This window comes from Linepithema humile, chromosome 1 (assembly GCF_040581485.1).
Source record: "Linepithema humile isolate Giens D197 chromosome 1, Lhum_UNIL_v1.0, whole genome shotgun sequence".
Taxonomy (NCBI): Eukaryota; Metazoa; Arthropoda; class Insecta; order Hymenoptera; family Formicidae; genus Linepithema; species Linepithema humile.
In genome coordinates, this window is record NC_090128.1 from 17,781,255 (window position 1) to 17,853,343 (window position 72,089).

At 38.7% G+C, this 72,089-nt stretch overlaps 5 protein-coding genes and 1 long non-coding RNA gene across 6 annotated transcripts; 2 read left to right on the forward strand and 4 right to left on the reverse strand.

Moving 5' to 3' along the window:
- Positions 1-2,901: 2,901 nt before the first annotated feature.
- On the reverse strand, positions 2,902-3,926 carry LOC136998946 (uncharacterized). The gene has a single exon (XM_067352333.1). It carries the CDS (start codon positions 3,811-3,813, stop codon positions 3,031-3,033), a length of 783 nt encoding a protein of 260 aa, XP_067208434.1. The 5' UTR covers positions 3,814-3,926; the 3' UTR covers positions 2,902-3,030.
- Positions 3,927-6,486: 2,560 nt separating this feature from the next.
- Positions 6,487-7,095, reverse strand: LOC105668598 (uncharacterized). The gene has a single exon (XM_012361044.1). The coding sequence runs from the start codon at positions 7,093-7,095 to the stop codon at positions 6,487-6,489; it is 609 nt and encodes a 202-aa protein (XP_012216467.1).
- Positions 7,096-17,224: 10,129 nt separating this feature from the next.
- On the reverse strand, positions 17,225-22,639 carry LOC136999716 (uncharacterized). The gene is made up of 3 exons (XR_010890038.1): positions 20,237-22,639; positions 17,882-18,038; positions 17,225-17,792 (listed from the first exon to the last, which is right to left on the reverse strand). It is a non-coding gene; the product is annotated as an uncharacterized lncRNA (long non-coding RNA).
- An 11,545-nt stretch (positions 22,640-34,184) lies between these two features.
- Positions 34,185-35,153, forward strand: LOC136996970 (uncharacterized). Its single transcript, XM_067346992.1, has one exon. It carries the CDS (start codon positions 34,185-34,187, stop codon positions 35,151-35,153), a length of 969 nt encoding a protein of 322 aa, XP_067203093.1.
- Positions 35,154-37,240: 2,087 nt separating this feature from the next.
- LOC136996973 (uncharacterized) lies at positions 37,241-38,531 on the forward strand. Its single transcript, XM_067346997.1, has 3 exons — positions 37,241-37,380; positions 37,502-37,907; positions 38,004-38,531. The coding sequence occupies exons 1-3, from the start codon at positions 37,241-37,243 to the stop codon at positions 38,529-38,531; spliced, it is 1,074 nt and encodes a 357-aa protein (XP_067203098.1).
- An 18,540-nt stretch (positions 38,532-57,071) lies between these two features.
- LOC136997507 (uncharacterized) lies at positions 57,072-64,744 on the reverse strand. Its single transcript, XM_067348412.1, has 2 exons — positions 64,402-64,744; positions 57,072-59,256 (listed from the first exon to the last, which is right to left on the reverse strand). Exons 1-2 carry the CDS (start codon positions 64,419-64,421, stop codon positions 57,534-57,536), a joined length of 1,743 nt encoding a protein of 580 aa, XP_067204513.1. The 5' UTR covers positions 64,422-64,744; the 3' UTR covers positions 57,072-57,533.
- Between the last annotated feature and the right edge of the window lie 7,345 nt (positions 64,745-72,089).

The following is a 72,089-nucleotide window of genomic DNA, read 5'->3' on the forward strand; positions in this document are numbered from 1 at the left end:
GGATGGAACAAACCTTAAGCATGTCTACAAGGATCATGTGAATACGGACATGACGTACGAAGATTTCGGTACATTGTGTCACGCATGTTGGCAGCACAAGTACGGATTTTTAGTGATAGACAAGGATAGTACGATTAACGATGGACGATACAGACGTGGTTTTAACGAGTTTGCGGTACCGCGGAATGGTTAGTTGTTCTCGAGACGTTGACGATGACGCTCGACACGAAAGATATCGACGAGAGGGAGAAGATCGCGAAGGAAATCGCTCGTACGAGCGAGTCGATTCGCAAGAAGCATCGGACGTTGAAGACGGGTAGAGTGGAGCAAAAGGTGCAATTGGAGAAACGGTTGAAACCGATCGTAGAGCCGTTGAAACGAATCGTCGAGAACATCAAGGGTGACGATGATTCGGTTGACGATCTCGAGATTAAAAACGAACCGGACATCAAACGAAAGCGAACAAGCTCTGAGAAGAAGAAAATCAAGCGTACCTCGTTGACGACACCGATACAGACCTCATTGACGTCACCGATACAAGCCTCGACTCCGTTCCAGCCGCAAAAATTGGTGTTTGAAACGCCGACATATTTACCGACCGAAAACGTGTTCGAAACCACGGACCCGTCTTTCGTAACATCCGTGAGACAGACGATGCAAACGTCCGATGGTCGGGAAGCTCTGTACGGCCAAATGGGTCCGCTGGGTCAAGAGTACATCGGGGAGCTCTTGAGCGGTGACAAGAAGAGAGGGATCGACAACGTGTACGGTGTATACTTCAACGATGCGGGAACGTTTCTCGGAGACAAGGTCTTCGACATTGATAGAGACGACAATGTGATCGTGGACGGTGTAAAATACGCTGGCACACCCGGCCTGTTTGAATTAATATTCAAAAGACTTCCCGACGATACGCTGTGTACGGAGGATGACAAACAAAAGTACAAGAGCATACTACTCGCTACTAACGCTCACAGACGCGGTCATAACGCGCATTTACCTGTTTTGGGAAACAAAGGATACAAATACAAACATATCATCACACCTCTGATATCTAAGAAAGGTGGAGGTGTTGCACATCTCGACAGGAGAGGTGTGGGTCGCACGTTACCCAAGTGTAACGTACCATAGACCATGACTGTGACCGACAACGCGGTCGATTACGTGCACTGGGATGATCCGAACGAATTGGTGGATCGCCTTCGATTGCTGGACGCCTCCCGTCAGGCGGGAAACAACGCGCACGACATCGAGTTTCTCTCGATTATCGAGGAACTGCGCGAAGCTGGTCTGATTATAAATTGATCACAGCTTTTCAACTATCGCCAGTATTGCTCGTGTGATGCTACAGGAATGTCTATCAACAAATTCGGACTACAGTTAGGAGGAAGCGACAGGGTGACGAGACAGAGCGGCGGAGTCTCAAAGAATTACGTGCGCGAGAATTGTCTCTGCAAGGATGGTGAGGTTCTCAATGCCAAGTCACGCGTAATCAGACATCTCGCCGACCCTGAAGCGGACACCGACGCCGTCAACAAGCTGCATCTGGATCATCACCTCAAGCTTATGAGCGATCGTGAGAATCGAAATCGTATGCTCTGTGAAAATTTTAAGCGAGAAGTACTTTCGAGACTCGAAGATTCGGAGAATACCGAGCGGACCTGGAAGAGAGACCACGACGATTACATCGAGACCAGATACGTGGCGTTGGAACGACAGATTCACGATCTGAGAGGTCTCCTCGACGAGAGTGTAGCGCGACTCGATGGAAAACTCGTCGATCGCGAGCGAGAGACGAAGAGTCTTGTCGAGCGAGAGATTCACAATCTTCGTAGAGCTGTGAGAAAAAATTTCATCGAATACTACGATGAGGCGATGAAGAAGAAGCAAAACGAATCGCAATGAGCAAGAAGGAAGCGGTGAGCCTGGAGAGGAGATCGCTCGTGGACGAGCTCCACGCACCGGCGAGAAGAAACTTTACGCGTAGGCCAGTCGTCGTGAAAGGATACGACGATTTGTGGCAGGCTGACATTGTCGAGATGAGACCGTACTCGCGATCCACCGGCGGCTGCAACTACATTCTAACCGTTATCGATGTGTTGAGCAAGTACGCGTGGGCCGTGCCCTTAAAGACCAAAGGTGGAATCGAAACGTCCAAAGCATTTTCCGCGATATTTAGGGAGAGAATTCCGAAAAATTTGCAGACTGACCATGGAAAAAAATTTTACAACAGAGATTTCCAAAATCTTGTCAAGAAACACAGCATCAATCATTATTCGATATACTCGGTTATGAAGGCTTCGGTGGTGGAACGATTCAATCGCACGTTGAAGAACGAAATGTGGAAGTTTTTCACGCTCACGGGATCGTACAGGTGGATCGACGATTTACCGCGATTGGTCTCGGAATACAACGGTTGTAAACATCGTACGATCGGTATGCGCCCGATCGATGTCACTCCCGAGATCGCAAAGGGACTCTTGAGCACCGTGTACGGTAATATAAAAATTGCCGCGCCGGCGAAATTCAGGGTGGGTGATTCGGTGCGCGTGAGCAAATTCAAAACTGTATTCGAGAAAGGATACACACCGAATTGGTCGACGGAGGTGTTTAAGATCGCCACGGTGCAACGTACCAATCCTGTGACATATCTGATTAAAGATTATCGCGGAGATCCAGTCGCGGGAGGCTTTTACGAGCACGAATTGCTCAAGACCGCACAACCCGACGTTTATCTCGTGGAGAAGGTGTTGCGCCGAAAGGACGACAAGGTGTTTGTAAAGTGGTTGGGATTCGACAATTCGCACAATTCTTGGATAAATAAAGACGATGTATTGTAATAAACTATATTTATTGTACAATAAACAATTATACATATATATACAATGGTGTTCTTTATTATTACAATATATACATTTAAAACTAACAACGATAATAATACATAAAATATTAAACTATACATAAATATTAACACTAGTGTATAAACAATATAAATAATATAATGTATAAACTATATACAACATAATAATACTACAATTGTATCTTGTAATGTCCCCACGGTAGAGTGTTGGTGGAACCGGATACGACGTGCCGCTTATCGTCGTACGGACTGAGCGCGAGCTTCGATTCCGACACGGTGTACACCTCGTGCAACTTTGAGCGGATGCACGATTGACGCCGCGTCAGCTCGATTTCGTCGTTGAGACATCGAGTGTAATCGTCGAACGTTATCGTTCTAGCGACTACACTCTTTTTTACACCTTTAACCTTTTTGGTGTCTTTTTGGCCGGTGACTCTCAACGCGTACATCTTCGCTCTCAGTCCGACAAATTCTGTTATGATCGCACCGTTATTCTCGTCTTTCATCAGACCGGGTACTTTCTTGTTGGCGCGCGGCATACCGTAAGTGTTGTCCTCGGAGTAGTCGCTCGTGTCGAATTTGGATATATCGCGTTTCATATCCCGATACGCGTCCTCGCAGTGCAGAAAGTATATCAGACTGTCGGTATCGGTATACATAATTTTGCAATTGTCGCGGTAGAGAGGCGCCATGTACTCGTAGTGAAACTCGTACAAGCAGGTCTTGGATATGTCGAGGATGCACATACCCACGTAGATCGGCTTGTCGAATTTCACTTCGAGTTTTCGCAACTCTACGGCCATCAGATCCTCCGAGAACATGCTTCGGCTGTGGAAATTCGGTTTCACGATCATAGCCTCCGCTCCGTACCGACCCTCCCACTGTGTAAGGAGCCGTACATTCGTGTGATTTCGCACATTCTCCATGGTTTTGCCGAAAACCGCGTTGTTCATCAATTTGTACAAATTTTTTTCGAAATCATTTTTCGCTCGTGTCCGAAACTGTGTATTCAGTTCTATGTATCTGCGGAGCCATGGAAATTGCGCGAATTGCAGTACGCGGTGAATCTTTGCAATTCGCAGACCATGTCGCACGCATTGCTGTAGATTACGGTAGTGAATGACATAACGCTGCTTATCGTACAGCGTTGCGAGTAACTTGAGCTCCCGCTTGCCGGGCGGCTTATCGCGCGTCGTGAAGATTCACCGGATACTCAAGATTGACTTCCAGCACGTAACCGGTAGCCGAATCGGATGCAACGGACATTACGTCGAAGCTCGCGACATCATCGACCCATCGAAATTTGGCGTAAGGCAACGGTTGACACATTGCCCAGCTGTACAAGTTGTTTACATCATAGTACATTAGGTACGATGACGGTTCCGATGGATCGTACGATGGCATGTATTTGTTGTTGGCGGCGGCGTATCGGTTGGAGCATTGGCTAAGACCGCCGCGTATACCGCGCTCGACAAACAGCACCATATCGATGTCTGTGAGCAACTCGAACTTGATGCCCGTGTACTTCAACATAGCGTCCCACGTGTACCCCGGTAATGTGTAATACTGAGCGGGATCTAAACCGTAACTCTTTATACACGTGTTTCGGAAATTTTCGAAAATATCCGCCAACAAAAGAACGTCTGTTTTCAAATACAAATCGCTGTATTGACCTAGATCTTCGATTGAAAATGTTTGCCAGACGTTTGTCGCGTGCGCGTAATCGCTCTCGGATACCGTTTCTCCAGTGAGCGAGCTGTAAAACGATTCGCGCGATGGCAGGCTTGTGTCCCGGAGCTTGTCGACGCTGTCGACGTACTCTTAGGGAAACACACCTTTCCGAGTAAGCAAATTGAAATGTTCCGCGGATAAATGATTGAATTCCGATCGTGAAATTTTTAATTCATCTACAGTTAAATAAAATGCCAATTTGTCGAGACTTGTACTGAGAAATTTAAACGAATCAATAAACCGTAATTTTATACACAATTTTGATTTTTGATCCATGGTATCTTTAACATTTTTTGTAAAAGAAATGTATCGCTCTTTCGTCAGCGGTAACAATTCGACGTTGCCTTCAAAGGCATTGGCAACGTCTTTAATAATGAAATGCGCGTCGTAACCGGATAAATTGTGAAATATCACCGGGATAACGTGGGAGTTTTTGTAATTTAGATTGCACGACGAGTGCGCGGCACCGCGGTAACGCCCGGTGAGATGACAATGATCGCGCACCCGCGTATCGTCCGGTGTAAACGGTTTCTCGCACACGTGGCACATCGCGGTGCTACGGAATTTTTCCGATTCCTCCCGCGTAAGATCCGCCATGGGGACGACGGTGGTGAAGATCGCTTTCACACGGCGCGCCAAATCGTGAAGTTCGTTGACGAACCACGTCACGCAATCCTCACCGCGATACGACTTAAAACTAGATAAAGAATTATCGTACGTGCAACTTACATAAAATCCTACGCTAAAGGCTCTGTGATGTTGGTAGGCGTAAGTAGTACCGTCCTGATCCTCCTTTTTCTCGAGCGTACATTCGAGATCGGCGTACACTACGAACGGGAGCCGCTCCTTCCAACTATAGTGGTGAAACGTCAACCACTTTTTGTCCTCGCTGGGGAGAACGACGGCGCAATCGTTTATCTTGCCGCAGTCGATGCTGTGCGCCGATAATTTCTCCTGTGTTTAAAAGTAGTGTAGACACCTGTAATAATTTGTATGATTAATACTGTGAATAAAGTTTCGAATTATTCTATAAATGTGTTTTTACTTACCGATCGCAAATGTACTTTTTACATTTGTGCATGCTCAGTTGTGAGCTCACCAACCGCGGCAGGTTCTTTATGCACGCAAAGTGTGCATCGTTGTTTTTACGCACGTAGAGCAGGTTGACGTGCTTCTCCTTTTTGTCGTCGGCGAACCGCAGAGGGATGATTTTTGAGTCTTCGGTGGTGAAGACGTTGACCCCGGCTTCGCAGTCGCAGAACTTTCGAGCGTATCCGACGCATCATTGTTAGCTCGGCTCATGCATTGTTCACGAATGCAACAGTGAATGATGCGTGCGACGACAATGTGAGCATCAATACTGGCTTATACATTTGTGAGTAAAGTGACCTGACCTCAAACAATTGAAACACAATTTATTCTGACGTACAAGGGCGTTTCGTTGTATGACCGATTTTCGTAGGAAATCTTCGCATTTGGATAAATAATAACTGCCCGAGCAGCATATGCATTTCACTACTGCTACATTGTTGACCGAGGAGCGCGACTTATCATTTTTGGAACGACCGGCATCTTTCAAAGTTTCGTCGTAATCCGAGAGACTACGAATGCGATGAGTTAAAAATGAATTAATGTCCTTATAAGACGGCAGCACGTTGCTCGCAGGACGTTTCAAATTCCATTCGCTTTGAGTCCGCGGACTGAATTTTTGAGCAATGAAATAGACGAGAATGTCGTCCCATTGATCTACTGGACAACCATGATTATTCAATGCGGCTATCGATGCAGACACTGTGTCGCGAAACTTCTTTAAGTCGTTTACGTTTTCGTTTTCGTTTTTCATTTGAGGCAGACTCACAAATACATGCAAATGAAAGTAGACTAGAGTTTGCTCGTCATGCATTGTATTCATCGAGTAACAATTGCCACGCGGAATCATAATTTGCGTCAGAAATGCGCAGATTATTAATGAGCAAGGCAGCGTCGCCGATGACGCTGGTCTTCAAGTAATGAAACTTTTGCGTATTGGAGAGCGCCTCATTATTAACCACTAGTGACTCAAAAGTGTTTTTAAAGCTCTCCCAATCAGTGAGCTTTCCGCCAAATCTAGGAAGCGCAATACGCGGTAATTGAAAACAATTGTTATTCAAATCATTAATAGAGGAGTCAGTACTGCGATTACGCGAGACAATTTGAGTGCTAGTGTAGCGACTTATTGTTTCCTGCAGCGTGTCAGCAATATCCTGGTAGATTTCCTCAGCGGCCAAGAATTCGTCGCCTTGGAAATAAGACAGCGTCCTCTGCTCCTCCGCCGTGGCAATCTGCAGCAATTTGACGTGCAGGCGGCGACAGGAGTCCCAGAGTACTTCCAGTTGCGAAAGACGCCTTTGCGTCTTCGGAAGCGTCAGGTTCGCCTTGGAAAGCTTCTTAAAGTTCATTAGCACTCGTTTGAGCAAGTCTATTGTGGCACTCTGTTCGATCAACAAGTTTCTCACATCCGTCATGATTACGGCGAGAAAGATAACGAAAGTCACAATTTAATCGGTAGCCTTTTACTGCGATTAATCACTAACGGCATTTAAATGCAGCGAGCGCAACTCAATAAAGTAATAAGAGTACGGCTGCGGAAAGAAAGTAGTGTCTAATGTCACGGAGACAACGAGGCGCGTGATTGCGGCGCCAACGGAGCTTAGATCTCGAGCAACGTCTTCTTTAGAACGAGAAATACGCTAGAACGCGAGATTTCTCACACGAAGAGCGAGACGCGTGATAGCGGCGTCCGCGTTTGCAGGAGAGCGCGACGCGTGATAGTGGCGTCCGCACTTGCACTTAGAGAGAGTGAGACGCGTGATAGCGGCGTCTGCGGCACTACAGAAACTCGCACTTGCAATATGTGTTGCACTTACTCGCGGTAAAAGAGAGAGAGAGAGAGAGAGAGAGAGAGAGAGAGAGAGAGAGAGAGAGAGAGAGAGAGAGAGAGAGAGAGAGAGAGAGAGAGAGAGAGAGAGAGAGAGAGAGAGAGAGAGAGAGAGAGAGAGAGAGAGAGAGAGAGAGAGAGAGAGAGAGAGAGAGAGAGAGAGAGAGAGAGAGAGAGAGAGAGAGAGAGAGAGAGAGAGAGAGAGAGAGAGAGAGAGAGAGAGAGAGAGAGAGAGAGAGAGAGAGAGAGAGAGAGAGAGAGAGAGAGAGAGAGAGAGAGAGAGAGAGAGAGAGAGAGAGAGAGAGAGAGAGAGAGAGAGAGAGAGAGAGAGAGAGAGAGAGAGAGAGAGAGAGAGAGAGAGAGAGAGAGAGAGAGAGAGAGAGAGAGAGAGAGAGAGAGAGAGAGAGAGAGAGAGAGAGAGAGAGAGAGAGAGAGAGAGAGAGAGAGAGAGAGAGAGAGAGAGAGAGAGAGAGAGAGAGAGAGAGAGAGAGAGAGAGAGAGAGAGAGAGAGAGAGAGAGAGAGAGAGAGAGAGAGAGAGAGAGAGAGAGAGAGAGAGAGAGAGAGAGAGAGAGAGAGAGAGAGAGAGAGAGAGAGAGAGAGAGAGAGAGAGAGAGAGAGAGAGAGAGAGAGAGAGAGAGAGAGAGAGAGAGAGAGAGAGAGAGAGAGAGAGAGAGAGAGAGAGAGAGAGAGAGAGAGAGAGAGAGAGAGAGAGAGAGAGAGAGAGAGAGAGAGAGAGAGAGAGAGAGAGAGAGAGAGAGAGAGAGAGAGAGAGAGAGAGAGAGAGAGAGAGAGAGAGAGAGAGAGAGAGAGAGAGAGAGAGAGAGAGAGAGAGAGAGAGAGAGAGAGAGAGAGCACTACCGGCGAGCACGCGACGGCCGATTAGAGCTATCTAGCGATCAGAGCTATCTAGCGAACTCACTCGCGCACATGAGAACGCAGTGCTACGCGCACGAGTTAGCACAGGACAGTCGATGCGCAAGTGTACTTACTGTCCGACGGACACAAATCGACGGCACCTTCAGCCTTAATGAGTCCGATTGTCACAATTCGCGAACTACGAGCGGCGGAATATGCACTAAATCCGGTTTAAAGGACCATTCGGTCTGTACGAGAGCCTTCGTTCTCCCGTAACAGAAAGAAAATTAATTCGCGTCGCAAAATTTTACGATTGTCCGATACACGGTGGCTTTCTCACCATTCATGTATTGAAAGAATTTTTGAGTTTTGCGATTTTCTCAAGCTTTTTCTTACTGATTAGAAACTTTTCACTTTTCTTACTGGTGTTGACAGAAAAATCAGTCTGCAAAAAATTTAATGCTTGTAATGCAACGTCATGATATAAAAGCATATTTTTTATTTTTAGAACATATTTTAAATACTTTTAATTTATTTAATGCATTTTTTCAAGCAGTGGAAACTAGAGTTTTTTTATAACAATCAAAATTAGTAAAATTTCTAACCACAATCTGTGAATACTTTTTGAAACCAGAATTGTTAAAAAATGCATGTAATAATATCCAATTTTCTCAACAAGAGAATCAAAAATCTCTAAATGAAGTAAAGGACTCCGCACGAATCTTATGGAAATGTGCCCCCGGTTAAATTGACTGGAATTGAAGTATGTTGTTGTCCTCGATGTCCCGAACAAGAGTCTCAATGGGCATGACTCTCTAAATTCAATACTTTGCCGTCCAGAGAGGTTTAAATTAAAAAACTCGTAAGTGAAAACCTATGGTTGTACCATGCTTTTTTTCACGAACCAAGGTAAATATATATATGGGACATTTCATATCAAACCGATCACTCTACCTACACAAAAATTGATTTGACCGATGTAGACGTATAAGGTCTCAAAATGTTCGTCTGTTAAAAGGCTTTCAAAAGAAAAGTGGCGTTTTGAGAAATTCAATATGGCGGATAATCAAATATGGCACCTATAAAGTTCACTCTTCATAGTTAATTTAGGAAAAAACATTGACAAAATTTTCAAAAGTGAGGGAATATATCCCCAATGTATATATTAGACTGTTTTTGGGTCCGCTGATTACGAATCTATCATCGGAAACACGAAATTCAAAATGGCGAATCCAATATGGCGAACATAAAACCCATATAACAGTACCATAACGATTTTAGGTCACTTGAAGGTTAGGGTCCTGAGGTTTTGGGGATCTCTGATAACAAATTTGCCATTGGAGTTTCGAAATTTAAAATGGCGGAACTAATATGGCGGACGAGGAACCCCAACTATCTTTCTTTGCGGCAAAGAACGATTACAGATCACTTACATCACTTATATATAATAGTTCTTAGGAAATAGTTCTTAGGGAGGGGGGTTCTGGGGGTTCTTAGGAAGTCTGATTACAAATTTGCCATTGGATTTTTAAAATTCAAAATGGCGGATTCAAAATGGCACACATGTTCCTCACCTTTCCCTCCTTTGAGGTAAAAAACATAATCCATGTCCAAAAAATTTATCATCGATGTTCTAATGCTAATAATCATTTTTACAGCTTTATAACTTTTGACTTCTTGTTCGCGGTATTTTCAGTGGTGATAAATGAGTGGCATTGAGTTCATAGCACACTTCACTCAATGGTTTCGAAGCGTTGGAGTGTCGCTTGACAGTCAATGTTTCATTCGATTGTGGGATAAATGCATGTCCCATTTGAATTTGTGTTACACATGGACAATCATTAAATCTTTTCGAGAGAAATTGGTGGGCTCGTTTATGATCATCTTTAGTATACAAGAAAAATTGTATGTCAAAGTTTTGCTTACTAGCTTAATAGCCCATGAAAATAGAGCTTCAACATTTAAGATAGCTTCATTGACTGAAGCTTGTAAACTAGCTCTTGCAGCTTCTCTTTTTACAATCGCTCCAACTCCACCACAACTACCCTTTCCGTGAGCTGTTGCAAAGAAATGCCAGTTAGCATATACGCCAAAATCTTTCTTGTGGTGAATTAAATTACACATTTGGAAACGATTTTTAAAATGTTGTTTAGCACCATCACTAACATAGTTTACTTTTTTCAATTCAGGACGAACTTTGCGGATTTTAGGAATTAGTTTTTGTTGCATTATATACACCGCAGTAGCATCATGAGTGGTACAGTCGGACATTGTTAACGTACTGAAATGTTTTATTTCATAACCAGACTTATAATAAACAACAGCCGGAAAAATTATGCTTTGATTATTATTGAAATGAAATGCTTGTGCAGCGTTTTGAGCTACAAAAGCATAGTTCTCAGCGAAATCTAATTGGACTAAAACCTCATTGTTTGAAATGTTATTTTTCATTTCAGAAATAAATTTTGTTTGCTCTTTAGAGACGAAGTGGTGAGGTATTAATTGACGCAGTTTAGAGCATAAAGCATCAGTAAAATCTTGTGAAGACAGACACTCTTTTATTAAAGTGCATCTATCCGTAGATTACCACGTACTGAAAATAACTTGATGAATGTTGTGCTCATATAAAAGTTCCTCGATATAATCTGAAAACTTTGTAATTTTTGGGCATGATTTACACTCATTCAAATAACAGTGTGATTTGGGATTTCTGCATAGAACGTAATTTAGACAATCCTTATAATCTTTGAGGGTATTGTTTGACAGTTTTCCCAAATTAACTGCATCAATCATTGCTTTGAAATTCTCGTGAATCGTGCATACGCACACAATGTGCGTACCGGCGGATCCTGCTAGCACACACCATTTTGGTCTCAGTTCTGCAAATTTTGTTAATCCGATCGGATGTTCAGGAAACTGTTCCTTGAATAGAACATGCAAGTTCTTAATGTCATTGAGCAATAATCTTTTTTGCTTCTTTCTTTTTTTCCCATCAATATCATACACTCTGACCGTATCTTTTACATTAAGCATGATCTTGCTATTTATATCATCTTCATAAAACTTCTGTACTTTCTCCACAGTTGTTACAGGTAAAGTTTTTCCTGATGATGCTATTGGAGAAGCAAAAACTCCATGTGATGCTTTTAACTGTTTGGCTTTGCGAGCCATCCAGTACAAAGTGCAAGACTTTTGAGAGTTTACGAATGCTCCATGATTCAGAAGCAACAGTAAGAATACTCACACGTAACGGATCGTTTTTCGGCAGAGCATTGAATTTGTCTCTAAGACCATTGAAAATCTCTAAAAGATCAACTGGCGTAACTTCAACTGTATCCTCAACAGAAGGTGAGTTAGTATCGTCTGGTTCGGAATCAAAACTTAAACTCATATTATTGTTTTCATTATTAATTATATCTGTTTCCTCATTATAAGTAGGATCTGATTGTCCCTTATAAGATTTTCTGCAAGATTCACAAACTACTGATGCATTCGGTAATTCAGGAAAATCCTTTTTCATGTTTTTGGAGATCTTCTTAAGAGTTTTGCCTACGTGTCCTGAGACATTAAATGGATTTATACATCTATCTGTACGATATTTTTTAGCAGGAGAAGACATAACTATAAAAAATGAAAATAAGCAAGAAAAAATTTACAACGGCTATTCTCATCGACGACTTATTTTCCAATAGTCCTTTTCAGGATAATTGATGAGCGAGTCTTTCGGTACCAATTTCCATCCACGTTTTCCAACAGTCCTTTTCAGGATAGTTGGTGAGCGAGTTTACAGAAAGAAAGATAACAAGAAAGTGTTGGAGAATACCTAATAAAAATAACCGAATTTTCGATAATAGATTCGTAATCAGCGGACCCAAAAACAGTCTAATATATGCATTGAGGATATATTCTCCCACTTTTGAAAATTTTGTCAATGTTTTTTTCCTAAATTAACCATGAAAAGTGAACTTTGTAGGCGCCATATTTGATTCGCCATATTGAATTTCTTAAAACGCCACTTTTCTTTTGAAAGCCTCTTAACAAACGAACATTTTGAGACCTAATACGTCTACATCGGTCAAATCAATTTTTGTGTAGGTAGGGTGATCGATTTGACATGAAATGTCCCATATATACATATATATAACATGTAGAAATTTTAAGGTACATGTAAAATTATGGCTGTTGAAATATGAGTACATTTATATTAAGGTGATAGATAATGTGACGCCATCTATAGGACCGTAAGATAATAAGAGCGTAGCGAGTATCCTATCTTAATATATATATTGTTCTGTGTTCTTTAGAAGTTAAGAGAAAAAGAGGTGTGGTGTAAACATGTAAAAGAGGAAAAGTTATCTTATTAATATATATACAATAATTTCAAAAGAAGCTTGTGTGATATTCAAAGAATAATCTAACATCCAACAATTAATATAACATGGTAGCAGAAGTCCGTGGTTAAGTTAAAAGGAAAAGAATAATAGAAGTCTCGAGTAGGTAATAATAAAGAAAAAAAAAAAAACAATAAAAATGGCCGAAAGTCATGGAATACCAGTGTTTGACGGTGAAGATTATGGTAGTTGGAAGAAGAGAATGACGATGTACTTGAAAATGAAAAAGTGTGAAATGGTAATTACAAGAGAAACAATAAGAACAGACAATGCTGAAAACTGGAAACAAAATAATTTGAAAGTCATAAATTACATCTACAGTGCAATTACGAACAAGCAGTTGGAATTTGTAAGTGATAAAAAAACAGCGTACGAAATAATTAAGAAGTTCGACGATGTACTTGAAAGAGTCAACGGCTTTGCAGATTGTGTTAAGAAATAAATTAGAAAAAATAAAGCTAAAAAACTACAGTGATTTCGCAACCTTTTTTAGTGACTTTGAAAAATCCATAAATGAACTGAAGGCGGCAGGTGCAAAGGTAGAAGAAAAGGAAAAACTGAATTATATGTTAAGAACGCTGCCGGAATCTTACAGTTACGTCGGAGATTTGATCGATACACTCAAGACAGAAGATCAAACCGTGGAATATGTGAAAAACAAGATAAAAATGCTTGAACTAAAAAACAAAGAAAGTGAAAGTAAAAATTCCAAATCAAATGCATTTGTTACGGAGTCTAAACAAAATCGGGAATGGAGAGATCCGAAGGATCAAGGATGCTTCAATTGTGTAAATTTGGACATTATAAGAAGGACTGTACGGAAAGCAGCAAGGGTTCATGGCGAGGACCACACTGTGGCAGTATGCGCGGAAGAGGTCAGCAGCAAAGCACGTGGCGCGGTGGCGGTTACCATAGGCGCGGCAACGGCCGCGGAGAACATTATACTTCACGTGGTGGAGGGCATCACTGGCAACGAAATCAGAACGGACAAGAAGCAGCTAGTGGAGGAGTATTCCACACTATAGTTGAAGTGAACTTGTTGAATAGAGAGGTTAAGGAGAGCAATCAAATACATTGGCTTTTAGACAGTGAGTGCACTGATCATATAATTAATAATGAAAAATATTTTAGCAAATGTATAACATTGAACGAACCAATTAACGTTAAAGTTGGGGATGGTCGAATATTGAAAGCAACGAAAGTAGGAAAAGTAAATACTTTATTTCCAATTTATAATAGAAAAAAAAAGGTAACATTATTGAATGTATTTTATGTAAAAGAAATAAAACAAAATTTAATTAGTTATTCTCAAGTAACAGAAAGAAATAAAATTATATCAGCAGGTAATAACTCAAAGATTTATGATATATTTAATAGACTTCTTGCAATAGCATGGAAGGAAGGTAGGTTATACAAAATGACAAGTTTCCCGTGTAATGAATCAGAGGTTAACGTAACGAGCAATTATAATAAAGTCGGTAACATAAGTATGAAAGAAAAATGGCATCGTATATTAGGCCATGTGAATTTTAATTATTTAACTACTTTATGCAAAAACAACTGTTAGATGGTATACTTAGTGAGATAGGCACTGAATATATGAAATGTAAAATATGTATAGAAAACAAGATGCACAATTTGCCTTTCGAGAATAATAGAACTAGAGCCAAAAAAATTTTAGAAATTGTTCATACTGATTTAAATGGACCACATAGAAATCTAGGTATGAATAGTGAAAAATACTTTATTACTTTTATTGACGATTACAGTAAAGCAGCCAAAGTTTTTGCAATAAAATCCAAAGATGAAGTTTATAAGTGTTTAATAAAATACATAAATGAGGTAGAAAATAAAACTGGGAAAACTATAAAAAAAACTGAGATGTGATAATGGGAAAGAATATTTAAATAGAAATATTTATCAGCTAGTCAGAGAAAAAGGAATTTTTATAGATACGTGTCCACCGTATGTACATGAATTAAATGGAACACGCCCTGATATTTTTTCTCTCTTCCTTTGTTTCCAATAATTCCTATACGTACATTAAGTTTCTCGATATATGAGAACAATGTACTTTAAAATTTCGTACACTTTAGGTATCTCGATCTGAGATCGGTGTACAATCTAACTGTCTCATGTAGACTAATTTACTAATTTCTTTAAGAAAAATTAAAAATTTAGCACTAACATCTTGCGACGGCTCTTATCGCCATTCCATTATATTTCTCGTTTGTTAACATATGGAGCCTTTTGATTATATGTGTTATAAATGGAACAGCCGAAAGATATAATAGATCAATTATGGACATAGCCAGATGTTTATTAGCACAAGCAAAAGTAAATGTTAAATTCTGGCCAGAGGCAGTTTTAGCAGCAGCTTATCTCAAAAATGGAACACTAGCTAATACTATAGAAAGAAAGACACCTTATGAAATATTGTTTGGTAAGAAACCGAGTGCAAAATATCTACGTATGTATGGTAGTAGGGTCTTTGTACATGTGCCAGAACAAAATAGAACTTCAAAATGGGATAGAAAAGCTGACTTGGGAATTCTGTTAGGCTATAATAAAGTTGGATATAGAGTTTTAATTAATAATAGAATTGTGGTTGCTAGACATGTAGATATAGTAGAAAATGATATAAGATGTATAGGTCTTGATGAATGTGAAAATTCAAGTGATTCTGTAACAGGTGATGAAAATTTAGAAGATTGTTCAGAGACGGATAAACAAGAATTAAAATTAAACGAAGATGGAACTGTGCCTAAGTGCCCGAGCTACGCCGCCATCTCGACAATCGACCCAACAGGAGCGGAATATAAGGGACGCCATGAACTTCAAATCAATTTTTCTCGAAAACGGCTGAGCGTTGCGCCCTATCCTTTTACTAAAGTACTCTTCTGATAGAGTACTATACCATATAAAAATTTCTTTGAAATCGGTGACCCAAAGTCCGCGTCCTCCTCTTGTTAGATGTAAAATGGGTGTATACAAAGAAATCCAAAAATAATTTTAAAGCTAGATTGGTTGTAAGAGGTTTTCAACAAAAGGAAGTAGTAGATGATATTTATTCACCAGTGACTAAAATGCAAACACTAAAAATTTTTTTGTCATATTATTGCTAAAAGGGTTTAATTATAGAACAAATGGATGTGGAAACAGCATTTTTAAATGATAAAGTTTTATCAGAAATTTATGTTAAACAACCAAGAGGTTATGAAGATGGTTCAAAGTTTGTAAACTGGAAAAAGCGCTGTATGGTTTGCGAGAAAGTCCGAGAGCATGGTATGAATGTTTTGATGAATTTTTGAAGAAACTAGGATTTAAACGTAGTAAATATGACTATTGTTTATATGTGTTAACTAGTAACGATGATATAATATATTTGATTATATTTGTCGATGATTTATTGATCTGCTGTGGAAACAAAAAGAAAATAGTTGAAATTAAGAAATTGTTGTCAAACAGATTTAGAATGAAAGATATGGGTGAAGTTAAACACTATTTAGGAATTAACATTGAGTATGATTATGAAAGAAATGTTATGACTCTAGATCAGAAATCTTATAATGAATCACTAGCTAGAAAATACCAAATTGAAAATTCAAAGTTATATAAAACACCGATGGAAACTAACTTAAAATTAGAACGAGAAGATGTTGTATCTAATGATATACAATATAGAAATATAATTGGAGCACTTTTATATATCAGTTCAGGAACCAGGCCCGACATAAGTTTTAGCGTTAACTATTTAAGTAGATTTCAGAATTGTTATAATGTAACTCATTACAAGTATGCGTTGAGAGTGTTAAAATATTTATACTTAACAAAAGACTTAAAGTTAATTTATAAGAAAAATAAAAATACAGAGATTCTTGATTGTTATGTAGACGCAGACTGGGCAGGTGATAGTGAAGACAGAAAATCGACGACAGGTTATATGTATAGTAAGGCTTTTTGGTAATGTAATATTTTGGAATACTAGAAAACAGAGAAGTGTAACAAAGTCTTCTACTTCTGCTGAATATGTAGCGTTATCAGAGGCTGTAAGCGAGATAAAATTCATGAAAGATATTTTAGAGAACTTTGACTTTTATATTGAAAAGCCTATTAAAATATTTGAGGATAATTCAGGAGCATTACGTATTGCAAAATATGGAAACTTCACAAAGAATTCTAAATTTATAAAAGTTTATTATCATTTTGTGAATAAAAATTATATGGAAGGTGTTATTGATGTTGTAAAAGTCGATACTGAACAAAATATTGCTGATTTACTTACTAACAATAAGCCATTGAGTAAAGACAAATTTCAAAAGTTTAAAAGTACCCAATAAACACGAATTGATATAAGATACGTATAATAATCCATAGAACTATACGTACTATACGGTGTAAGAAACGTATGAAATAAATCTATATAATCGGTGGACATGTCCGCAATCCATCCCATTTTATCTACGTATATAAATGGATTTATAAACATATTTATGAAACGTATTTTTAACGTATTTATAAACGTATTTATATAAACATGCTATACAGTATAAGAAACGTATAAATTAAACGTGTATAATTGGTGGACATGTCCCTAACTAATCCCATTTTATATATGTATTTATAAACGTATTTATAAACGTAAGGTTAACATTTTACACACACACACATGCGCGCGTGCGTGTATGTGTAGGCTAATAAAATTTAAAAATTATATTAATAAAGTACATAATTTGTTATAAGAAGATTTATTATAAGAATACTATAAAAATAAGAAATTCACATACAGTTTTAATATGAATTATAAAAAGTAGGTTGGTTTTCTTATTAAATAGATTAAAAAATGATGATTAATTTTCTATTAAATAAAATATGAAAAATACATAAGAGATCATGAAAATAATTAAATATTTTTCTTAGTAATAGAATAACTTAACCGATTATTTGCTAACTTCAACCAGTCCTTTACAGCGCTTTCAATAATCTTATCTCCCGTATATGGCCCACTTATCTCATTGAAGGCTAGTTTGGCACTTGCTAAGAAAATGATAAATATATTTACATATTTTTTATTTAATTGGATAAGAAACTTTTGTTGAGAAAATTAATAATAATTATATATATACCGTAAATAACGCTCATAAGTCTTTTTCCTTTAAAAGCAATCTTTTTCCGTCCAGCCCAATTAAAGTGCGTTGCTAATTTGTTCGTTAATAGAAATCGTAACATGCTCATCACACAACAACGTTGATTTTCACCACCGATTGACGCTAGTCTTGTACGCTGTAATGAAAAGAAGAAATAAATAAATAAATATATATATATATATATATATATATATATATTGTTACGTCCTGATCAGACTTCACGATTCTTTTCCTTTTATTAAATACCAGACCTAGTAAACACGGGACCAACAAAAAACTTTTAAAGAATATTATAACGCCAGAGCTGTTTTTCTCACGAGACACCATGAGCTCGAACTTTCTCACAGAGAAAAATAGCAAGGGGGATAGATATTTGAAAATACCTTGGTCGGTCAGCGTGCCTATCGTCGTCAGAAAAATCATAAAAGTCAAAACTTGCGGTAACCGGAGTCTTTAGTCGACTCCAGATGTTTAAAGTAGGAAATAAAAACTGGCACTAGCTAGCCATATACTTGGATTCTGCCTACGGGAACCCTAATAGATAGGATTTTACCGAGTGACGATCGGGTAATGACCACAGTCGCACGCCTAGAAGGCATGACACCTGATACGGTGCACGTGTTCAGTAGGTCTGGGAAACCGAGATGCATTAATCGCACTCTCCACGCGACCCCAGGGCCACGCGACAGTCGTAAACTGTCAAATTTATTAGATCAGTGACCCAAGGCCTCGCGAACTCATATACCGATTCTCAACCCTCCAATCCGAAAGCCGGGAATCGGGGCAAGCACCTCTATAGACCACCCTTTATTCCGTCGTACGGTCTAAAGACTACGCCCACCTAGATCTTAAGACACTGCGATGCACCCCACCTATACTAATTAACACCAACCGGGTTACGCCACCTCAAAAACCTACCCCCATCGCATATGGACCCGAAACGACGCTATTCCTTATTCGTTAGGGCCCCTTTCTTCCTACCCCCATTCCAAGTAACTTAATTACCTAAACCTAATCCTATTAGTTAAAAATGACGCCATCCTCCCCCACATTAAAAATCTTCTCACAAGACTAATTCCTATTCGATCCCCGCTTCAAAAACCTAAGATTTTCCAAATGGATCCACCCCAAGGAAAGGGTATAAAAACCCGTGTTTTGGTGGCTCCAAGCGCAATTATACCCACAATCACACACAGTTTTTCAAGCAGTTTGCGCAGTTATTCCGTTTAGCTCAGTTTCTCGAAACAGTTTTTCGAGTAGTTCGGGGGCGCGAATCAAAGAGTAAAATCAGTTGATACTTTGTCGCGACCATCTCGTGGTGCATCTCAAGTAGAAGGCCCATCACCCTGACGACACCATCCCGCAGTAGGGTGCCCACTCGTTTACAAAAGGGTCCGACGCCTATACAACACCTTCCCTCAACGGGGCGCCTGCTCAGAACCACCGAACATATTCAACGCGATCCGAAACTACTCTGCAACGAGTAAGTCAGTTCATTTCTCTTTATTTTATTATTTCTTCTGTCCTCCCTCCGGAAAAATAAAACACTCACACACACACACACATACACACACACACACACACACATTTGTAAAGAATACACAAATAAAATTATTAGCACCTGCAATTAAGAATTAAGTTTTGTATCCTAATTATAAATCCAATCAAATTAAAATGTTGTCTTTAATAAATTAAACTTTTGTTTTTTTTTTATTTAACCACACCCTCCTCGTTCGTCACCCCCCTCACACCTTCCCTCTCAAATTGCGCACAAAGGTTCCGCCCCGGGTAATAGGGATTCAATTCCTTGACCCAAAAAGGGAACCACGAGCGGTTGACTTGTTGACGGAGTAAAAACGACTCTTCCAGTCGCTGACCCGTCGCAAGTCCTAAACGTGCCGCTCGGCTCGTGCGGTCAGGTCCGTTTACGTCGATCGCCGAGCCCAACGAAAAAATTCTACATCTATCAGGACGTAACAATATATATATATATATATATATATATATATACTTTATAATTTTTAATATAAAATATATATGTGATTATACAAGAAAAGTTAATATGCATTTAATATATATTGTAATATATATTTTATAGCAAAGTTCTCCAACCTTCGTAGACAAAAAGCGAAGTCGCGAATATATAATTATTAAAACACAACTGTCCACATGCACATGTTCATGGCACATGTTCATTTTTAAACATTTCCTAAACGTATATAAAACATATATGAAACGCGCGTATCATTTCTAGGTTAGAGATCCTTGATTTATAATTTATAGCATTTCTATTGTGTATATTTATATAAAATAATTACTTTATTGGGTACTTACATTTATTGCAATTGATACTAGTTTGGGCAGACTTAATTGTTATTTCAACGGACCACATAAACTAGACAAGAGCGAATTACGGCTGGTATAACTGAGAGTTAAGTTGCCGTGATGATAAAACAAATGCGACACTATTGAAAGCTAGAAAGAAACACACCCATAAACAAAAGTCACTCAGCGCAAGCGCATAGGAACGTGATTCACGCGGAACCGTGTTCCCGCGTCTTCGCTCGTTTTTTATTATAACTGCTTTTTTTACTATATATATATATATATTTACTATATATATATACAGTAAAAATTGTAATAAATGAACGGGATAAAGGGAATTTTTTAACAATTAGTATTGCGCGTATAAAAATCGTTTATTATTATACTTAATCTATTATATTAAATTATTAAGTATTAAAACCGTTTAAAGAAAATATATTTATTGCAATATTTTTATGTATTCTATTATACAATGTAAGAAATATATTTATTATTTGTAGAGCTAGATTAATTTGAAATGTTAAAAAAATATATAATAATTACGCTTTTTAACGTATAGTATTATATGTTAAAAGAATCGTTATTACAGCGCTCGGAATTAGTTGCACATTTCGAGCCGATTTCCGAGACGACGCCTCCTGTTCCCCCACTACCGCCCGGCTGCTGGCGGCCGAGCCGCCGATAGCTCTGGCGCAGGAGCGTTTTATATAAGAAATAAGCTGGGTTGTTGAGGTACCTTTCAGAAAATAGTAATATTTTCTTTATTACATAAATAATGTTTATTTTCATTAATAATTAAATATATATATTATGTATTAATAAAAATAAACATTATTTATGTAATGAAGAAAATGTTACGATTTCCTGAAAGATGCCTAAACAATCCAGCCTATTTCTAATATAAAACGCTCCTGAGCCAGAGCTATCGGCGGCTCGGGCTCCAGCGGCCGGGCGGTAGTGGGGGAACAGGAGGCGTCGTCTCGGAAATCGGCCCGAAATGTGCAACTAATTCCGAGCGCTGCGTTATTATATACTTATACTAATAAAAAATGTTTTAAAATCGTATATTTATTACAATTTTTTAACGTATATTATTGAGCAGTATAAGAACCGTTTATGACTTACATCTATACTAATTGAAAACGTTTAAGAAATGTTTATATTACGAATTTTTAAACGTATACTATTATACGGTATAAGAATCGTTTATCATTTATACCTATACCAATTCTAAACTGTTGATATGTATATTATACTATATTTATACCAATAAGTGTTTATTGGGTAGTATGTTAAACATTAAGTAATTTGATATTATAAAAGGAAGTTAATATAAATGTAAGGAGGCGTGTTGAAATATGAGTTATATTAAGGTGATAAATAATGTGACGCCATCTATAGGACCGTAAGATAATAAGAGCGTAGCGAGTATCCTATCTTAATATATATATTGTTCTGTGTTCTTTAGAAGTTAAGAGAAAAAGAGGTGTGGTGTAAACATGTAAAAGAGGAAAAGTTATCTTATTAATATATATAATTTCAAAAAAGAAGCTTGTGTGATATTCAAAGATCCCAACAATTAATCTAACAATGGCATTCGAAAATTTTTGAAAAAAAAGAAGAAAGGAAAGAGTTAATGTGGCCAAGAAAATACATGACACAAGAAGATGATTTCAAAATAAAATGTACAGGATATGTACAGTATATGTACAGAAAATGTACAGATAAAAATATCAGTGTCTCAATAAAAAAATATTTGGACATTCATATAAAAAACAAACATTTAAATAAATTTAAAAATACGCAAGAAAATAATATTAAAAAACAAAATACAATATGGAAATATTATAAAAAATTGCCCGATTTTAGGGCTACTTGTAAATTGTGTTACAAGAATTATAATTATGTGACATTGAGTAATGCAAAAAAGCATATAAATTCATGTCATAAAAACATTTTTATATATGAGACTAATATAAAATTTAAAAAATTTATAAAGCTATATTTCAAATATTTTGATAACACATTTTTACAATGCATTATTTGTGATGCAAAAGTTCTGTCTGTGGATGCAAAAAATCACTTGATTTTGCATACTATAAAACAAAGATATAATTATAAATATAAAGATTGGTCGCGGAAATATTAAACACAAAAAGGTGATTTTAAGATACAGTGCGACATTTGTAATCAAAACATAAGTGTTTCGACAGATACATGTTTAAAAGATTACATTAATGACAAACATGTGTCATTAAAAAATTTTTAAATAAATAAAATAAATAAAATTAATATAAGTAAATTAATAATAAATAAAATAATAAATAAATAATAATATAATATAAGTCAGGAAAGACGTGTGTCAAGGTTGTTGCACCAAAAAATTGGGGATCAGGATCGAAAGATCGATTGGCTTATTGCACTGCAGAACAATGAAAAGAAATCTAGGATAAAATCGATTAATTATTCCTTTCACAAGAGAAAAACAGATGATCGTATCGGTGATGTTTGGTCTTTGAAAAAAACAGATAACAATAACAATGAAAATATTAACATTAACATCACACCTGATAATTTTAAATTCACAAATGATTTCGAAATAATACGCGATAATTGGTTTTTGAACATTTCTAATTTTACGATTCCAAATGAAGTATCTCTGCTTTTACAGTTGGGCGATAGATTCAATTTACCGGTAACTAACAAAAAACAGATCTCATTCGAATTCATTAAAAACATAGAAAGAAACATAGAAAGATATGATAAAGAAACTCAGTGTTCTGAAAGGAATAAGGCTACGTCGATTATCGATAATTTTGTGATCTCGGGTAATAACATCGATTTTCTGATTGGGTCTTGGCTCAAAATAACAAAGAAATTCATAAATGATAATCCTGATGTTATTTTCACAAGAGCTGATAAGGGAAACGTCACGGTTGCTTTAAACAAAAAGGATTATATTAAAAAAATGGAAGATATTCTTTCAGACACAGATACTTATCACATAGTTGAGAGGGACCCAACCAGAAAATTAACCGAAAACGTGCGGACTCTACTTTTAAGATGGAAGGGAAGGGGCTATATCGATAAGCACACATATTTTTATTTATTAAAAACTGACGGGATTTTATCGAGAGCTTATGGTCTACCAAAGATACACAAAACTGGTTTTCCACTGAGATTAATAGTTTCTTCTATTAACAGCCCTATTTACAATTTAGCTAAATACATACATGAATTATTGTACAATAGTTTAAAAAAACCAAACAGTTATATAAAAAACAGTTTTAGCTTAGTCAAAAAACTCAATGGAAAACATATCAATCCTGATACTTGCATTGCTTCACTAGATGTTGTTTCTTTGTTCACCAATGTACCGATTGAAAATACGGCCAATAGCATAAAAAACGGTGGGGTCAGATAGAGGGGCATACTTCCATACCACTCAATGAACTGGTTATGGGTATCTCTCTCATTCTAAATTTCACGTTTTTTAATTTCAATAAAAAAATGTACAAACAAGTTTTTGGTACACCAATGGGCTCTCCATTATCCCCCATCATAGCGGATATTATTCTACAAGACTTAGAATGTTTAGCCATAGAACGTTTACCGTGCACTCCGTATTTTTATTACAGATATGTTGACGACATCCTCATTGCAGTCCCTAACGACCTTATAAATAAAACCTTTTCCATTTTCAATTCGATACATCCAAGATTACAATTCACACTGGAAGTTAATAATAAAAATCAGATTAATTTTTCTCAATGTTTTAATTATTAATGACAACTCAAACATTATCTTTGACATTTTCCATAAATCTACATACTCGGGAAAATATTTAAACTTCCATTCACACCACCCTTTAACACACAAAAAAGGCGTTATTATTGGCATGGTTGATAGGGTACTAATGTTATCCCATCCACAATTTTAACAAAAGAATTTAGAAGACATAATAACTATCTTATTAAACAACAGTTATCCTTTAGATTTTATTTTTTTAACTATTAAAAATAGAATAAAATTTCATATACACAAAAATTTTAACAAAAAAGACAATAACAACGCAAATACGAATAATAATAACAAAAGAAAGATTTTTACAATACCATATGTAAAAAATTTATCGGAACAATTTATTCAAATCTTAAAAAATAACGACAGTATGTTGGCCTTTTCGTGTGACAATAAACTGAACAAATTTATAAAAACTGGTAAAGACTCTCTAGATAGGATGAACCAATGTGATATTGTGTATAAGATTTCTTGCCGAGACTGTGACGCTACGTACGTAGGACAGACAAAAAGACAATTACGGACTAGAATAAAAGAACACAGAACGGATATTAATAAAAAATCAGGCTCCCCCTCAGTAATTTCGTGCCACAGAATGGATTTTAATCATGACTTCAAATGAGACGAAATTGATATATTAGACAGAGAACCTTGTTACAGTAAAAGATTAACTTCCGAAATGCTACATATAAAAAGACAGAATACAGGAATGAACAAACAGGAGGACACAGAATCATTACCGGATTCATATCTACCAATACTCAAAAAATTCCCCACCCTGTAGTTTTCGTTTACCTATCCCCTCTTGCCTTTCCATCCTACATCCTTACCAGTCGAGTCCCACTCACATCCGTGGACACATGTCACAGTTTTAATTGCTTTTACATAGTAGTGACGAACCGTTAAGGTACTGATATTCAAAATTATTATTATTTTTTTTTTTTTTTTTTTTTTTTTTTTTTATGGTTTTATATTTTTGTTTTATCTAATTTTTTATAATTGCTTTCAATTTGGTTTATTTTTTCTAATTTTGCAAGTTAGACGGTCCGTGGCTTCACACGTATATAACTTTACTAACCACATTGTACTACACGTTTATCAGAGGTATTTATATAATTTTTTTTCTACAACTTGTTTGAGCCGTGAGAATACCCCTAATTTTGGTTTTTTCACTTTAACAGGATGCGTTTCCTTAGTCAAAAATAGTACCAAAGCTTCGCTAATCATGTACTAAGTTTTAAAATTTGTATTACACTGAAGATGGCCACGTACCTTGGCCAAAACGTCTGTAGAATTTTATAAATAAAAGGAATTTTTGAGCAAATCGATCCAGCTCTTGCTCTATTGGCTATATATATTAAAACGATTTTTAATTTAATTAAGGAAGAGCAAAAACCAATTATTATTGTATATAATATAATATAATATAATAATAAAATAATAATAATAATAAATAAATAAATAAATAATAAAATAACTAACTAAATAAATAACTAATAAATAGATAAAATAAAATAAATAAATAACCTACGATTTGCATCTATAATTTACATCTATAAATTAATCTATTCTTCAAATTTAATGAAGATATATTAGTGTATTATACATTACTACATTTTTACTACATTTAATAAAAATGTATTCTTCGCATGATGATATAATATCTTTTCAATTTGCTATGACGATGCGTTGAATCTTGTTGCATCTGGCAAGATAGATGTGAAGCCATTGATCACTCATAACTATAAAATAGAGGAAACCAAAAAAGCCTTTGAGACCAGCAGAATTGGAGCAAGTGGAGCTATTAAAGTTATGATTCACTGTAAATAATAGGTGAATTATAGAAAGATTCTGAGTGTCAGAATGTCAAATGCAATCATAATTTTCTGAAAAAAAACACTATGTGATAAAATTATAGATTGTAATATGTTAAATTACATAATGTTATTTAAAATTTTTGTGTAGACAATAAGCCTTAACTTACTTGTTTACATATTATCTCGTATCACAATATGAAATGTTAATCTACAGGGTGATTCAGAACAACCCAGGTGTCCTTGCACAGACGTATTCCTGAGTTAATTCTGAGACAATTTTTCCTTTACAAAAATTTTGTCCGCAGCTTATTTTTCAAGTTATAAAAGAAAAAAGTTATCAAATCACGGGACGAATACAAAAGATAGGCAGGAGCGGCGCAACTCCATTCGACACGGGTGATTACGGGACGCACGTTGCGATCAAACACACGTGATGAAACACGCGCCACACACGCACGGACGCACGCACGCACGCACGCACGCACGCACACGCACACGCACACGCACACGTTTTGGGGGCTCGTCCGGGATCAAAATGTTGCGCCCGCGAACGGTCTTTCCGTCATAAACGGCACGCACGAAAGAAAGAACACTTTTACGAACACAACAGAAACTTTATTTCACTCAACCACTGAACAGAATAACACAGAACAATCCCGTTTAAATGGTACACCGCTGAGCTAGCAGAAACGCGTCCGCACTTTTCTGCAGCTCCCGAAAATCTGACATCTGTCTCCTTGTTTACATTCTCTTAGCAACAACTTGTTTATTTACAAATGCCATACGGCTTGAACTTATAGTGACCGATCGATATTATTGATCGGTCCGTCAGCTGTAACACACAGCATTAGCGGCGAAAAGCACAGGCGTAACAATACTTTTCAATAAAAACATAACCTGGTTCATTGTTTACATCGAGTACTGTCTCCGCATCGAGTTACGTGCGTTGTGTAAACGTTAGGCGTATCCTTCGAATAATTTTTAGTCACCGAATAATTAATCGGTAGTAATAACAAACCGATAGATTCGTGTGTGAGTGTGTGTAAATCTGTGAAAGTATTGATTACTGTAATTGCATGTAGTGTGTACTTTTTTCTTAATAAAAGTAAGCGGAATATAATTATTCGGCAGTGATTAATAGTAATAAATCGATTTATAAATCATTCATTTACGTGAGTAAATTCGGTAAAATTATTTATCCGTCAAACAGAATAAAGACGTTGAATTTGTAAAAGGTAAGTGAGCGAGCGAGAGAGAAAAAAAGAGAGAGAGAGAGAGAGAGAGAGAGAGAGAAAGTTGCGTGTGCGTGTGCGTGCGCGCGTGTGTGTGTGTGTGTGTGTGTGACGCGTGTTTTATCACGTGTGTTTGATCGCAACGTGCGTCCCGTAATCACCCGTGTCGAATGGAGTTGCGCCGCTCCTGCCTATCTTCTGTATTTGTCCCGTGATTTGATAACTTTTTTCTTTTATAACTTGAAAAATAAGCTGCGGACAAAATTTTTGTAAAGGAAAAATCGTCTTAGAATTAACTCAGGAATACGTCTGTGCAAGGACACCTGGGTTGTTCTGAATCACCCTGTATATATGATGTATAGCACAAAAATTCATAAATGATAAGATTTGGCCAAGTTCCAAAAAAGACACTCCAATATGTTTATATTTTAATAATTATCTAAATTTTTTATATATTACCAACATAAAAAATAACTGATACATTATTCGAGGTGTAAATTCAAAATAAACATACATAAAATGTATAAATAAAACTGATCAAAATTTGATTGAAAAAAATTACATAAAATAACAAAATATTTATTAAAAAATACATAAAAACTTGATCTACCAGATCTTGGGCGGTTTTTAATGCTACCAATGTCCTCGAAACGTTGAATAGTACGGATTACAGTACTTTTAGAGATCCTATTATTTTCATTCCGACGTAAAACAGTAACAAATAATGATAAGGCATTAGATGTTTTATAGTCTTTCGTTGAAAATCCCCATATTTCCATCAATCGCGTTGCACAAGAACACAAAATCGGTCATGCATCTGTCATTAAAATTTTGAAATTGAATAAATGGCATCCATACTCCATTTGTGCCAAGAGTTGTCCGAAGACGATTTTAATAGACGCATCGAATTTTGTGATTTTATGATGGAGATGATTGTCGACGATCCTCTATTACTTAATAATATTGTTTTCTCTGATAAGGCAACATTTCAACTGAATTGAAATGTAAATAGACACAATTGTTGATACTGGAGTGACGTTAATCCTCACTGGAAAAGAGACAATCACACCCAATATCCACAAAAAGTTAACGTATGGGCTGGTATTCTTAATGGCCAGTTGGTCCTTTTTTCTGCGACGTGAACTAGTCTCGGAATCACGCCAGATCCGAGGGAGCACGCCCAATGGAAATCGGTAACCGCGGTACTCCACGATCTTCGGGAGTTAGGTAACTTACGCGGCGTCGGCAGTAAATGCACGACTCGGTAACTCGCAGTATCGGCAATAAATGCTCGATTCGGTAGCTCACGGTATCGGAAATAGATGCTCGATTCGATAACTCGCGGTACTCCACGCTCGTCGGGAGCAAGGTAACTCGCGAAATCGGCAATAATTGCACGATTCGGTAACTCGCGGTACTCCACAAAATTTGGGAGCAAGGTAACTCACGCAATATCGGTAACCGGAAATGGGCGCCAGGTGCGAGTAATCGCACCGCGGTATCGGTAACTTGAACAGTTCTTAAAAATGCTCGGCCGCTCAGTATATGGCAGAGGGGCGCAGTTCTTTTATTTGACGTTAGGTATCTGGAGTGAGAGGCGAACACAAGGACAACTCAATAATTAAAATCTAACAATAATGTATTTCAATGATTCGGTTACAAGGTTAAAGATGCGTATCTCGTTCGGCCTGAGTCGATACAGCAGAAATGGTTTAATACGGTAGTAAGGCCATTCACCCAATCAATCGGTAACAAGAACAAATTTCGATAACTACACGAAATTTCGGAAACGCGATCACGATAATTCGCAGCTGATCCGACGATATCCAGCAAAACAAATGACTTATATTACGACCATCCGACACGGCCGGTGAAGGCCAAATAAATATACTTTAAACAACGGTAGCTTAACGGCCAGAAATTAGATGTCGCGGAACGGCTATTTTTGCGGGCTTTCACGTTTCTCGCCGAGACGCTAACTTGGCGGTAACAGCGGTCTCGCGGAGAACGTCCCCGAGCAAAATCCGTCCGCGGACATTCACCCACGGTACTACCGGTACGGTGATAACGCGACAAAAACGGTAACAAAACGGTATCGTAAGAAAGACGGTAGCAATCGGTATCTTCAAAAAGAAACGGTAACGGAAAGACAGTAGCAATCGGTATCTTCAAAAAGAAACGGTAACAGTAGGACGGTACGGTAACAAAACGAACGGCAAACGAAACGGCAACGAGAAGAGACTGTCGGCGCTTAATTCACGCAAGACGGAGAGACTTTTACGCGATATCCGGAGCCGGCTAGACATGCGGTAATTGAGCGTCAATACGCGCTCACGGTATCAAAAATCTCGGTTAGTTGTGTGAGACACTAAATACAAAACAGACTCACGCTACCAGCCATAACCGGACGGAACTCCACGGCTACCCGAGAGGCGGCTTACATCGAGTTGACGTCTTCGGCGTCTTCGGCGTCGTTGGGCTGAGTCCTCGTGTTCGTCCTTACGCACTTGCGGCACACCGAACAGTGACTCTTTTCGGCTCTGCACGTAGGTCCTTCCAAATCCGCGTCGCCTTCTTGCGCATCCTGCCGATTTTCCAAAAAGGGGGGCCCTTAAGAACCGTCCACAGTTCATCCAGGGCACCCCTCCCCTCGCTTTCTGTGGTTTCCCTAAATCATTCGGCCGATAATGTGTTGATGAGTCGATTTTCCCGGAAGAGACTAGTTAGGCTGGCCGGGCCATACTCCGATCTTTCCGGGTGCAGCATCTTTGGAGTCCTCGAAGCCGTCTGCAGCCGGGCGAGGTCCGCTGCTGCGTTTCTCTGCGCTTCTTTGAGTTTGTGGCTAAAACCAAAGCAGAGTTAATTGTTAGGGCTTGGATGGCGGAGACGACGGGATCGCGGTACCTGACCTATTGCTGTGGGGTCACTAACGCGTGACAAACGTCGATGATCCCCCGGCGTCCGGTTTCTATGGCGATGCCGAATCTTCGCCCTGAGGCACAAAACACGCAACGCCGCCCGCACGGGGTCTCGCCTTACAACTTAAAAACGATATTAACGATACAAAATGGGAACGACATAAAAAAACAACGCGTACAGATTGTGGAGTCTCGCGGGCTGCTCTCTCCACGCGAAGAGCAACACCAGGACTTTTTGCTCCTTTGGCCGGGCTATCGCCCTTGTGACGGCGCTCGAAAAGCGTCACGTCACACTTCATTGAAGACAATTTGACAGCACAGGTATACACAGTCATGCTTCGCGAACAAATTGTTCCAGCTATTCGAGACAGCTGGTGGAAAAATAGATGAAATTTATTTCCAACAGGATGGAGCTCCACCTCATTATGGTGTCATTGTCCGTCAATATTTGAATGAGGTCTTTCAGGACAGGTGGATAGGGCGAAGGGGTCATATGGTGTGGCCACCTCGGTCTCCAGACTTGAACCCACTTGACTTTTTTTTGTGGGGTTACTTGAAAAGTAAAGTTTATGCCACCAAGCCTCAAGATTTAGATGATTTAAGAGGGAGAATAACTCGAGAAATAGAACTAATACCGCCGGAAACGTACCGGAATGCGGTTTCAGCTGTTTATAACAGATTGGCACATTGCCAGGCTGTTGAAGGGCAACAATTTGAACATTTGTTGTGAATTGTTTGGTACAATTGAATATTTTGCCCAAGCTGACCAATTGGAATAAAATTCGCCTTAACTGGCCGGACCCACACGCCACTCTTGCCTTAACTGGCCGGAATCACATGCCACTTAACAAATTGTTAACTTAGTGTTTTGGAAAGCTCTCGAGATAAGCTATAAAAATATGCAATAAAATAGGGGGTTCCATTTAAAAAAAATCCATTTAAAAAAAATCCATTTAAAAAAAGGTTGACCTTGAAATGACCTTGAAGGACATAGTCAAGGTCAAAGTCAAGGTCATCTTCCTCCCCGCTTGAAACCATACAACTTTGCTATTGGACATTTTCTCCAAAATGCATTCTAACTGAAGATATTAGGGGGGTCTGATACTTTTCGATGACCCTGTATATTAACTAAATTATCTTACATTCTAACAGAAGTATTTTGTTTTTCATATCACACTTATATTCTGCGAAACAGATGTTTTATTTCGAATATTCAAACTAAACTATTTTTTTGTTGAAACATATCTTCGGTTTGACTGCCCCAATGATTTGAAGCCACGGATAGCTGATATGAAATATTTTTGGTTTGATATCACAGTTACGTTAAAATTTTACAATATGCGAAATAAAACTATGATATCAAATCAGAGACATGTTAAACATAAAATAATTTAGTTAAAACATTTGAAATGATACTTATGTTTCACATAGCGTAATTGTGATATCAAACGCAATACTCATGTTATTAGTTATTTTCTAATATTACCAATAAAACATCTATTTCATATGACGTAAATGCAATATAAAACACAAGACGTATTATAATGTAAAATAATTTAGTTAATATGTAATTAAGTTAATATAAAAATGTACAGAAATGTACAGAATTATTGAAATATATCATACAAATATGTATGGCCTTAAATTATTAAAATATTCAATTATTTAATTTAAAAATTTTTTGAAATTTTCGTAGTGCAACTTGGGGAAGTCGAATTCGTTGACCCTTGGCACCTGGTGCAAAAAATTCCCGTAACGCAACTTACAAAAGTCAAATTCGTCGACCCTTGGCACCTGGTGCGAGAAATTCCCGTAGCGCAACTCGGAGAAGTCGAAATCGTCAACTCTTGGCACCTGGTGCGAGAAATTCCTGTAAATTTTAATGATAATGATAATACCCTGGGCCCCGTAAATTCTTCATTCGCCCCTGCGGACAGAAGAGAAAAAGACGACGTTTCTTAATTAAATATGAAAAACATCACTTTTTGACCGCTTGTATCTCCGGAACGGCTGAACCAATTTTAATTTTTTTTAGTTCAAATTACTCGTGGCGATGCCACCTTTCAGGATATACTATGTGTTTTTTTTTAATTTTTTATATTTTAGTTGCTACACACCCCCAAAAAGTCGACTTTTGTGCGCGCAGGATAAGAGACTTAGTAATGTCATTTTCTGAACTTTGCCAGAGACTCTTTTCCTGACTTAGTAGTGTCGTTTTTTGAACTTGGTTGGAGACACTACCGCGTCTCCTAATTTTTTATCTTTTTAAAAAAAATTACAATTTGATTGAATACCATGATTTTTTAATATCATTGTACAGACATTGTATAAATATATATAATACCTTGTAACGGTGCGGCTCCCCGTATGGGAGCGGTTAGCACGGTTAAGCTCGCCGGTGCCAGGATTCGGAATGCGGAACGGGTGAGACTCCAAATAAGTAGGCGCGGTTAGTCGTAAACTATGATCTATATTTTAGCTTTCTTATGTACAATATATACAGGGTGTTCTGCCGTCGGACTTGGTTCGGCCAAGCTAGGCGAAAGAATAGCGGTAAACGCAAGGTACCCAGAATAGGGGTAAGCGCAAAGTAACGAATACAAAGAATAGCGGTAAACGCAAGATACCGTAACGAAAATAAGGAATAGCGGTAAGCGTAAGATACAAAGTAACGAATACAAAGAATAGTGGTAACCGCAAGATACCGTAACGAAAGTAAGAAATAGCGGTAGGCGCAAGATGCAAAGTAACGAATACAAAGAATAGTGGTAACCGCAAGATACCGTAACGAAAGTAAGGAATAGCGGTAGGCGCAAGATGCAAAGCAACGAATACAAAGAATAGCGGTAAACGCAAGGTACCGTACAGAATAGCGGTAAGCGTAAGAGGCAAAGTAATGAATACAAAGAATAGTGGTAACCGCAAGATACCGTAACGAAAGTAAGGAATAGCGGTAGGCGCAAGATGCAAAGCAACGAATACAAAGAATAGCGGTAAACGCAAGGTACCGTACAGAATAGCGGTAAGCGTAAGAGGCAAAGTAATGAATACAAAGAATAGTGGTAACCGCAAGATACCGTAACGAAAGTAAGGAATAGCGGTAGGCGCAAGATGCAAAGCAACGAATACAAAGAATAGCGGTAAACGCAAGGTACCGTACAGAATAGCGGTAAGCCGGGTATAGCGGTAAGCGCACGCGGTCGGAGGCCGGGAGCACCCGGCTGAGTCAGGGAGCGCCCTGGCTCGGGTACGGAAATCGGTCGGGAACCGGGAGCACCCGGTAGAGTCAGGGAGCGCCCTGGCTCGTATACGGAGATCGGTCGGGAACCGGGAGCACCCGGTAGAGTCAGGGAGCGCCCTGGCTCGTATACGGAGATCGGTCGGGAACCGGGAGCACCCGGTAGAGTCAGGGAGCGCCCTGGCTCGTATAGGATTGGCTTCGAGGTGTCACGCTCGAAGCCGGACGGGACTGTCCCGGTCTCGGCCGAGACCGGCCTTTTATACCCGTCACGGTGATCCCCACCCGTGACGGGCTCCCACCTAGCCGCCGTTCGGACCGGGTTCGGTCTCCGAACTGGCGGTCCGTAGGGATGACGCCTTAAGGCGTCGTCACAACCTTTGACTATAAAAATATGGACTGCTAGTTACCTCCACTTTTCCTATCAAGTTGGCTTTAGCAGTCCATATTTTCATAGTCAAAGTATAATATATAAAAGTATAATACACTATATTACAGAATCACTGGCTTAAAAAAATGGTGACATATTTGAAACAATTAATAAATTTTAATGCTCACGTTTGTTTTCTTAGAATAAGAATTATATATTTTATATATACGAACCCGGGGGTTGAGCCACCCACCGGGCGCGTCTCCAAGATGGCGGATAGGAGGACGCCCAGTAAGTGTGAGCCCTCTGAGGGGTCTCAGTGCTGCTGGGTAGTGGCGGTTATAACCTGGCCTCACGGAAGTAAGACCCCGTGGAGGGTAAGGGAAGACCGTTGCCGCGGACCAGCTCCCCAAGCCAAGTTGTAAGCCATCGTGGCGATGGCTGCATGTCACTGGGGGAGCAGTGTCGCGAACGATGCCTCTGGGGAACCGGGCGAAACCCCAGAGTATCCAGCCTTACCCACGCATGCGGGGCTCTGCGTGGGCGGACCGTGTAATTCCCTAGCTACTCGTGGGATCACAATGGAAATTAACAATCTAAACTCAGAAGACAAAGTGGAAGATTGGGAGGGCTCGCGTGACGGATTTCCGAGGAAAGGGGCTGGGATGGCGGTGTCGGACGGGACCCTTAAGGACTCCGGAAGTGAAGCCGGCCCGGCTGCGCGGCAGGAGGCTTCACCTCCTTTTAAAAAGAACCGGTGCGTGGCCGAAAAAAGGAGGGCGAAGCGGATGAGAGGAGAGGCTCCGGAAGGGACTCGCTCTCTCCCCGTGGCTCCCCTTTGTACGCCGGTGGAGGTGGTGAAAGGGCACACCGACGGTAAACGTCGGAAGGGCTCCAATAAAACCCCTTCATCGGGCGGCCGCCCGTTCAAAAGGCAAAGGGCTCATGATGGGCACCATGCCTATGCGGACGCTGCCGACCTTCTGGCGAGGGTGATTGTGGCGGAGGGCTACCCCGAAGCAGAGATCACTGCAGAGCAGTTGACTCTGCTGAGAAGTGCGGTCTCGAAAAAGATCGACGGAATCCAAGAGGGTCCGGTGCCCAGATTCCATGGCACCTCTCTAAGGAGTGGGGCGTCGGTAAGATGCGCGGACGAGGCGTCGCTGGGCTGGCTCGTGGAGCGGATCGGCGGCATCACTCCGTGGGAGGGCGCCAGGCTCAAGGTGGTGGGCATGGACGCGTTTCAAAGGCAGCACAGGGCGGTGGTTTGGGTCCCGGGATCTTCTGAGGGCGCGGCCACGGTCTTGAAGCGGCTGGAGAGGCAGAACCCGGGTCTTGTCACCGGAAGCTGGAAGGTGTTCGCGGAGGGAGTAGGGACCACCAAGGAAGGTGGGAATCTAGTCCTCGGCGTCCTGGAGTCTAGTGTCTTCAAATTGAGGACGCTGGACTTCAAACCATTCTTTGGGCTCGATAGAATTGCCTTTCGGGTAAATGGGGCCGAAGAGGGAGTAAGGGGGGATAAGGAGAAGCCCCCTAAAACGGTTTCGTAGTTACAATGGCGGGATCGAGAGGGGTGGCCTTCACCCAGATTAATCTGCATCACAGCAAAGGGGCCTCGGCTGTTTTGGCCAGGCAACAAGCTGGGAAGCAAACATGCATATCACTAAAGCAAGAACCCTGGGTAATCCGGGGTTGCATCAAGGGCTTGGCGGCTTGCGGTAGGCTATTTAGGGCCCCATCAGTGGATTGGCCCAGGGCCTGCGTGGCTGTCAAAGGTATGGAAGCCCAGCTAATACCTCTCCTGTGCTCCAGGGACGTTGCGGCTGTAGAAGTGGATTTCACTGCTGACTCCGGTGACAGGAGGAAAATGGTCGTTTGCTTGGCCTACTTCTCGCATGACGAGAGGGAGGCGGTGTCGCCTGCACCGGTGATGAAACTGGCAGAATACTGTCAAGAGAAGCGGCTTCCCCTGATCATGGGATGTGACGCTAACGCGCATCACACTGTGTGGGAAAGCTCGGACACCAACGAAAGAGGAAGGAAAGTGTTGGAGTTCCTAGCATCCACGGATCTGGAGAGTCTCAACACGGGAGACGAGCCCACCTTCTGCACTATAACGAGAAGAGAAGTGCTCGACATCACTGTCTGTTCCAGGCAGTTGATACAGGAGGTAGTGGAATGGAGGGTCTCGACGGAGCCTTCGCTTTTGGACCACAGGCAGATCACCTTCATCAGGATAGCTAAGGCTAGGGGGAAGGGGGTAAAATTCAGAAACCCGAGGAGAACCAAGTGGGATTCTTATAGGGAAGACCTGGCCAGTAGTCTCAGAGACTTCCCTAAGAAGCACGGGACAGAAGACGAACTGGAGACCTGTGTGGACTACTTGCAGAGGTCTCTGGTAAACTGCTATGAAAGTAATTGCCCCGAAAAGGCGGTTACAAATAGTAGAGGAACTTCCTAATGGACTCCTGGACTGCAGGGTCTCAGAGTGGCGGCTCGCAGGGCCTGGAATAGAGCTAGGAACACGGGCCGCCAATCCGACTGGGAGCTCTCTAGGAGGGCACAGAAGGAGTATAGAGACTCTGTGGTTAGGGCGAAACTGGAAAGCTGGAAGAAGTTTTGCGAGAAAGTGGAGGGAATGCCCGAAACGGCAAGAATCTGCAGGATCCTCGCTAGGAACCCGGATGCGATCCTAAAAGCCATCGCACTCCCTGATGGGACGGTAGTGACTGGAGAGCGATGTCTGGAGCATCTACTGGAAGTGAGCTTTCCGGGCTTCCATAGGGAGCCGGGAGAGCTATTTGCATATAAGGAGCCGGGCTCACTCAGAAAAGCCCGACAAGCGGATTGGCGAATGGCGGCCAAGATTGTCATGCCCGAGAAGGTCAAATGGGCAATTAACACCTTTAAGCCCTACAAGTCAGCGGGACCGGATGACGTCTTTCCGGCTCTTCTACAAGAGGAACTGGAACAGATCGTGGGCTTACTGACTCGAACCTTAAGAGCATGTATCGCGATGGGCTACACACCCAGCGCATGGAAACTGGCCAGGGTAGTGTTCATCCCAAAGGCGAGAAGAACGAGCTACACCAAGGCAAAGGACTTCAGGCCAATTAGCCTAACATCGTTTCTCCTTAAGACATTGGAGAAGCTGGTGGACGCGTATCTGAGGGAGACAACTCTGTGGAGGTATCCTCTCCATAAAAATCAGCACGCGTATCGTCCGGGCTATTCCACCGAGACTGCTCTACATCAGACGGTAGCGTTCATTGAAGAGCAGCTGGAAAGGAAGGGCTATGCAGTGGGTGCTTTCTTGGACATAGAGGGCGCCTTTAACAACACACCGCACGAGGTAGTGTGTGAGGAAGCCGTCAGAAGAGGTGTCCCGATGAAGCTCGTCGAGTGGATCCGGGACATGCTAGGAAGGCGTGTGATGACTTCGCTGGGGACTGTGAAGGTTTGTGGTTGGGTGGGAAGAGGCTGCCCGCAGGGCGGAGTACTTTCCCCACTTTTGTGGTGCCTGGTAGCAGACGGATTATTAAAAGCACAGGACGATGGAGGCTTCACTGCATAAGGCTACGCGGATAACGTGGCAATATTTGTGCGAGGCCCCTTTCTAGAGACGCTTCTAGAGCTCATGCAGGGGGCACTGGAAGTCGCAGAGGAGTGGTGTCAGAGGACGGGCTTAGCGGTGAATCCACTGAAAACTGGTTTTACTGTCTTCACTCGCAAATACAAGGTGGGCACCATTGTGGGACCTACTCTTGGAGGAGTAAGGTTAGTTTCGACCGAATCAGTGAAATATCTATGGGTTATCCTGGATAAGAAACTGCTTTCTGGAGGAGCACCTTCGTAGCCGGTGCAAAAGCTTGTGCCAGTATTTTTGGATGTGCAAAAGGACCTTTGGCCAGACTTGGGGTTTGAAACCGAGTATGATACACTGGATCTACACAGCCATACTTCGCCCCAGACTCACATATGCAGCCGTAATATGGTGGACTAGGGTGCGAAAGAAAACAGCCAAAGTTGCGCTGGAGCATGTCAGGGCTCTGATTTTAAGAAGGGCCCTGGGTGCTATGGTTACAACACCAGTGGCGGCGATGGGCGTATTGTTCGGCATCAAGCCGTTTTACCAGGTGGTGGTGGCTGCTGCAGCAATGACGGCATACCGTCTGAGATGCGAACTAAAATGGAAGAAGGGAGCCTGGCATACAAGACTGCCAGAAGACGTTTTGTTGGATCCGATATTTGAGATGCGACAGGACAGAATACCTATTATTCGGGCTTCTGATAGGCGCTTTAAAGTGCATATTCCGAGGCCGGAGGAGTGAGAAAAGGAAGGTGGAAACTTAGGGGCTCGAGTGCGTGGAGGGGATGTCTGGTATACGGACGGCTTCAAGACGGACACGGGCTCCGGGGCCGGCTTCTTTGGCAGTCGAGAGGGATGGAAGAAGAGCATTTCTCTCGACAGTTATGCCACGGTATTCCAAACGGAGATTGTGGCTATCCTAAGCTGTGCTCAAACCGTGCGGAGTAGGGAAGGAGCGGAAGAGCATATCAGAATTTGTACGGACAGCCAGGCGGCCATCAAGGCGCTGGGGGCTCCGACAATAACATCGCGGTTGGTTCAGGAGTGCAGAGGCGTTCTGGACGAATTGGCGAAAGAAAGAAAAGTCATCGTTACCTGGGTGCCTGGTCACTCAGGCATCCAGGGTAATGAATGTGCGGACCAGCTGGCAAGAGCGGGTTCAGAAATAACGATGGTCGGACCGGGGCCGGCTCTGGGAATCCCTTTTTGTCTAGGAAGGGGAAGGATCAAAGAATGGCTCCGCAGAGAACATCTAAGACACTGGAGAGTGGAATCTGAGTCCAAATGTAGACAGACTAGAGCTCTGTTGGGAGATACTCCTAATAGAGAACTGGCTTAGAGCATAAGGGCTTTGAGTAGGAGAGATGCCAGGTCAGCGGTACAGATACTGACGGGTCATGGCACCTTAAACTACCACATGTACAAACTTGGGCGTAGCGATACATCCAAGTGCAGGGCATGTGGAGACTACGAGGAAACAAGTCTTCATGTATTCAGCGACTGCCCTGCATATGCAGGGCTGAGACACAAGATGCTGGGCTCAGCACTACTTAGGCCCGAGCAGATTAAGGAGCTGCCGGTAAGGGATCTAATTCTCTTTTGGAGGAAAACAGGTCTCTCATGAGTAAGTCTATGAGGGGAGGCACAATGGACAATGTCTGGGTGCCGCAAGCAGTGCTTCGAAAAAGGAACGCCCCCCTGTTACGTTATGTTATGTTATATATACGAACAATAAAGTTTTATTCTGGATGAATCTTTGCATAAAACTGATATTTATCAATTATTATCATTTTCTTTGCCTCTTCGAGATATTTTAAACAAGTTGGCATATTTTTTAATTACTTGGCATATTTTTTTTTACCATTGTAAGGTTATGTACTTTCTACAGAATATAAATATAATATAAATATAATAATAATTAGGGCTTCAATCCGAATATTAATATTTCAATCCCAATATTTTTGGGATTAGGGATAACAATTCCGATCTCGGGATTGGGATTCTCTAAAAAAATAAAGTAACTTTGTATAGAAAATGCCCGTAATTTGTTAAAAAGGTCCATTATTTATTAAGATTAAAACGATACGATTATCTGTGCGCGGAATAGTTCGCCAGGATCAGGAGTTTGGTCGGTTGGGGCACGTCAAAAAAACTCGCTGTGTATTTGTAATGAAAATAAACTTAGTTTATTAAATAGCTTATTGTGTACTGTGTGGATACGTGTGTATAATGTGTATAAATGCGTCGTCTGAATGTTTAGTATAAATATGTATTTCTTACGGCGGTGTAATGCGGCGCGAAATGTCAGACGCACGATGACGCGGCGGCGTCGGCGCAAACGCGTGCGCCGCGGTTGCTATTAGAGTGCTAGGCGGCATGTGTGTTTGTCGATACGTGCGAATTGATTCGATTATCGATCGGATCGGTAGATCGCTCGGGCGCGTACGCGTCGATTCGATAATCGACTGAATCGATAGATCGCTCGGATGCGCGGATTAGTTGTCGCGATTGCCTGTCGGATGAAAGGAACGGCGTTTGAATGCAAAAATGGGAGCGAGGACACGCGTATTGCCCGTGTCTTGCGGTGATCTAATTCGGATGTGGAGCCAAGTGTTCTCGGTGATATACGAGGATGCTCGTATGCAAGAGTCGGAGTTGAGTATTCTCGGTGGTGTACGAGGACGCTCGTACTAGAGAATTGGCGGACGGTTCCTGGGGCCGAGTATGCTCCGTCGGAATACGAGTATTCTTGTATCGTACGGAGACGGTTTCGAGAGCCGAGTATGATCGGCGGGATACGAGTATTCTCGTATCGTGAGGAAACGGTGTCTAAAGCCGAGTATGCTCGACGGGACACGGGTGTTTCCGTATCGTGCGGAAGCGGTTCCTGGAGCCGAGTATGCTCGGTCGGTGCACGAGTATGCTCGTGCTCGTGGAGCTGATGGGCATAGATTCCGAGTGCTCTCGGCGGACTACGAACTTACTCGCAGTGGATCGGATGTTCGCTGTTTAGCAGGATCTAGTGAAAAGACGTACAGCCGGGCCTCTTTTATACCCGGTTGACGGCCGACTGACTTAGGATCGGCAAGCATCAGTGGTCTAGCCAGCAGGCCCCCACCTGGTAATTTTCGGAACGGTCGGTTGTGGGGGACCGTTTGGCAATTCACCGCCGGTGTTTATGATTAAGTTTATCGGTGCTCGATGCGCCTTTGTTGGCTACGGACGATGTTCGGTCCGTAGCCGTAACGATGCATGCTGCATCGTTATTTATTAACCAGAAATAAACAAAAGTCACACTAACATAACGTAAACGTACAAAGTCAAACAAAGTTATATAAACATCACAATCCTCTATTCTTTGACAAAAGGAACATAGTTCCACAAAAACGTACAAATAATCAAATAAAAGTCGAAAGAATATAAGAAATGTCTGTCTCGTAAAAATTTTACGATTTTTTTTTGTTCTCGCTAGTACGGTAAATTCAAATTTGGATGACATATTACTGTATGTATTTACCAATCCCGATTTCGATGTGAATCTCGGGATTACAAAAATATAATCCCGATCACGCTTAAAATCAGTCGGAATCCCGAAATATCGGAATTGGAAGCCCTAATAATAATACAAAGTATCCTGCATTATTATTATTTATATTCTAATTTAAGCTTTATTTACATTATCGTAATTATTGAAAGTCCTGCAATAAAAAGTCCAATTTTGCAAAGAATAATTTGTTTTTAAGCTTTGCAAATGTTTTCTAAAATGTGATACTTTTCTTTTTGGAATGTGATATTCCTCTTTTGTGATATAAGTTGCCGCTGTAATACAAGCAAAAGAAGGAGTTACCAAATATTGAAAAAACAATAAAAACACTTTCTTCTATAAACCCTGTGAATTAAGAAATAATTAATGTAGCTAAAAAATATTGGACATAAATAAATAATCACGTAAAAAAAATTATTTTGATCAATTAAAAAAACTGCAAGAAACCATCACCAACATCATAATCAGCAATAATGATCGGTACCACAGAAAGATATCGAGCATAAAAATCAGGGAAAGGAAACAACGCAAGAGAAAAAAAATTGAAATCTCAACGAAAATATCTCTGACATAGAGGAGGCAGCAAAATGATCTGGGGCTGCATGGGTGCTAGTAGCGTGAGTGAAATGTTCATTTCCGAAGATCGAATAAACAGCGCGTGCTACGTTAACGTTCTACACGCTTGCCATTTCCAAAGCAATCGTTAAGCAAGTCGACGTCTGTACTCAATCTAATTCATTCCGATATATGCGGACCTATGCTAACTACCTTACCAAGCGGAAGAAGGTACATGCCCACATTCATTGATGATTCCTTTCGGCCAAAGGTAATAAGATCGGATCGAGGAGGAGAGTACGTTAATATAGGAGTTGTGGAATATTTAAGAAATCAAGGTATTCAGATACAGTACACAGCACTGTACACACCCCAGCAAAATGGTGTTGCTGAAAGAAAAAATCGTTCACTTATTGAGATTGCAAGGTGTATGCTCCTGGATGCAGACCTATTATACACATTCTGGACTATAGCAGTCAATACGGTAAATCATCTTCAGAATCGCCTGTCGACCAGAGCCTGGTGTAACATACGTACGATAAAAGGTTGGTGAAGAGTATCACCCAGAATGTGTGGTGCCTCCTGTGAAACACGGAGAAGGCAGCATAATGATGTAGGGCTGCATGGGTGCCAGTGGCGTGAATGAAATATTCATTTACGACGGTCGAATGAACAGCGCGTGCTACATTAACGTTCTAAAAAATGCGCAAGAAATGTGTTTCCATCGAAAATTATTTAGATCGTCACATAAAAAAGAATCAGGTGGATCCATTTATATATATATATATATATATATATATATATATATATATATATATTCACCTATACATATATTTTTTATATACATATATTATATGTATCGTATCGCTGGTATTGGCATTACCCAAGATGTACCACATGGAGATTACCCAGTCGGATTTACATCTCTTTTGTGTGTGTGTGTGTCGCACAGCAGAGATAGGGACCCCATGGTCCGTCAATCCCACGGTAGTTAACGACTCCAAACCATATCTGCTCAATGTCGCTTGTGTGCGCGTGTGTGGAGATGTACATGTGTATGAGTTTGTATGTAGATGTATATTTTTGGGTTTGAGTGCGTGTTCTTGCATACATATTTAAAGTAACAATCCCCGTAACTTACCTTTCTTCTATCACAATCTCCACTTCATCAATATTTTCTTGATTTCCTCTATTCGCTGCATCTCTAGTTGTATTTAGCAGACTTTCATCTGGATATTTTACACCCTTCTGATAACGAGCATATCCAAGATACCACAAAATGCTTGCCACATGGGCGCATGTATCTAATGTTCTTGCACCAGATTGACAAGTGCAATAATAACTATTTATTACTTCTTGTTCAACTTCATTTTCGGGGACATATGAAATGAAAACTTCATGCTTTGTGTGATTTTGAAATCTGAACTAAACTCTCACCCTTATGAGATTGTTCTCTTCAAACAAAGTGTCAATTTGCAATTCATTATCATCATCTCCCTGCAGTTTATCTTGAATATATGAGGGTAAAAGATTAACTTGATAAATGCCTATAGTCAAATCTCGCAAATAATCTATTTCAAGTCGTGGAAACCTTGGAACTTGTTTATGTAATCTTTGCCATTGAGCATTCCTATAACGTAAATTGTCAATCTCCACTCGCGCTTGAACTACATTTGCATCGTTTCTCCGTTGGAGCATATTTCTGGCGACCTCAACAGTTGCATTTTGCATATTAATTGGAGGATAATATCTATTTATTATTGCACTCGCTATTCTATAATATTCTCCAATATGTTTAGCATTTTGAATATTGAATATATTGCTGAGCATTTTGAAAATTGATTTCAAGTGCCCATTCCTTGCTTCTACAATCCATCTGATTTTTGTAACAATGCGAGTGTCGTTTGCCTCCACGGTTGTTAACTGTTGTTGACCTCTTTCTAGCAGAACAGGCATTTTATAAGTGATACCTAAGCAATTCAGAAATGGGATAGCATCTCTGTACCCCCTATCGACCAGAAATATATCGCCGTTGCGGAACCAGTTCCGCAGATTTTCTGTATCCTTCTCAAATTCATTTTGAAGTATGGTGGCGTCATTGTTGTATGAGTCCGAAAAATATGGGCCCAGTACTAATAAAATATATCCATCTGGTGCCAAAACAAGTGTTGGCTTCAATAAATGTCTTCTTTTATGGATCGAGTAAGACTGTCATAGGACACGGAAGTTGCTACTCTTATGAATATAGGCATAAGTGCCATCACATATAACAATGACCTTCGGTATATTGGGCTGGTCATTATCAGGAGACGCGGTAGTGTCTCTGGCCAAGTTCAAAAAACGACACTACTAAGTCAGGAAAAGAATTTCTGGCAAAGTTCAGAAAATGACACTACTAAGTCTCTTATCCTGCGCGCACAAAGTCAACTTTTCGGGGGTTTGTAGGAACTAAATATAAAAAAATTTTTTAAAAACATAGTATATCCTGAAAGGTGGCATCGCCACGAGTAATTTGAGCCAAAAAAAATTAAAATTGGTCCAGGCGTTCCGGAGATACAAGCGGTCAAAAAGTGATGTTATTCATATTTAATTAAAAAACGTCGTCTCCTTCTTCTCCTTTGTCCGCAGGGGCGAATGAAGAATTTCCAAAACCCAGGGTATTATTTATAATTTACGGAAATTTCTCGCACCAGGTGCCAAGAGTCGACGATTTCGACTTTCCCGAGTTGCGCTACGGGAATTTCTCGCACCAGGTGCCAAGGGTCGACAAATTTGACTTTCGCGAGTTGCGCTACGGGAAATTTTCGCACCAGGTGCCAAGGGTCGACGAATTCGACTTTCGCGAGTTGCGTTACGGGAACTTCTCGCACCAGGTGTCAAGAATCGACAAATTCGAGTACCCCGAGTTGCGCTATGCAAATTTCTCGCACCAGGTGCCAAAGGTCAACGAATTCGACTTCCCCAAATTGCACTACAGAAATTTCAAATAATTTTTTAATTAAATAATTGAATATTTCAATAATTCAAGGCCATACATAGTTGTATGGTATATTTCAATAATTCTGCACATTTCTGTACATTTTTATGTTAACTTAATTACATATTAACTAAATTATTTTACATTATAATACGTCTTGTGTTTTATATTGCATTTACGTCATGTGAAATAGATGTTTTATTGGTAATATTAGAAAATAATTAATTACATAAGTTTTGCGTTTGATATCACAATTACGCTAGGTGAAACATAATAAGTATCGTTTCGAATGTTTTAACTAAATTATTTTATGTTTAACTTGTCTTTGTTTTGATATCATTCGCATACTTTGTAAAAATTTTAAGATAACCGTGATACAAAGCCGAAGATATTTCATATCAGCTATCCATGACTTCATATCAATGGGGCAGTTAAACCGAAGACATGTTACAACAAAAAATAGTTTAGTTTGAATATTCGAAATAAAACATCTGTTTCACAGAATGTAAGTGTGATACAAAATACTTGTGTTAGAATGTAAGATAATTTAGTTAATATACAACTGACTTAATAAATGTTACATCCGAAATGTGCAAAAATAATTGAAAAATAATCTCGATTTTGTCACATAATTAATTTTGTACATTAATATTAACTTAATTACATAGTAACTAAATTATTTCGCATTCTAACACAAATATTTTGTTTCACATCACACTTACATTCTGTGAAACAGATGTTTTATTGGTAATATTAGAAAATAACTAAAAAAAATAATTTCTTGAGCGATGCGACGAGCCGCTTGAACACCATGACTTGCTAATACTGCTTAATTGTTTCTGTAAAATAAATGTAACTATACATGTAACTATAACTTGTAATTTTTAGAAATTTTTTAATGCTTTCTTATCTTCTTCCTCTGCCTCTTCCCCTGTGTCTGCCTCAGTGATGTGGTGCCATGGATAACTGATATAAAAATTTCATGAACCTCTCCTGCTGTCGGCGAGCTCCTGCGGCTCTACCTCTCGGTCTATAATCTGTAATTATTAAAATTAATTTAATTACATATGTGTTTCTATAATAGTGCAAAGAAAAATATACTCTACGTAGGTACTAAAAAATAGTGCGTAGGAAAATATGCAGTACGTAAGTACCAATAATTATACACTATGTAAGTACTAATATATGGTACAATCTTTAATAAATTAAAATTATGTTACCTTGTCTGTTTTGTTTCGAGGACATTGAACCAGCGGCGACGGAACGGGCGGCGACGGAATGGGCGGCGACTAAATCGATGTCGACGTCGACGTCGCCGTCGAGGAGAGATTCTTCGTTCATCATTAGTATCTGCAATTTTATTGTATTAATTTTATTCGTTAATAAAATATTAACAAGATTAAAAGAGATACATTGTCCTCCATCCTCATGCGTTCACAAATGTCGAAATGGTCCGCCATAGGTCCCCACAGGGCAGAGATCATTGAAGATCATTGAATCGATAATTAGTATAGATTTGAAACTTTCACAATAACATTGTCGTTACTTCGACAGCCGGTAATGTAGTTTGCAGTAAGTTCGTGTAAATGTACATTATGGATTTAGTTATCATCAAGATTATCGATAAGTAGATTTATATGTCGTGACTATGAATTCGGGATGTCAATGGGCGCATTCAGCGAAACAAACCGTTCAGTAGCAATTGAACGTGATTGGCTCTTACTTTTAGAGCCAACAAATTAACAGCGTCATTCAGCGGAAAATCTAGTAACTTTGTCCAACTATTGAGTCCGCTGAATGCGACCAATGTTCAGTACTTCATTGATCAGTGAGTGTAAACATTGACAACAGAGTGTACCAGGTTAACTGCTTAAGTAGTGTTTGGTATAAAGAAGTGGCTATATCAGTAAGTAATGCATAGTTATTATTGTTACATTACTATTATTAACATTTCCATTTATTTTATGTATTATTTTGTAATTATTGTATATGCTTTCCTAACTTTCACAGGTATTTGTCGATATGATTTTCTTGCTTTTACGTTTTCATTTAATATTATACATTAAACAAACAAAATTGTTGTAATATAATGGTCTATTGCCTTCTTACATAAATACTGTTCGTCGAGTCGATTCAATTGTCTTAGAAAATAAATTAGTTCTGCGATTAATTTATCATTGATGAAGACATATTTCTTTAAAAATTCAGCAAACCGTTGCTTGACCAATAAATAAAGTTAGATTCACTTATAGATATACAGACACATGTGCAACAATTATTGATATTCTGTTTTTCTATCCATTAGAATTTGTTCTGTGGGAGTTACACAGAGGAAGCCTGAGCTATAAAACAAAATATCTGCGGCTTTATTTTACTTTGAAGATTTTTATGCAAATACTGTAATAGTACAGACTTTCTGAAACTTACTTATATATTTTCTATACTTTCTGGAGTTTAAAATCAGGTAAGAAATAATTACCATTATTAACATTTCCATTTATTCTATTTATGTAATATCTTGTATAATATCTTGTATAATTATTGTATACATATGCTTTCTTAGCTATCACAGGTATTTGTCGAGTAGATATGATTTTCTCACGTTTACGTTACCATGTAATATATTATGCATTAGACAAACGAAATCGTTGTAATATAAGGGTCTACTGCCTTCTTACATATTTCTTTACAAAGTTGTAGCGCTGTTAATTATTAATTAATTATTGAAGTTGGTTTAAATTATTGAACTTTTATTAATTATTGATTTATTTAATTTATTATTGAACAATTGTTGCAGTTGTTTAGTTAATAAAATTTGATTTATTATTAATATATATACATATATAAGGTGCGGCATTTTTATTGAAACGCCTAAATATACAGGGTGTTTCTGAAAGGTCTCCTCAAACTTTATATGTAGGGTGCGGCATTTTAATTGAGACTCCAAAATATACAAGGTGTTTCTGAAAGGTCTTCTCAAACTTCAAAGTATTCTAGCGGTTCATCATGAGGATGAAAAAAATTGTTATGAACGTGTCCTACAACGCTTTCTTTTCGAGATACCTTTTTTTTCGACAATACTTTTCTTGGGCGCTGGATTGCGGCTGGCGAACATTTTGAACATTTACTTTGATTGTTTTTTGTATTTAATAATGCACTTTCCAATAAAATTAATAATTTCATTAAAAATTAAAAAATGATTGTATTTCGAAAAGGAATCGTTGCAGGACATATGTTCATAGGAATTGTTTTCATCAGGACCGCTAGAATACGCCGTTGAAGTTTGAGGAAACCTTTCAGAATTATGTATAAAAAATAAAGCAAAATGAAAAGAAATGTTTCAGACAAAAGTTGTTTGCTTCATAAAAGGAAAAGAGATAGAGATATTAGTTACATCTTGGGTGGAGACGCTTTGAAGATTTGAAGGTCAATCAAATTTTTTTAAATGAAACTCTTCTAATTTTGTTATAAATCGATTCTTCGCCATATTCGGCGTAAGAAGTTGTAATGATAGAATGGCCAAAAACTGAATAGTTTACGAGAATTTTTATACTTTAATTTGACATAATTTTACATAAAGTATGAAATATTTCGTAATATAACCATTTTTCGATTATCTTATCTACATACTTTTTTGCACAAAATAATGAGAGGAATCAATTGGTGTATAAAAAACACATAGTTATTTTTAAGAAAAAGTATGATAATTTGCAACGAGCAGTTACATATTTTTTTTTTTTAACATTGATTCCTCTCATCATTTTGTGCATAAAAGTATTGAGATAAGATAATCGAAAAATGAATATTTAACTACATTTCGTTACGAGGTTCTATCTTTATAACTTTTTACATCAAATATTGCGAGAAATCGATTTATTAAAACAAATTAGGATGGTATTTAGGCGTTTCACTTTAAATGCCGCACCCTGTAGGTTGTATATACAGTGTGTCCCAAACGTTCAAAAACTATTAAATATCTCGAAAATAAAACATTTTTTTATTTATAGGAAAATGTTTTAGAAAAAACTTGTTTGCTTTGAAGAGGAAGAAAGGAAAAGGATATTAGTTTGACTATGAGTGAAGGCGCTTCGACGATTTAAAGGTAAACCTCGTTTTTTTAAATGAAAGTGTTCTAATTTTTTTTATATAAATAGATTCCTTGCAATATACGCTGTTAAAAGTTATAAGGGTAGAATGGTCAAAAATGGAATAGTTTTCAAGATATATTATATGCATATGTTTACTTTTATTTGACATAATTTTTTTACCAGAATATTTATAAACACAAAATAATGAAAGGAATAAATTGGTGTAAAGCAGTGATGCGATGTTTCCTACCGGGCTCTCGGTTTCCGAGCCCCACACAAGCGAGAAGCGCGTACATGTGCTGCGCAAAGTGTTCTGCGCAGCACATGTACGCGCTTCTCGCTTGTGTGGGGCTCGGAAGCCGAAAGCCCGGTAGAAAATATCGCATCCCTGGTGTAAAGGAAACACATAGTTGTTTTTAAGAAAAAGCATGAACTTGAAGCAACGAGCAGATATATATATTTTTTTTTAAACAACTGTTTATTTCTTTACACCAATTGATTCTTTTCATTATTTTGTGCATACAAGTATGCAGATAAGGTTATGGAAAAATGACTATTTTACGAGATATTTTATTGTTTCAGTAAAATTATGTCAAAGTATTAAATATCTCATAAACTATTTAATTTGTGGCCATCTTACCTATATAACTTTTAACGCCGAATATTGCGAGGAATCGATTTATAAAAAAATTAGGATAGGGTTCCATTTAAAAAAACTAGATTGTCTTTCAAATCTCCGCTTTCACCCAAATTAATATGCCCATCTTTTTTCCCCCTTCGAACTAAACATCTTTTGTCTAACACATTTTCCTATAAAATGTTTTATTTTCGAGATATTTAATATGAGTGTAGAATTTGTGGAATAGCTTTATTTCTTTACAAGCAAGGTTTATAAACAAGATTTATTTATATAGAATAGATAACAGCAAGAATTTTTAGGAGACATTGCATTGATGATAAAATTGCATTGATGATAAATTTACTTTTGAAGTGTTAATGTAATTACTTAATTTTAAACTATTCAGAAATACTATACAGAAGAAAAATGTAGCTTTATTTCTTTATAAGCAAACTTTTGACAATATATAATTTATTTAGTTTTATAATTATAAATCTCTGCATATGTTTATTAAAATAATTTTAAATGTTTGCTTGCTTATTACAAAAAAACTTGTACAAAGAACTTCATAATTATTAATCTAAAATTTATAACCTGTTTGTTTTATTACGCAGTAATACAACTTTTTTATTTTTCAGATCCTGAAAAAAAATTCGAAAAAATAATCGACTGCTCTGGCGCTGTATAACGGCTGCCGTAAGCGCTGAATTAAAATATCGGCTGCAATAGCGCTGAGTTTTGGCCCTGGCTGGCTTGCCTTAGGCATCCAATTAGAAAATCTGGTATAGAATTCTGTAACTTTAATTATTCGTTTAAGGTGATTGTGATACTTGCATCACTAAAAGGCTGCCCTAAGCGCCTGTATAAGGCTGCCCCGAGCGCCAACTCAAAATGCATCATCAGTGTCACAAGTTTTATTATGGCAATAAGGAAAAAGACATTTTTGCTTCCAAATAATGGTTAACGGAAACGATGATAGATAGTTTCCATGCGTTACTCGAAAGAAATTCTGCTCCTCGACCTGTATGATTGACGATATTTCCTGATCAAATTGTTCCACTCGAAAATCTAAAAAAGAAGCAATTGCAATTACTGCACAGTAATTTCACTGGCGGACATTGGGTTACTTGTCATTACGACGCAAAGTCTGTTATTATATATAATTCTCATGAAGGCGATTTTTATGGACGGAGACTGGAGGTTTAATACCCACTTCCAAAAGGTATACACCAAGATAGACAACATTGTTAGGCTACTGAGGGGTATTATGCCCAACTGTAGAGGACCTACAGAGAAGAGGAGGAAATTATATTTAAACGTGGTTTTGTCTATAATTTTGTACGGAGCTCTGGTGTGGTTCAAGTCCTTTATGTGCAACCGCTTGGTGATGGGACTGATGACAAAGCTGATGAGAAGAATTGCACAGAGAGTGTGTTGCACCTATCGTACGGTTTCGTACACCGCGGTGTTAGTAATGGCGGGAACCCCGCCAGTTGAGTTAGTCGCAAGAAGAATGGCGAGAGTATACAAACGGATTAGGGAAGCTAGGGATAGAGGAGAAGATTTTCCCCCTAGATCTAGGGCCGCCCTGTATAATAAAGCAAAAAGGGAAGCACTATTGTCATGAAAGGACGAACTACTAGGAATGGGCAATGAGGAGCCGGGGAAGAGAGTACGGAAAGCCATTGCGGTGAGATTAGAAGAGTGGGTTTCTCGGGAATACGGTATGGTGACTTTCCATATGGCACAGATCATATCAGGGCATGGCTGTATTAATGATTTCCTGTATAGAATCAACAAGATAAGTTCTCCCATGTGCTCTCATTGCCTGTTGACTAGGGATACCGTGCAGCATACTGTACAGGTTTGCAGGGCATGGGAGGCCGAAAGGAGGGAGTTGGTCTGCGATCTTGGAGGATAAGGATAAGGATAAGTGGAGGGCTTTCTCAGCTTTCTGCTCAAAAGTCCTCACACGCAAAGAGGCGGCGGATCGGAGACGGGTCATAAGGCACCTGGACTCTGATATTTTGGACTAGATTGTAAATAGAGATAATTAAATTAATGTATACTATGTTAGGGCAACTCGGGTGCGAAATTAGCACTGGTGTTGCTTCGGATAGGTAATAGTGCATGTACATTCTTTGATATATATATATCCACACATAAGTTAAGTTTTCTATGTATAGAACTGTAACTCGTAACTGGCGAGATAGCTTTGTACATAGCAATGCGGTCCCGTAAAAATTGCACTGTCTTTAGGATAAGTCGGAAGAGAGGCGGAGATATGCTCTTGCTAGTAAGTCCGCCTCTCTTCGTTACCGGCTCATGGCGAGCGTGAGGTGAGTTTTTAGCTGGTAGGCGGTCGAGATGGCCATCAGGGTCTGGTGGATCCGTCGGATCTGCAATTTCCTCGCCTCCGGACATTTGACCCCCTCCATTCCCGTGGGGGTTGGATCTCGGTTAGGACGGGGGATGTACTTCTTTGTGGTTCCGTCGGGGTAGCCTCGATGCGAGTCTCGGTCGAATTCAGCACTACCCTGGTACGGGCCAGGGTGTCTTTGGAAGATTTTCTCATCTCTAAAACAAAAAAAAAATGATTTTTATGAAGGCAGTCGTGATGCTAATAAGCAAAATTTGAATGGAGAAATTCGAATTTTTGTGGAGAGATTATTTCCCTTTCATGATTTTCAAAACAATCCAATAGTCTTTCCTACAGTCCAGTCACAAGGCGATGATTGTAATTGTGGTCCTATGGCAATTGCGTTTGCTACATCGATTCTGTTCGGCATAAATCGTTGTATTGTGACGTACGATCGATCTTTTCTAAGACTCATTTGTCTGCAATGTTTGCAGAACAAACAATCACTCATTTTCCGCACCTCTGTAATTCAACTGCTCCATTAATGTTATTACCGTTGGAGACATTGAAAATACGAGAGGTGGATGCACTGAGAAAAAGGCTTGCACGTAGCAAGGAACCTGAAGAACAGCGTTCAAAACTCGAGAAAGATGCTTTTTCTTACAAACAACAATATGCCAAAAACGCTGATTTCTTATGCACTCAAAAGCGTAACAAATATAAAGAGCCCTGAATTAAAATGTAATAAAATGTGTGAAATATATGAAAGAAACCCCGAACCGAAACGCCAGATAATGTGTGATCAGTACAAAAAAAATCCTGAGGGACAACGTAAAAGAAAACGCGACGAGTACCAAAAAGATTTAAAAAATAAACGAACCCAAAAACGCCATAATTACTCACACCAATTACTGCACAATCGGCAAATAAAAAAAAAAAATTATTTTAAAAATGCTGCACGTGAAAGAGATCGCCGAAGAAAATTTAAACAAAAACATCCTGACTCAAAAAAACTGTATAACAAAAAGTATTATGTAAAACGCGGTGACAAGTTTATCGTACAAAGATCAAATACGATCGAGAGAGTAAAGGAAAAGTTCAGTACTGTCCGATCTTGGCAAAAGTGTTTTAACTTTCCAAAATGGTTAGAGTTCTATATTCGACGAATGTCGAGGAAAATTAATAAATCGGCGGTATGTGCTCGATTGGAAGCCGAACATATATTCAAGTGGTGCATGATAGCAAAAAAATCGTACGTCAATGCAGCAAGAAAAGTGTTTTTGTATTTGAGAAATGCTGAAGCCGCACTATTGCAATTCAATAAATGTAAGACTTTGAAATATCCAAAAAGCGATCGAATTAGAGCTCTTTGTGGCTCATCCAAACATACTTTGTCTTCCAAAACATACTTTTTTAAAACTGCTTACGAGCAAAAAAAAAATTTGAGCAACCACTCATAATAGGACAATCCTCTTCTCATGGAATGATAAATGTTTTACCGTTAATGGATAACAATGATAAAAAGTCAAAAATATGGCACTGTGACGAGAAACGATGCCGCATAAGTGATATTTCCTTGGAAAAGTATGTGAAATTGTTGGAAGAGTTTGAAGGAGCTACTCTAAAAAAGCTAATAAATGCTAAATTCATGGCGCGGCTCAAAAATTGTTTTCTGTTTCACATATCAGTAGCAGATTGAGACATCTTCCGGAATGCTATGCGAATCCAAATATTTGCGAATCATACATTGCAACGATAAGCACTTTATCGCCTCATTTCCTCTCGTGAAGAATATTCGAATAAATGTCTACAAATTGATAGGCAATTATAAAAAGTTTCATCTTTTGTTTTCAGCTTTGAGATTCGTCAATATGGATAAATTGCTGGAAATTTCCAATGATGCAAAGGTCAAAGCAAGATTTTACAAAAAAAATTTGACTGTTACTTTGGACGAAGAAAAAATTTTGTTGCAAAATTACGAAGCGTTTACGTTATGAAAAAAAGATTGTTGGATACACCACGTTTCCCTTGTGTCTCTTGCAAAAAACTATGTGTGAATAGTGACGTTTATGAGCTAAAGAAGCTGAGAAAACCAGTAGAGGGACCTTTTTGGAAAGACCTGGTGACTTACGTAACAGTACACAATAGCGATACTGGATCCATTTGTAAGTTTTGTTTGGCTAAATTTTGGAAAGGCATGTTGCCTTCTATTTAGTAAACATTCGATATCTTATGTATATACATGAAATATCCATAATGTAAAAAAATGTACTGTATACAGGGTGATTCAAAATAACCGTATGTCCTTAAAGGGACATATTTTTGAGCGTATTCTGAGACAACTTTTCCTTTGGCAAAAGTTTGTGCAAAGCTTAATTTTCAAATTATAAAAGAAAATAGTTAGCATATCGTGAGTCGAGTACAAGAAACAAGCAGGGGCGCCGCAACTTATTGCTACACACGGGTGTTTACGTGAGGCGCCTGCTACAATCAGCTAACACTCACGATACACAATTACTCGAAAAACACGTGTTTCTTTTTTCGAGTAATTTTCACGCACCGAGTGATTAGTAGTGATCATTAAATAAATTCCTCGTTTTATCGATGAAGTGAGTGAACAGAGTATGTGAATGTGTTGTGTTTTGAAACGTGAAACGTGAACCATAAGAAAATGGAAAAACTTTTACTCGATATGGATCTGTCTCATCGCGAGAGCGAGAGAGAGAGAGAAAGAGAGAAAGAGAGATGCGTATACGTATTTGTGTATCGTGAGTGTCAGCTGATTGTAGCAGGTGCCTCACGTAAACACTCGCGTGTAACGGTGAGTTGCGACGCCTTTGCTTGTTTCTTGTACTCGACTCACGATATGCTAACTATTTTCTTTTATAACTTGAAAATTAAGCTGTGCACAAACTTTAGCCAAAGGAAAAGTTGTCTCAGAATACGCTCAGGAATATGCCCCTTTGAGGACATACGGTTATTTTGAATCACTCTGTATACTATGTACATACATATGATATACGCTGATGTAGATACATTTATGGATATACATAGGATATCGTATGGATATACATACAATGTATATTCGAACGAGATCGCTGCCTGTATATACATAGATTATACCTCGTGTACATTCCATGTATATACATGTAACGTACATACATACGATATACGCTGAGGTAGATACATTTATGGATATACATAGGATATCGTATAGATATACATACAATGTATATTCGAACGAGATCGCTGCCTGTATATACATAGATTATACCTCGTGTACATTCCATGTATATACATGTAACGTACATACATACGATATACGTTGAGGTAGATATATTTCTGGATATACATAGGATATTGTATGGATATACATGTATATTCGAACGAGATCGTTGCCTGTATATACATAGAATATACCTCGTGTACATTCCATGTATCATACATACATGTAACCAAGGTTGGGAAAATCACTTTATAAAAGTAACTCGTTACCGTTACCGTTCTTTTTTCTAAAAAGTAACTCGTTATCGTTACTTTACCAATTTTAAAAAAGAACTCGTTACTGTTGCTGTTACTCAAAAAGTAACGAATCGTTACAATTTTCGTTACTTTTTTTATATATAATACAAATTTTATGCACAATTTTTCTAATACAAGATTAAATTAAACACTACAAATTTACAGTAAACATTAAAAATTTTTAACCATTATTTTTCATTAAAGTAACAAAAATGATGTAATTTTAATAATATGATATTGCTATTAATATAAAGTGTAACAATTTTAATAATATATAATAAAAGTAATAATTTTGATAATAAGATATTTTAAATAAGAAAACTTTTTAAAAAATAAGTTGTAAACCAGCTTTCTTAAAAATTTTTAGATGCTGTAAATATAAATTAAAAAGTTTTCTTATTGTTAGTTTTTCTATAAAGTCATAGATATATAAAGTAAATTTGAAAAATGTAACAATAAAAATAACTGTTAAATTCGTTACTTGTTACCGAAAAATATAACAAAGTTACATTTTTCGTTACAAAAAAATTTGTAACGCCGTTACCGTTACAGTTACTGAAAAAAAGTAATTGTAACGGTAACGGCGTTACAAGTAACACGTTACTTCCCAACCCTGCATGTAATATACATATATACGATATACGCTGATGTAGGTACATTTATGGATGTACATAGAATGTATATTCTAACGAGATCGCCTGTACATACATAGAATATACCTCGTGTACATTCCATGTGTATATAATACATGTAACGTACATACATACAATATACGCTGATGTAAGTACATTTATGGATATACATAGGATATCGTATGGATATACATAGAATCATTAGTTTGTTCGCTTGCCGCTATGTGACGCATTATGCGCTATCTGTCTTGTATTTAAGTTTTAATCATAAAAACTATATAAAACTTGCAAAAGACGGGTAATAATATTGAAGTCTTTAATTTGAAAATGTTATAACTTTTTCTATCAGCTTAATATCTGAATTCCAACACAGGGAATTTAGATAAACTGATTGTTCAAAAATTGGGTAGATAAATATCCGAATGAATGAAAATTGTTTATTATTAAAAAACGTACTGTATATACTATGTACAGGGTGCTTCCGCAACATACAGATCAGTAAATCGGGTTGCCTATTTGTTTATCGGCAGGGGCATGCTTTACCGGCCGTGCAGAATAAGGTTAGATCGCAAGTCCGGCGGAAAATAAGACAAAAGAAATTTGAGTTTTACCATTTTGGTATAGTGTAAATTTAATAATATATATATATAATAGGAGTTGTTTAATAATAGAAATATTAATAACAACATAATAATAAAATTAGTAAACATTAAACGATTATTAAACAAATAACACAATTTACAAAATAAAGATAAATAATATTTTTTTATTTAAAACATGCTTATAACAAATGTTTTATTAAATTACCAGCTTCTTCTAAGCATAACGTGATTCTGCGTATGAAATTTTCTCTCTCTCTCTTCTTCTCACTCTATTTAATGTGGCAAAAGTGTTTTCTGCACATGCGTTTCGTATTCTATTTTGCAAATCTTCTTAATTTGCTAGCAGTTTCATATATTTTATTTTTTAAAAAGCTCCACACGAAAAATCCATGGGCGTAAGATCCGTAGACCGTGGTGGCCACACTGAGGACTATGAAGTCCGATCCATCTTCCTGAAAATTTTTTATTTAAAATTGTTCTCGCTACAAGAGACGTGTGAGCGGGATGTCCATCCTGTTGGAAAACCATTTCTAGTTTATTAGCTAGTGGCACATCTTCCAAAAGCTCGTCGAGTCAATAGAGAAGAAATTGTGAATAATATTGTGCATCCACATTTCCTTCGATAAATTCAGGGCCGATGACGTGATCTCCTACGATTCCGAGCCACACATTTACAGTCCACCTACTTTGAAAATTGTGTTCTTTTACACAATGTGGATTGTGCTCTGCATAGTGATGCTCATTATGACGGTTTATGTGTCCATGACTTCCAAAAATTGCTTTATCAGTCCATAAAATATTTTTTATAAAGATGTCATTTTCGGCATCATTAAAATCTACTTGCAGAATAATTTAGTATAAAATTGACAATGCAAATTAATAAATGGTGTTGCGAGTCTTTCCGATCGCAACCGTAAGTTCGAGATCCGCTTGGGGAACAGGACGCACTGCTTAGAGGTGTGGAATAACTGGACGCAAACCTTGTCTCGAACAATTTATTTAATCACTCACAAACCGCCAGGACGGTGTTAGATTTCCGTGAGCCGTGTACGGACACGGGGAAACGAGTCGGTGTATTCGCGTATCGTAAACTGAATCCGTCGCTGCTTGCGCGCGACTGTATTTATACGAATCGGCAATCAAGAGTTTTGTAATATTATTGATATGTTATTGTTGATATTTCTCGGATTGCTGATTCGTGTCACCTTGAATCCGAGGTTGTTTCTCTGCAGTCTCATCGTTATTCTTTATTTGCTAAATAATTCTTTCTTAGTATTTTTATTTTGGTATTTAACTTAATTAACCTTATAGCGACACGTTGTGTTACGACACACAACATCCCTCCCCCGCGAATGGAAGGAAATGTAGGTACGGAGTTTCCGTGCGGAGTAGGCGGTGCGAGTGTATAGTTTTACAGTTAGTTCTTGTCCTACCGTCTACCTATTATTCCGCAGTAGTCTTTCTTTTTCGTAATAATAGTATTGCTCCTATGCCTAGTGCTAATACAATAATCACGATGGCAAGCGAACTTGTGACCACAGGATACAAAGTCAAGGGTTGAATAATTTTTCCCTCTGTTAACTCGTCGTCTACTTCTTTTATTTTTTCTCCCAAATCTATTAATTCCCTTGAATTTTGTATCATCTTTTTCAATTTTAACGGTTTGATTTCCATGCTCGTTTCACCATTAGTTATACCTTCTATTTTTCCCGTTAGATTAAAACGTGGTATATATGCCTGAATGTTCGGGCCTTCTATTATTGTTCCTGTGTTCAGAGTCATGTCCTTCGCAATTATTTTACAATTATTTAATAGAGTTATTCTACCTGTTCGTGTGATTTTGGTCTGTATTTCCTTATGGTTTAAACAAGTAATCATTACGTCTTGTTCGCTGTTAGTCGAATATAACCAAGAATTTTCCTTCGTTAATGCTATCCAAATAGTTTGGTTAAAACTTACATACTTATTTCCGCAAATTGCCCTTTTTGTCAGACCTACATACAATTGTACTTCACATAACGCTCGAGGGTTAATATTATATATCGGACTATCCGATTTACATATATATTTCTTGTCTATCTCAATACATTTTTCTAAGTTTTCTTCGCTTATCGCTAGATATCCGGATAATTCTAAATTTACAGCAAACAATTGTTGGTTAATCTCGGTAAATACAAATATCCCGCGTTGGTCAGGGACAGGTAAAGGTATGGCTTTTATTAACCTGTATTTCGGATATGTTACAAATGGCAATTTCAACGTTACAAATATAGTCTCATTCTTAACATACGAGTTTACACTTGTAATTTTTTCAAACGTTGACCAATCACTTACATCTAGCTTGAGAGGAAAATACGTTCCGCGTGGTAAATACGGCGCAGCAGCCCGCATTTCGGCGAAAATTCGTTCGACGGGTAATAGACTCGGATTCAACATTCCATGCGACGCCTGCGTTAAGAAATCATACACATTTTGAATATCTCTGTCGGAATCTGCTAGCATTCTGTCGAGTAATGCACAGTACTCGTTGATTTCTTCACGTTTGATGATTAATAAAGTACCATTAAAAATGCGTGCGTCTAAGTCGTACAACAATTCGTTATTTTCGTCGATCGTCTTTTCCAAATCGCTTATGTGCGCTATTGTAGAGTTTAATATTTTTAATTGATGCCTCGTGACATGATTAAAAGTACTCTCGCTATTTTGCAACAGTGTTAATTGCTCGTTGATGCGTTTCTCATCTCCGGCATCCATAGTGCCGAATAAATATTTCGCTACCTTTCCTATCCCGTCAATTAGACCGCGTTTCTTCTCGTTCGGATTTCCGTAAACTCTTTTTAGTTTCTTCAATAATGCTGTTATTCTAACTTCGTCTTTTCTAATTAATCGTAGTAAATTCGCGAACTGACTCTTTTCTGCTCGTGTAGAGTGTATCGTGTTCTTTGCGCTTTCCGCTAATTCTAGCCATTCTTGTACACGAATATGTCGTTTTCCTAATGCCGAAATATCTACAGTTATCACGAACTTCCAATATGATTCGATGACGTTAATCTCACCTACTTCTTCAAAGTATATTCCTGGTTCGTGTGAGAATCTTTCTATCTCCACGGCTAAATTCGTCTCGGTTTTCGTTGCTGACATCAGAGTTCCAAGAAATATAATGCACCTACAGAATAAACTTTTCTTTAACTGTTGTCGTCATAACTTATTCTACTGCTTAATATATTCCGTCATATTTTTATTCCTCCTTTTTTTTTTTTAGTTTTCTACAAATAATTTTAGACGATTCGCATGCACCGTTATCTCTTTCCTCCCCTTTTTAATAGTGTAGTTTACTTCCGAATTCCTTTTAACTATTACGTATGGCCCGCACCATAACGTTTCTAATTTCTTTGAACGTCCTCGTCGTAACGTTTCATCATATAATAACACTTTATCACCTTCCTGGAAGATGACTTGATTAGCCCGTTTATCGTAATACCGTTTAGCTTTTACTTTCTCTTCGTGCGCATTGCTCTTGGCAATCTTATGGGCTGTTCGTAATTTTTCCCTTAACTCGGACACGTAGTTATCGTAAGTATATGTAAGCCTAGGCGGTTGTGCTAATGCTGTAGGCAGAGTTGCGCGATGTCCAAAAATTAACTCAAACGGTGTATATCCTGTCACCGTGTGGGGAGTGGTGTTATACGCGAACATAGCGTACGGCAACCACTCATCCCAGTCCGTTTGATCTTCATTTACGTAGTGTCGCAAATATTCAGCTAAAGTTCGATGCGATCGCTCCAGCGCACCGTTACTTTGTGGATGATAAGCGCTGGTCCTGATTTTGTTAATTTTTAACAATTTACAAGTGTCTTTAAGTACACTGCTCATAAAATTGGTCCCTTGGTCTGTTAGAACTTTTTCAGGTATCCCGTATTCTAGCACGATCCCTGTAACGAACTCTTTCGCTACGACTTCGGCACCTTGATTTGCTATAGGTATCGCCTTACTATATTTGGTAAGATGATCCTGGAATGTTAATACATATTTATTTCCATTGTCTGTGACGGTTAGCGGTCCGACAATGTCCAAAGCACATTTTTCGAACGGTTGGCTAGGCGTATCCGTAATCACCATCGGCGCTTTGTTGTGTTTACTTAGTTTATTCTTTTGGCACTGTTTGCATTTAGATATGTGGTCTTCTACGTCTCGTGTAAGGCCTCTCCAATTATGTGTTAATCGAATGCGATTTATCGTTCGCTGTAGACCCTGATGCCCCCCTATCGGCGCATCATGATATTCATACATTATCTGTCTTTTTTCTTCTTCTGTATACTTCTTGATTTCGTTTTTGTCATCCTCTTCGCTTCCACTTCCTTCTTTTGCTTCGTCATCATCATTCTTTCTGTCTTTGTTTATCGCGGATACTGTCTGCGCGACATTGCGACTCAGCGCATCGGCATTAACATTGCTTTTTCCTGCCTTGTACACGATTTCATAAGTGTACTCCTCCAGTTTCAACCTCCATCTTATCAATCGCGAACCCGGATCGTTTACATTGAATAACCATGTTAACGGTTGATGATCCGTGACTATTGTAAACTTAATTCCGTATACGTACGGTCTAAAATGCTTTACCGCCCACACTATAGCTAGCAACTCCTTTTCCGTAGTACTGTAATTTTGCTCAGCTCGATTGAGTGTTCGACTTGCGTAGGCTATTGGACGATCCTGTCCTATTTCCCCCTGAGAAAGTATAGCTCCTACAGCAAAGTCTGAAGCATCTGTTGTAACTATGAATTCCTTGCTGAAATCCGGATACTGAAGTACCGGTGCTGTAACTAGTTTTTCTTTTAATACATCGAAAGCATGTTGCTGTTCCGCGGTCCACTCGAATTTCACGTCCTTTTTCATCGATTTAGTGAGTGGTTTAGCGATTCCGGAGAAATTCTCGATGAACCTCCGATAATATCCAGCTAATCCGATAAACGCTTGGATATCTTTTGTTTTGTTCGGCGTAGGGAAGTCTTGTACAGCCTTGATTTTTCCCGCATCAGGCATTATTCCATTCTCAGTAATAATGTGCCCCAGATACGTCACTTCTTTTCTCAGAAATTCGCACTTGTCCGGTTGCAATTTCAACTTGTTTGCACGAATTCTGTCCAATACTTCTTCTAGCCGCCGATTATGTTCGGTCAAACTAGCTCCATAAATTACAATATCGTCCAGATAAACTAAACATTTTATGCCCTGCAATCCAGCCAGTATGGTATTCATCAAACGCTGAAATGTCGCTGGCGCATTCTTCAATCCGAAGGGCATCCTGTTAAACTCGTAATGCCCATATGGTGTCGAGAATGCCGTTTTTTGTTTATCTTCCTCTGCCATTGGTATCTGGTGATAACCAGAAGCCAAATCTAAGGTCGTGAAGTATTTTGAGCTTCCTAATTGATCCAGAATATCTGTGATATTAGGTAATGGAAAGGAATCTCCTATAGTTACATTGTTTACCTTCCGGAAATCTACTACGACCCTCATTTTCGGTTTCCCCGAAGCGTCCATTTTCTTTGGCACCACTAGGAGAGGTGCGTTCCATTGGCTCGTACTTGGGCGTACGATTTTATTTCTTAGCATTTCTCTCACTTGTCTGTTCACTTCCTCTTTATGCTTTTCCGGCAACCGGTACGGTCGCGTGTTGGCGGGCGCCGTCCCCGGCCGCGTCGCGATCTCGTGTTTCATCGCCACGGTATGGGTCAGCGGTTCTCCTTCTATATGAAAGATATCGCTGTACTCTTCACAAATCTTTGCTATTGCCTTTTGCTCTTCCTTATTCAAATGTTCAATTCTTAATGCGTCTCTTATTTTCTCCAAACGAGACATTGGCTTATCTGTTGCCTTGTTAACTTCAGTATTAAATACTTGAATTCCTGTTTCCGCTTCTAACAATGTTAACTCTACGTGTGGAGTCTGTATGTCTACCGGCTTATCGGTAGTGTTGATTACGCTTATGACACAACCGTAATCTTGAGCTGTCGTCACGCAACCTCCTATGATAATTCCCGGCTGCATTTCCAATGCATGCACTATTCCTGTCATATTTTTATTTGTAGTGGCGGATATTATGGTCTCACTTCGTGACTTCAATGTGACTGGTCGGCACGGAAATAGTTTAAATTTGGTGTCCCCTATCGTTAGTCGCTTAGTGGGGTAATCCCATTTCATCACGTGCTTTTTAAGGAAATCAACTCCTAATATTCCTTCATGACTTATCGGAAAATTGTCCTTCACCACATGCATTTTATGCGTAATAACTTGCCCTTTCAATAGTACGTGAGCCATTATCGTGCCCAACGTTTCGGCCTTCTGTCCAGTAGCGCCTATTATCATTATCTTTTCATCGTAAACTAAAGTTTCTTCTTTTAAGGTTTTCAATTTAATTAAAGTTATTGCAGCTCCTGTATCTACGAGCATAACTGCCCGTGCTGCTCGAATTTCTTGCATAGGTACTGCTATTAAATCTAGATTAAGTTCGGCCTGTGCATATTCGCCTACTGATGCTATCTGCAATGTTTTTGCGGGTCGTGCTGTTTTTATGTTTGCCTCTTCTCCTTCGCCTTGCTTGGCGTTTTTCCTCGTTCGGGCGTCGTCCTTGTCTGGCCTTCCATGCAATGACCAACAGGTATCTTGATTGTGCCCCGATCTTTTGCAATGTTTACAAAACATGTTCATCATGTTGACCTTCTGGCCGCTAGCTCTCGGTAATTGATACCGGTTATTATAATTATGAAAGCGTCCTATTCTGCAATCACGCCCTTCATGACCCAATTTGCCGCATTTGATACATTTTAGTATCTTTTCTCTTGCGCCGTTATTATTACTGAATTTGTTATAATTCCTATTTTCGGAATACGGACTTTGCAATTTTTCTTCAGCCGTCGCTATCGCAATCGCCTCTTGTAGCGTTTTGTAATTGCGTGCGCGTACTATAGTTTTAATGCTTTCGTTTAGTCCGATTTGGTAGTTTTGTAGCGCTAAGTTTTGTATAGTGGTCTTTATTGTATTTTTCTCCATGACCGTGAGACTTTTTCCATCGATCATCGCTTCGTAAAGTTTCATCGCGAGCTGATCTGCTCGTGTACCGAAAGCTTGGGCGTTCTCTCCATGCTTCTGCTTTAGCGTGTTAAATTCAATTTGCAAGTGCGTTATACTCTTATGAGTTGTATATCCTGCTTCTATTTCTCGTTTTAATTGCACGAACGTTTGAATATCTCTTGTTTGAAAATCGAGCAAGACCTTTCCCTTTAACTTAGTACACAGTATCGCCTTCAGCAACTGTAATTCTTCCAAAGGGTCTATACTTTCCACCGCGTAAGTACTCGCGCTGAGGAACTCTTGTATTTTAGCCTGTGACGTTCCGTCAATCTCTGGGATTAAGCTTCGCGCTTCTTTTAGTTGCATATACCCATGCATGGCTATCGGCCTATTTCGTATATCCGACATACCCCGTCCGTATGCTACATCCGCGTTATCAGTTACGCGCCTAGTAGTCAGTGGTACATTCAATTCTCGTTGGCCCGGTATAGCTAAGAGCCGTTGCTGCCACTCTTGCTGTTGCCCCCGTACGTTTTCTATTTGTTCGTGGAATTGCTCTTGCATTTCGGTCAACTGTTGTCTTATTTCGCGCACAAAGTCCATCATTGTATCTGTTAGCTCTGAGTTTCGCGTCGCGTCTTCAGTTTTTGCCCCTGCGTTTTGCGTCATTTCCTTTCTTAGTAACTCAATATCCCGGTCGATTTCTGACTCGGTAGTCTTCGGTAATTCTTGATCATTATTCATTTTTACTTCAGTGCGGAACTCGTCTGGGTCGAAAACGCAACTATCATAAGATGTGAGTGCGAACTCACTGTATTCCGATACGTGACTCGGAGTTCTACTTGGCAGATGCCTACTTTGTCGCGGTTTTTTGTCCTCGCGAGTAGCTTTCAAAGCACTGTCGAGCCCTAGCAATGTACGATTGCGCTCAACGGTTGGTTTTTTCGAAATGGTATCTGTGTTCGCGTCTCCGGTACTTTGCTTCTTATTTCCAGTTTTCTTTCCTGTCGTCTTACTACGTTGTTCGCTTACGCTCAACGCTCGTTGATCTTGGTTGCGGATCAACCGAGATTGGTTTGGTTGGGATTCTACGATTACGCGCTTTTCCTCTCCGTTCGCGGAACTATCTAACGCCTCACTATGACTTCGGTCGTCATTCAACCAAAATTGGAAGCCTAATTTCTCTCGTTTCCCGGACATTCGCTTTTTCTAATATTATTTCTTATTATCGACTTACATTAGGCCGCTCGCTCGCATGATGCACGCTGCTGGTTAGCTGATCCGTTGTTGAGGTAGGTCGCGATCCTTGCCTGTCGTCGTCCTCTCGGGTTACGCTGACTCAGCTTGGTCGTTGCTCCGCCAGGCACCTTTCCGCCGCTTTGTTGCCCGGACTGTCGTCGCCTTGTGAATCCAGGCGATTTTCCACACTGCCTTCTCACCTCACTTTTGTAGCTCCAGGTGATAGATTCTCTCAGTGGTCCCTCTGTTACCACTGCCGATATCCGATCATCGGGTGTCCAGAATGAACTTCGGTAATTGCGGATCCCACCGCTGCCACCAAATTTATGTTGCGAGTCTTTCCGATTGCAACCGTAAGTTCGAGATCCGCTTGGGGAACGGGACGTACTGCTTAGAGGTGTGGAATAACTGGACGCAAACCTTGTCTCGAACAATTTATTTAATCACTCACAAACCGCCAGGACGGTGTTAGATTTCCGTGAGCCGTGTACGGACACGGGGAAACGAGTCGGTGTATTCGCGTATCGTAAACTGAATCCGTCGCTGCTTGCGCGCGACTGTATTTATACGAATCGGCAATCAAGAGTTTTGTAATATTATTGATATGTTATTGTTGATATTTCTCGGATTGCTGATTCGTGTCACCTTGAATCCGAGGTTGTTTCTCTGCAGTCTCATCGTTATTCTTTATTTGCTAAATAATTCTTTCTTAGTATTTTTATTTTGGTATTTAACTTAATTAACCTTATAGCGACACGTTGTGTTACGACACACAACAATGGTAATGTGTTAGGTATATTATAAAATAATAAAAGAATAAAAAATTTAAACAAATTTACATGATTAATAACCCATTCACGAAAATTTAAACATTGTGGCATATTAGCAGGTAGAAGTTTGTGTGTAGTATGTTTTTTTGAATAGATGCCAAATCAGCAAATGTTTCATTATTTTATGAACCGTAATGTGGATTATGTCTAGATCTGCGGCAATTGCTCTCGTGGTTGTATGAATATTTCTGATAAGAGTTTGTTGAACTGCATCAATTGTCTCTTGATTTCTCTGCGGAACATGGATCAACCTGCGAAATTAACAAAATTGTCCATTTGTTTTTAGTCTTTCGTAAAGGCGGTGAAAAAAACTGTGGTTTGGGTGGCGTCTGTTCAGAAACTTTCGAACATAAAGTGCAGCTAATTGTCTTTTATTCTTTTGGCACTCGCCGTAAATAAAAATCATGTGTTAATTCTTCAAACAAACAAACGAACTGTTACAATTGTTTGTTCGATTGTTTCTCTTTCTGTATTCCTTATGTCCTGATCGCATTCCGTTTGACAGAATTTGACGTGAATTATACAAGTTAAAACGCGTTAAAAATTGAGTTACATAATGAAACCGGAACGAAATCACTATTTGTTTGACGAATTAACAGACATGATTCTTATTTACGGCGAGTGTCAAAAGAATCAAAGACAAGCAGCTGCACTTTACGCTCGAAAGTTTCCGGACAGACGCCACCCAAACCACGGTTTTTTTCATTGCCTTGAAGAAAGGTTAAGAACAAATGGACAATTTCGTAAATCTCGCAAGTCGTTCCACAACGAAATCAGGAGACAATTGATGCAATTCAACAAGCTGTTGTCAGAAATCCTCACACAAGCACGAGAGCTATTGCTGCGGATCTAAACATGAACTACATTACGGTTCATAAAATAATGAAACATTTGCTGGGTTTGCATCCATTCAAAAAACATACGACACAGAAACTTGTACCTACTGATATGCCACGACGTTTAAATTTCTGTAAATGGATTATTGATCACGTTAGTTTGTTTAAATTTTTTATTCTTTTATTATTTTATAATATACCAGACATATTGTTACCATTTATCAACTTACATCGTCAACTTTGTACTAAATTATTCAATTTCTGCAGGTGGATTTTAATGATGCCAAAAATGACGTTTTTTTAAAAAACATTTTGTAGACCGATGAAGCAATTTTCGGAAGTCATGGGCAGATAAATCGCCATAATGAGCATCATTATGCAGAGCAGAATCCACATTGTGTAAAGGAACACAATTTTCAGGGCAGATGGACAGTAAATGTGTGGCTCGGAATCGTAGAAGATCACGTCATCGGCCCTGAATTTGTAGAAAAAAATGTAAATGCACATTATTATTCGCAATTTCTTCTCCACCGACTCGACGAGCTTTTGGAAGATGTACCACTAGCCAATAGGCTAGAAATGGTTTTCCAACAAGATGGACATCCCGCTCACACATCTCTTATAGCGAGAACAATTCTTAATAGAAAATTTCCGCGGAGATGGATCGAGTTTCATGGTCCTCAGGAGTGGCCACCACGGTCTCCAGATCTTACGCCCATGGACTTTTTTGTGTGGGGATATTTAAAAAATAAAGTCTATGAAACTTTGCCAGCAAATCAAGAAGATTTGAAAAATAAAATACAAAACGCATGCGCAGAAATCACTCCTGCCATATTAAATAGAGTGCGAGAAAATTTTATGCGCAGAATAATGTTATGTTTAGAAGAAGATGGTTGTTTAATTGAACATTTATTATAAGCATTTATTATTATTTAACATTTATTATTATTTAAATAAAAAAATTATTTAATTTATTAATCTTTAATTGTTAATTATTAATAACCTTATTATTAATAACCTTTATTATTTATTTATTTATTAAAAAAATATTATTTATATTTATTTTGTAAATTGTGTTATTTGTTTAATAATCGTTTAATGTTTACTAATTTTATTATTATGTCGTTATTAATATTTCTATTATTAAACAACTCCTATTATATATATATTTTATTATATATATATTATTGAATTTTACACTATACCAGAATGGTAAAACTCAAATTTCTTTTGCCTTATTTTCCGCCGGACTTGCGATCTAACCTTATTCTGCACGGCCGGTAAAACATGCCCCTGCCGATAAACAAATAGGCAACCCGACTTACTGATCTGTATGTTGCGGAAGCACCCTGTACATACATAGAATGTACCTCACGTACATGCTACGAATGTGTATTGCACATCCTCGGAATATATCCTATGTACATACTGCGAATGTGCACTGCACATCCTCAGAATACACCCCATGTATATACCACGAATGTATACTGCATATCTTTGGAATATATCTATGTATGTACTATGAACATCCTATGTACATACATGTGGTAATTATTTCACATACATAGAATATGCGCTTTATATACTTTTCATATTTTTTGTATTGTAGGATGCGGTGCAGTTAAGGTTTTTAAATAGCGCGCGAGATAGAATTAGGCAGAATACGCAAAGACAATACGCGCAGCGGCGCACGCATAAACAAACAAAAAACGCGAGCGAACGCGACGAGTCAGTGCGAGACCACGACGACGTAAAGACGTGATACCTTTTGTGTTTTCTTTTCTTGCAAGTCACCTTTTTCTTTTATTTGTATCTCCGGTATTAAAAAAATACATTATTATCATAACTTTATTAAAACTGGTCGGATTATTATATTCAGTAATTCCAAACCTTACAGTATATACATAGAATATACAATATACATATATGTATATACATAGGACGTACATAGAATGTCCTAATGTTTATTGGGTACTTGCGTTTTGAATAATCTTGTCATAAAACCATTACCGGATGTTTTGTCGGATTTCAATGATTAAGTAAAAATGTTAATCAAGAGAATGAGCAGCTTCCAAGTAGTGCAAACAATGGGCGCTGTTTGGAACAAACATTTGCCGCAAAAGCAAATAATCCGTAAAGTAAAAGGTAGAACATTTCATTTGCCACTTCCTTTACAGGAAACATTGGATAAGATATGTCCTCCGGAAGATCCTATAAATTTGAACCATGAGTTGCATATCCTCGTTCGAGGTATACCTAGAAAGTCAAAAGTTGTTTGGGAAAATTTTGTGGATTAATAAAGTGTATAAGGCTTTGTAATGGTTGAAAGAAAATAATTCCCACTATTCGGAAATTCGTCTTCCAGCGTCGTCTGATGATCTATTAAATGAGAAGTTGCAAGAAACAGAATATCAGATCGTTGATGATGGGGGCGAGGAGAGCAATGACGAAATAGATGACGTGGTTGAGGACACCGTACAGCAGATTAAAGATAATGACCAAATTGTTTTGAAACGTAAGGCTTTCCTGACGCAAATCGCCAAAGACTCAGGTATTAATGATCAGTATACGATATACCCAATGCGCGTGAAAAGGATTGATAACGAATCTGCACTCAAACTTTATCAAATGTTAAAAATCAAAAATGTTCCAATGGATAATCGTTATAAATATCTGGACGTCATGTGTTTCCCCGATTTATATCCAGAGGGTATCAATGGACAACGAGAAGATAGAAATTTTGCATTACCGGAATATTTATTCATCAGAACACGATTGATTTCGAAACACAATAGATTCAGATTGAATCCGCAGTATCTATTTTTCCTTCTCCATGATGCTAACAACCGACAATTGAAAAACGGTATCTATTATACGATGATGGTTGCTAACGCACGAGAAAGATATACTGCTGGTAGATATTTGAACGAATTGAAAGACGGACAATTGGAATCGATTTTAATGAATATTTTCGGAAAACTGAGAAATACGGATCAATTTTGGCGACAACCATCCAATAATGTGAAATGCATGACTCTGCATTACGGTCCAGCGACGTGGTTTTTGACTTTGAGTCCTAGTGAATGGAAATGGTCCGATTTGGGTGAATATTTACGAGACATGAATCCCGATAAAGAAAAGTTAGGCATCAGTGAACTAATCGCATACGACCTTGTAAGCACGTCCAGATTCATGTGCATAAAATTCAAAGCCATTTTATTCGATTGATTTTATTCGTTCAGTTGATAACCCAATAGGGGAAGTAATCCACTACTTCTGGCGATTAGAATATCAAACTAGAGGTATTCAGTACATGCATTGCTTGATTTAGATAAGAGATGCTCCTGTGCTAGGAAAATCGCCAGATGAGGAAGTTGTTTCGTTTATTCAAAAATACGTGACGTGCGAAATTCCAGATGAAAACGTTTTGCCAACGTTGTACGAAACGGTTACAAATGATCAGAATTATAAACATAACTCGTATTGCATGCGTACAAAGAAAACCGTAACAAATATTTATAGAAAGTGTCGGTTTGATTTTCCTCGACCAGTTACGAAAAATTTCGTTTTAAGAGACGTTATCACTTCGATAGTGGGTAGAAAAAATTTACGCAGTAGGAGCAGGTTGTACGATCTTCCTCGCAAGAAGTCGGAGAGGTTTATCAATAATTATAATCCGGCTATCAAATTGGTTTGGGAAGGAAATATGGACATACAATTTGTTGAAGAAAAATCAGAGTTTTTAAACTCGTATTTAACAAAATACACGACAAAGTCGGAAAAATGCAACATAGATTTTGAAATGATAGACTCCAATAAGCCTTTGGCATCGAAACTGTGAAATTTTGCGATGCGTCGTTTGAATAACAGAGAATGCGGTGCTTTAGAAGCTGCGGATACACTATTAGGGCATCTCTTGTATGGTACGGATTGTGATACCATTATCAAATGGATCGACGTCAATGAAGTGAGAAACAGAAAAGTTAAAACATTCAATGAAATTACAGCTCTCGATAAAAATTCTACGAATATCTATTATCCGTCGCTCATCGATGATCATTATCCAAACAGACCTAAAGAACTAGAATCTTGAATTTGTACGATTTTACTAGATTCTGGGACATTGTAAAACAGATGCCAAAAAATGACGAAATTGAATGTTACGAACTGGTATCGGGTTTATTTGTAAAAAAACGAAAAAAGTGTTGTTTAATAAACCATTACCGATTCAATGTAAAAACTGAACCCGAAAAGTACTTTTACTCGCTGCTTCTTCTGTTCAAATCATGGAGAGATTTGAATGAACTCAAAGGTGCGTACGAGACTTACACGGATGCCTTTAAAAATTCAGAGACTGCATTGACGAAGGCAATGAAATATCACGAAAGGCTCAAAGAAATACAGAAAGCTTTTGAGGATGTTGTTGAATTGATCGAGAAGCGTGAAAATGATCTAAAAACAGCAGACGGAGACAAATCCGATGACGATGAACTGGATTGCAATCCAATACAAGCTGACGGTGTGATGAAAGATCTGGAAGATTTTGGCAAGATTGACGCCCCGATTAATTTATCGCAAATGATGTTGCAATTGAACGAAGATCAGAAAAGAGTCTTCGACAGGGTATGCCAAGTTTTACAAAATAAAAATCATATTCTACGATTGTACGTAAGCGGTGAGGGTGGTACAGGGAAAAGTTTTCTTATTGAAACGATTAAACATTGGATCAGAATAAATTTGAAAAAAACGACTGCGATATCTGCTCCTACGGGTATCGCAGCATTCAATATCGATGGCCTGACAATCCATAGAATGTTTCAACTACCCGTCACTCACGAATCTACGCCTAAGTACGTGAAATTGTCAGACATGATCTTGAAAACTTTGAGAGACAAATTGAAGAATGTCGAACTATTCATAATCGATGAAGTATCCATGATTTCAAATGTGACACTTCCCATACAGCACACAAAGATTGCATACACATTGCATCAATCTTTCATCGCAATGTTGCAATATTGCAAATTCACTGCAAAATGTTGTTGCATCATTGCTGTGGGATTGCAGCAACGTTAAAATGTCCGCTTTTAGAAAGATTGCAACGAAATATTACAGTAATATTGCAATGTAATGAATTTGCAATAATGCATTGTTATTGCAATCTTAGAATAATGTTGCATATATTTTTATTTATTCGGACATTTATCTGTCCGATTTTTGAACAATCAGTTCAATATCTGAATTGTCTGTGTTGAGGTTGTATCAGAAAAATTAAACTGATAAAAATAATTACTATGTCTTTAATCTTACTAACTACTCTTTGCAAGTTTCATATAATCAACATGACTAAAACTTAAATACGAGATAGATTTTGCAACGCGCGTCGCATTGCGGTGAACGAACGAACTAGCGATTACCGAATATTGCTATTGCAATGTTATTGGAATGTTGCTGTCACATTCTCATGAAATATTACAATTACAAGTTGCAATAATGTCTCAACAATATTACATTGCAACTTGCAAGATTGTAACATTGCTGCAATGTAATTGCAATGTTCTGTGCTGTATGGGTTATGTTTATCAATCTATGATTATGTGAAATCTTTGATACAACAGATACGAATGATGGTTTCTTTGGTAGAAAACACATTCTCTTGTTTGGAGACTTGTTGCAGCTTCCTCCTGTAAAAGGACATCCTCCGTTCATTAAAATGTCTCGATCAGATGTTCAGAAGTATTTAGGTACCATTGTTTCTTCCGTTTATTTCAATTTTTAAATATTCTGCTATTACGTAGTTAGAATGCAATATCATTGAATCGTCCTCATATTTTTCAATCTCTGATTGTGCTACTTACTCGCTGCTTTTTAAAATTGAATTCTTAGTTGTATAATACAACATGTATAACATAATGGCTCACAGACTCAAATGCTTCATTTGCAATCTTTTGGGCAATACACGACAGATGCCCCGTATAGATGATGAAGTTAAACAAGAAATTGCAATATTTAGGCGCAAT

Coding starts and splice junctions, on each gene's coding strand:
- LOC136998946 (XM_067352333.1), bottom strand. CDS start 3,813: ATGAACAACGCGGTTTTCGGCAAAACCATGGAGAATGTGCGAAATCAC.
- LOC105668598 (XM_012361044.1), bottom strand. CDS start 7,095: ATGACGGATGTGAGAAACTTGTTGATCGAACAGAGTGCCACAATAGAC.
- LOC136996970 (XM_067346992.1), top strand. CDS start 34,185: ATGGAAATTAACAATCTAAACTCAGAAGACAAAGTGGAAGATTGGGAG.
- LOC136996973 (XM_067346997.1), top strand. CDS start 37,241: ATGCAGGGGGCACTGGAAGTCGCAGAGGAGTGGTGTCAGAGGACGGGC. Junction 37,381..37,501: donor CCTACTCTTGGAGGAGTAAG/GTTAGTTTCGAC, acceptor GATGTGCAAAAG/GACCTTTGGCCAGACTTGGG. Junction 37,908..38,003: donor CTTCTGATAGGCGCTTTAAA/GTGCATATTCCG, acceptor GACGGCTTCAAG/ACGGACACGGGCTCCGGGGC.
- LOC136997507 (XM_067348412.1), bottom strand. CDS start 64,421: ATGCGAGCGAGCGGCCTAAT. Junction 59,257..64,401: donor ATGCGAGCGAGCGGCCTAAT/GTAAGTCGATAA, acceptor TTTATTCTGTAG/GTGCATTATATTTCTTGGAA.